Source organism: Eleutherodactylus coqui, chromosome 7 (genome assembly GCF_035609145.1).
Source record: "Eleutherodactylus coqui strain aEleCoq1 chromosome 7, aEleCoq1.hap1, whole genome shotgun sequence".
Taxonomy (NCBI): Eukaryota; Metazoa; Chordata; class Amphibia; order Anura; family Eleutherodactylidae; genus Eleutherodactylus; species Eleutherodactylus coqui.
Genome location: NC_089843.1, coordinates 148,260,842 through 148,321,789, shown reverse-complemented (window position 1 = coordinate 148,321,789; position 60,948 = coordinate 148,260,842). Strand labels below are relative to the sequence as shown.

Genomic DNA, 60,948 nt, shown 5'->3' with positions numbered 1-60,948 from the left:
ACATGGAAATCCTTACACCCCACCTAACCTATTGTTTTTCCATTTTCTTGGAATCTATGATCCTTTTTTGTTTCGATTGCATTCGGGATCTAATGATATTCAGCCAAAATGGTTAATGCCATCCTGCTTAAAGGGGTTGTCCCGAGGCAGCAAGTGGGTCTATACACTTCTGTATGGCCATAATAATGCACTTTGTAATATACATTGTGCATTAATTATGAGCCATACAGAAGTTATAAAAAGTTTTTTACTTACCTGCTCCGTTGCTGGCGTCCTCGTCTCCATGGTGCCGACTAATTTTCGCCCTCCGATGGCCAAATTAGCCGCGCTTGCGCAGTCCGGGTCTTCTGCAGTCTTCTATGGAGCCGCTCGTGCCAGAGAGCGGCTCCGTGTAGCTCCGCCCCGTCACGTGCCGATTCCAGCCAATCAGGAGGCTGGAATCGGCAATGGACCGCACAGAAGAGCTGCGGTCCACGAAGACAGAGGATCCCGGCGGCCATCTTCAGCGGTAAGTATTGAAGTCACCGGAGCGCGGGGATTAAGGTAAGCGCTCCGGTAAGCTTTCTTTACCTCCCTGCATCGGGGTTGTCTCGCGCCGACCGGGGGGGGGGGGGGGGGTTGAAAAAAAAAAAAACCCGTTTCGGCGCGGGACAACCCCTTTAATAATGTATGCAACATATAACAAAAGTGTGATCTTTTGTTATATATGGTGCAGGTCTTGTTGTGCAGAGGAGACATTCACCATTAGGGCTACCACTTTGACAAAATTTGCGGTATCTGATGGCAATTGAAAAGTTGTAAAAACATAATAAAAAATTGCGATTCCCCTGGTCTTGCTCTACAGGCCTCACTGTATGGTAGAACACATCTGAAGTTTAATTCGCTCAATTGGAACGGTTATGTATGTAGATTACTGGTAGGAATGTGGGCCACATTATTCTAGTAACTAGATTGACGTTGCTGAACCCAATAGACAGACTAAGGTCTCATGCACATGGCCATGTTATGGATCTGCTCTTGTGCAATACAGTGCTCATAAACTTCTGTGGATCAGTATTGAAACCCTTATGTTCTTCTGATTTTATATATTACACTACAGCTCATTAATTTCAATACATCACAAATAAGGCAAAAAAACATGCTTTGTGCGAACAGTTTACAAATGAATTGAGCCTTGAATTCCTTAAATTTTTCTCTCATCCAAAGTATTTAACCTGATCATTATAAAACTAGCTTCTTTTGTTTATTTCCGAAAAAGCAAAAATTTTGATGGGTACATTAAAAATAATGAGTTGCAGTGCTTATACTGCATATCCCATTGCATGCTCTATTACAGAGGTATTAGGAGGCGCATGGAGTTACTATGGCTCTGTAATATCGAATCATAGTCTCTGCCCACACAGTTCAGCCTTGTGCATAAGGCCTATGGATCCCTTTACAAGGGCAAATTACTACCTGCAATGAGCACTTCTTGACTATACAACAAGACAATCACTCGGTTTATGGTACATGATTATTGGCTGGCAGTTCATAAGAAGGATCAAGTTTATATTGTTGTCAACAGCACATCCCTGAGGAAGTGTGCTGCCAAGAAATGACCATTTTTCCATCGACCTAAAACATGTGAGAAATGACAGACTTGGAGTCAGGAAGGTATTTTTTCCCCCTTAAATGGAGAAAATTCGCTTCTACCTCATTGGTTTTTTTTCTCCTTCCTCTGGATGAACATTTTATTATTTGTCGTTCTAAGGGCTTATTCTGACGTGCGTATATTAGCCGGGCTTTCACACCCAGCCGATATACGCTGTCCCTCTCTGCAGGGGAAGACGACGGGCCTGGCCGGGAGCAGTGCACTGAGCTCCCACCTCTTGCCACTATTTACAATGGGAAGGGGCAGGACTGGGGTGGAACTTAATCCTAACCCCCATCCCACCCCTCCTATTGCAAATAGTGGCGAGGGACAGAGAGGGCGGGAGCTCAGTGCACTGCTCCCGGCCCGCCTCCTCCCCCTGCAGAGAGGGACAGCGTATATCGGCCGGGTGTGAAAACCCGGTTGATATATGCACGTTACAATAAGCCTTAACACTGGGCACCTTTAACAAGGAATGGAAACCAGCATCTGAAAAATGCTTGCCCAGTCATTGGCCCATGTAAACGTTCTTTAACGTAGGTTTACATATAGAATAAATGGTGCAGACTTTCAGTAGTGAAGACACCTGCAAAAAAATCTGCAGCATTCATAATACAAGCGATGCAGATGAGATTATAAAAAATAAAAAAATAAAAAAATAAAATCTCATCCACATCCACATTTCTTTATGGAAAAATTCCACGTCTGTGGATTTTCATCCTGGAATTGGCCTCTTTCAATTAAAAATGAGCGAAGCGAGTCTTGCAGCAAGTCCAGATATAGTACATTCATTGCAGATTTTGCTATGGAGTTTCTGCTTGTGTGCCTCCATAGGGTTCCCACTACCCAATGAACACTGCGGCAGAACTTACTGAATGCCAGCTCCACAAACATCTAAGTGAAGGGCCATGACTTTGTACACCCAACACTATACAGTACAAAAGTCTAGGATTATTATACTATAGACATGGGGAAATACTGAAATCCATTGCTCAAAGTTTTGCTCCTCCTGAAAGTTTGTAAAGAAGTAGTAAACATTGAAAACTATGACAAAAACATGACAGCACCATCTTGGTTTACTTTATGTTAACAATTTTATCAAAATCTTTCTCCATGTGCACAATCATGGAAAATAAAACTTCTCGTATGGTGTACAAAAATATGCTATTTATACACTTACTGGCTTTTTCATGAAAAGCTCAGTTTTAAGTCACTTTTTGGTATCAAGAAACTACAGAGTAAATGACAACACTGGCATGATTGCATGTTCTCCTTGTGCCTGGCATTACACATGATACTAAAAGGAATTACAAATATACCATAAAACATAATCCACGATATACCTCCAAGGTGCAAAACAACAAAAGGGTACAGATAAACAGCACACATTACATACATATGAGAGAATAGGGCAAGATAACATAATAGAAGGTGAATATTCCCCATCAAAATGATACATTTCACTCTTTTATTGCTTAAGGAATACGTTTTTTCTTGCTGGAGAATAAACATGTGAAAAGTTTCAAAAATAACCCTGGAAACTTATTTTCTTGGCTATAGCTAGTATGGAAGAATGACTGCATTGTGGTTTTGCCATAGACTACTTGATTGGTTTTACATCATCTGGAAACGAATGGTAATAACTCACTGTGCTTTCAGACAAGTGGTCAAACACTGTGCAGTAAGGTAACTGCTGACCCTAAAAATAAAGGATATATAGGGGGATCATCTGCAAGTATGTCCATGATAAGGGCTGGGGTGGCAATCAGTGGGGCTCCATGTGAATAAAAGTCTAAGTATTACTTTGATGAGTTTGCTAAAAATTGTCAAAACTGTTTTGCCATCTAACTAATACCATATTGTACCCAATTATAGTTGAGGTTTTCCTAAAGTGAATAGTGTATCTGCAACTACTGCGTATAAGGGGATTTCTCAATATCATCCTTAATACTTCAAAGAGTCTTCCAAATCTTTTCCTGGAAGTTCCTATTAGTTGTAGTTTTCATTGCTGCAGTATGGACAGCCACTGACAGCAATGGCCATCGACTACCCTCATGAATGGTGAACCCCGCTCTTTCCTTCCCTATGGAAAATAAAATAATCTATTCCCGTTCAGGAAGGTTTTCCAACATGAAAATCAAGCAAAAATGATATAAATTTGGATTTCAAGTAAAAAGATACTAAAACCAAAGAGCTGTAGCGTGAAACTATACAAGGAATGCTAAAAATGACAAGTGTTAAATAAACAATGTGAATAGCAGTAAGATAATATACAGTAAAAGTAGTGCCACTTCCAGTATTCTCTTCTTGTATAACAGGAAGAATCCTGGATATTTGGGTAGAATGGATTACACTGGGCATTACTTCTTACAGGGGTTGTCAGAGTAAATTTTTTTTTAATCATTGCTCCCCATGGTAAAATATAATAAAAGAGCCTATACTTACCTTTTTTTGGCTCACCGCATGGCAGCTACGGGTCTTCCCTGTGATACTGTGCTTACAGGCTGCAGCAGCCTGTTCATAGAACGTCACAGCTTACTGCAGCCAATTATAGGCCTCAGTGCTCCTAGGGTCTGTGGTTGGCTGCAGCAGCCTGTGGCAGCCTGTCAAAACAAGCCTGGCAGCTCGAGAGAGATGCGTATAGGCCATTTTATTATGTCTTGGCACAGGGGATTAAGGCATATTAATATCTTACTGATTTAGAAAGAAAACTATACACATACACAAAAAGAAATCACTTAACCAATAACATAAATAGAAATATGTGATAATAAGAATATAATGATAGTATGTTCTCAAAATTTTGCGATAGTACCAGTAAAAATATGTAAACTTTAGAAGCATAAAAAATATATATTCGCCCTGGAACACAAATCTAGAGTTTACATAGAAGAAGACTATCTGCATAAAAAGTTGGGTAACTTTGTAAATACACTGCATTACTTATCTTGCACTGATCCTGGGGTGCTGCCTGCACTACAGTCCAGAGCTGCCTATACAATTCTACAGGCTTCTGAGCTGAAAATGCCCAGTTTTGCTTGCTGGCTCAGTTTTTGGACAGCACCTGGTAAGCTTGTTGACTGTTTCCATTAGCAACCAGCAGAATTGTGAATTGAGCTCTGAACTTTCACACAGCTTATATAACTCACGATCAATGATTAAAGGTCTTAACAAAGTCACTCAACTTTTATGTTAATTATATCTATATACAAAGTTGTTCACCATTAACAACAATTCAAACTCCAATGCCAAATACTGACAGTTCTGAAACATGTGACTGAAGGTGCCTGTTCTATGTGGTACCGATAACACTTTGCCTCTATTGCAGCAACTTCATGGTTTAAAGCCAAATTGTATCATTAGGACTGCAGATCAGGTAGTGCTTTGGTGGGTGTACTTCATACAGTTCAATAATTCTGCGTTGACCCGTTTCAAAATAGTTGTTATTCCTAAAGTTCCCTCATTATGTTCTAGAAGGCAGCCAATTTATCCCAACAGAATTAATTATAATTAAATTATCGATAAGTTGTAGAGCCGGTGGTCCATAGAGAGCTAAGAGCATTTTGTATGAACACATTCTAACACAACTTTATGGAACACCCCAATAGGGTTCACAGATATTTCCATGGGCTACACCAGTCTTCACCTGACAGGGATCCAAAAACTGTAGTGCAAATGTAAAGAATGTGTTGAAAGTTAAGGAGTGCGCTACAGGGTGATACTTGTGTATCTGGTGTGCAACCACCTTTGTAATCAAAGACAGATTTGGTCCAGTTCATTATATACAGTTGCATCCTCTTAAAGTAAGAAGATATTCCTTTGGTTAAGAAGATTTTTTGATAGTTTTTGTCCCTTCATGACTGAATTTAGGTGCATTTTTCGACATCCTCTCCGGTCTTCTGAACCCTGGAATAGGTTTTACATGAAGATTTGAAGCAACTGGGAGGCCAAGAAATAGGCCAGGAGAAGCTGCATGGAATACAAGCCTGAACGTTCTTCTCAAAGAACATAAATACAGGAAACCACCAAGTTCGAGAAAGAAGATTAGTTGAGGATGAAGTCTTCATTGCCTAAAAGATAAATAAAAAGTTCACTATATGGCTTTACTTTAATCAAAACTGAGGGCAAAAAAAAGAGAAAAAAGCAGCATAAATTATATCCTTAGGACAGGTCATCAATATCTGATCAGTGGGGGGCTGCTACTTGGTGCCACCAACAATAAGCTGTTTGAAGAGAACAAGGCATTTGGGTGAGCATTGCAGTCTCATCTCCAGCCAGGGAGGTTGCCTTCATTCGGCATGTAGTTCGAGAGTATCTGAGACCCATTCAAGTAAATGGGCTTGAGCTACTATACCAGACACTACCACTATGAATTTCGGCTCTGTGTTGGATATGTTGTTAAGAGGCCACCCGAGCGCTACAGCCTCTTCAAACAGTTGATCAGAGAGGTGGACTCCCACTGATCAGATACTGATGCCCCATCCTATAGATAAGTCATCAATATCCTAGTCCTGGAAAAAACCCTTTAAAATGTGATACGTTATAATCAGCCTTTGTAAACTAATTTCAGATTTTAAAATATTTGTGGCATCACGTTATGATCACTGGAGGTCTATCCTCTAGGACCAAACCCAAGAATGAAGGGTCCACAGAATTGATTTAGCGCTGCATCCCCTTCAGTGAAAAAGCTAATATGGGGATGCACCGCTAAACTAGAACTTCAGCCCCTTTATTTTCAGGACCGCGGGAGGTACTAGGGGTTGAACGCTTACCAACCTTACCAACTCTTACCAACCAATGGCATATCCTTGATATATACCAGCACTCCCTATGGGAACAACACTGTGCATGTACAACTTATTATTTTAGAGCTCTTAGGTTAAAGGACTAAGAACAAGCAGATGCTAACACGAGTTGTGACAGCATTCCAGAGTGACGTTACACGCTATAGCAGCACGTCAGAACGCATTGCTTAGGAAATGGCCAAGTGACAGTGGCTGTCATCGCGAATTACAATCTATTGCTACCCAAGGCCGAAGTTGGTCAAAGTAGCTACAAGAAACCTTCCCCCGGACATAATGGCACAGTGTTGCTATTGCTATCTGTTGTACGAAACAGAAACTGTTGCTGTAACAAATCTGCACATCCATGTTGCTAGTCATAGGAAGCTACTTCCACCTCCGGCCCTGTTCCCAGCCAGCGACCGCTCGTTCCTTTGATTTTCTGTATTGTGGATGACTGTGGTGGCTCACCGTTGGTCATGTGCAGTACAGACTTTTTAAAAGAAAGCTTTGTGCTTCCTGCGCCATCACTAGGTAAGGACATGGGTACCCGCGACCTATCCGCAATGTCAGTTGCAGATGGGCCGTCGGTCGGATGGCTTCCATCGATTTCAATGGAAGCAGTCCGTGCGGAATCTGCACGAAAATAGAACATGCTACGATTTTTTCTCCGCTTGCAGAAACTCACAATTAGATTCTGCGAGCGTATGGGGAAAAAAAATCTATTTTGTATAGCGAATTTTGGTCCACAATGCAAATCCATTGTGTGCTACCGGCCTTACTTTGGGCATTTTCACCGTTTCTATTTGCACTAAGCAAATTTAACATAAATTTTAAAGATAATCCAAGACAGAAATTTCCACTTACTGACAGCAAGATGAGATCTGGAAAACTGTGAGGAGATGAAGCAAATATACAATACATCATACAATTGTACTTACCTTTTCATTAGCCATGGCATGATACCACCAGAAGAGTCTAGTGGTTATATAGTAAGCCACGATTACATCCACAGTGTAGTGCTCATGTGCAACTAAAATACAGATGACTCCGGAAGCGCTCAGCAGCCAGCAGATTATGTGATACCACCAGAAATGCCGAGGGGAATCTGCAAAAGAGAATCACCATGAAGACCACCATGTCTAAATGTTGCTACCTCAACTTCAAGTCTATGCCGCATTCAGAGTTCCTTTTTCCACATTGTCCCACCAGCTCTAAATATTACAACAGTATGCATGGTCAATTATATACAAATCAGATTATTTCATGCTGGAGGAAAGCTATATCATATCAGCCAAGCAGATGTCTGTTAAGAGACAGCCATCGGTAGACAGCGGCTTCGGGCTTCTTGCTCCTCAACAGAGCAGAGTAGGTAGTGGTTGGCCGTTCTGGTTTGGATGATACAAGATTAGTTCTAATTCCCATTTGTGTACTACCGGTACTTATCCTCATAGAGCATTGCCTGTAGGTAAGTCTCCAGACACCAGCTGCGTCTCTTGAGTTAGACACCGTACCCATCAGAGCATGGCGAGTTGGAAATTTTAGGTTGTTTATACCAGTAACTATGCTCCTTAGGTTAATTTCTAACAGGGCTTTTGCAAGGAACTTGGGAAGAGTCCAGATGTTTTCTTTAGCCAAGTATTAGTGCAGTAATGATGCATTATCACAAGACACTGTTTTCTTCTTTGCAAGTCGGTCTGCATTGATACTCAGCCAAGAACATGAGCGTGTCTGCTGCTCATCGAATCGTCTGATGCCTACACCGAGAGAAAGGTTCATATACATGTGCAGGGCATTGAACGGAATCATTTACCATTATTACAGTACAGTTTACAAAGCTCTCTTTCATCTATGCTTTACTGCCTGTAATAAAACTGTACTTTAAAAACAATAAGCTTTTATAGTCTTGTAATGGCTTACAATCTATGTAGATAGGCATATGAAAAAAAAAAAACACGTTCCTCAGTCATACAGGAGATTGAACAATACCTCTGCAGCGCCACCTATTGGAAGGCAGCATTCCTGCAAGTCAATGTTAGACTCTTTACACAAGCCTTGTAACAATGACTGGGAATTGTTACAAGGCTGGTATGAAGAGTCTAGAATTGACTCGCAGGAATGCTGCCTTCCAATAGGTGGTGCTGCAGAGGTATTGTTCCATCTCCCTTATTTGCATATTACCCAGAGGAGCATGAATGACCTTATTACACCTTCACTCGAAGCTCAGGTTTGACTGGAGCAGGGTGGTTTTTAGGTTGCCTTCACATCTGCGGTGGGGATTTTGCTTTCCTGCTCCATTCGAGAAACAGCAGAGTGGAATCCCCATGGCTGAACAGATCCGAACAGCGCTGAACAGACCCCATGGACTATAATGGGGTCCGTTCAGTTTCCCCTCAGCTACCCCGCATTTTACCAGAAGAAAAAGTGCTGCTCACTATTTATTTCGGTATTTTGTGCCAGATCTGCGAAAGAATCTACAACCGGAGGTTCCAGACCAGACGTCAAAGCAGCCGAAGGGCTCCTGCCCACGAGCGGATACCTGCTGCAGATTCCACAGCAATATCCATCCATAGCATGCTATGGTAAAATGATTCTTCATGTCCACGAACGAAAACCAATTGCGGTTACCACTTGCGGATTTAAAAATTTGCAATGTCCTTCCGCAAGGACATTGCAAAAAGGATACAGATTCCGCGTTATTGCTGGGCGATGATACAAGAAAAGCAGCTCGCCGTGCGGACCATCCTCAGTACAAAAAAAAAGGAATAAAACAGGTATGCACGGCCGCCGCTGCTGGCAGAGCTGGATTCCGCATGCGGAATCCGGCATTGCAGTGTGCAGGGGTCTTACTCATCAACGAGTGCTGGCTGATAATGTAGTATGTTGATTAGGTTGCTTTTACACAGGCAGAACATCCTTAGTATGGGGACCAGGGGCGTAACTATAGAGGATGCAGGGGATGCGGTTACACCCGGGCCCAGGAGCCTTAGGGGGCCCATAAGGCCTCTCTCCTCCATATAGGGAGCCCAGTACTAGGAGTAAAGCATTGTAGTTGGGGGCCCTGTTACAGGTTTTGCATTGGGGCCCGGGAGCTTCAAGTTACGCCTCTGATGGGGACAAAAGAGCATTTCTCTTGTGTACACGGCGGACGACGTGTCACTGATGAGCGAGCATTTTTATGCCCACATAAAAGAGCCAATCAGCTGGCGAACGAGCATGTGCTCATTTCATCGAAGGATTGTGGGCGCATTAAGATGGGCCGATGACCATGCAAATGAGCCTTCACACCGGATCATTGGCCCATGTTAATGAGCCTTCAAGCCATATTTCTCAGGTCCAGGCAAACACCTGCATAATGCTTCTAGTAAGGTTCTTGTATTAACCCTTTCCAATCCAATTTGTATCCTGGTTTTCCTAGGGGACTTACTGTTTTTCTGCCATTATACAATGGTGCTACCTGCTGGCTAAAGTCAGTACTGCATGAGGTGATACGTTGGATAGGCTCTGACAGCAGAGAGGCTGGCAATATACAGTAAGAGAACCCTGATGGATGTCTTCCAACATCGGAGCTGTACAGCCTTAAATCATTATGTCTTCAGACAGCAGACAGTGGATTGGAAAGTGTTAAAAGAACTAGTTTAGCAACTCCTGTGCTGGTGGCACTGAATTGTAGGGAACATACTATGGTCACCAGGGAATTCCATTTTCTTAAAATATTATATATTTTATATATTATTTATGTATATAAGATTTGCAGGACTAAAAGGTTCCTTTAGGCTGCACGTCCACGGCGATAAATTGCCGGCAAATCACGCTGTCTGAAGCTTTTCATAGCCTTGCAATGGAAAGCGCAGCCACGGCATCCACGAGTGGAGAATCATTGCAGCATGCTGCAATTTGCCGTGATTCTCCACGGTGAGCCTATCTGTCAGGCTCAATGCGGAGAATAGTCCGCCGTCTCCTGCACCACGGCGGCGGCGATCTGTCGCGGGATATTGCTACTCCTGTGGTGATTATCGTCTGAATAATTGCCTGAAATGGCAATTTTTGGTAATACTCGTGTCGTGTACACTTAGCCACAGACATGGCTAAGCGAGCGATTGCTCAGCAGTAACTAATCACTTCATTTCAGCTCACTGAAACGAAGCGACTAGCGGGTCAATTTTCACTTAGTATTAACAAGGGTGGTTCAACCTTTGAACTGCCTGTTCAATGTAAATGAAGGCAGAGGCCAGAAGAGATCTCCGATGCGCTCTGCCTGCAATCACTGAATGACTAACACGCCCGACAGTTGTCCCATTTAAAAGGTACCTCAAAGAGTCAAATATACACTATATGACCAAAAGTATGTGGTCAACCCCTTCTAATTATTGAGTTCAGGTGTTTCAGCCACACCTGTTATAACCAGGTGCATAAAATCAAGCACACAGCCATGTAATCTCCATAGACAAACATTGGCAGCAGTATGGATTATAGTGTAGCACTCAGATGTCAATTGTGGCACTGTCATAGGATGCCACCTTTCGAAAAGGCCGCTTGTGAAACTTCTGATCTGCTAGATCTGTCCCGGATAACTAAGTGCAATTATTATGAAGTACAAGCATCTAGGAGTAACAGGAAAGCCACAAAGCGGTATACCGCACAAACTCAGAATGGGGCCATCGAATACTGAAGTGCATGGCACAGAGAGTCTATGGTTGCATCACTCAGAGTCCCAAACTGCCTCTGGAAGGGACATTAGCAGGAAACCCGTACCTGAGAAAACGGGAATTTTTTCTTACCGATAATTCCCTTTCTGGAAGACATCATGACAGCATACGCTGGAGGTTGCTCACCTGCTGACCTGAAGGGACAGGAAGAGGCAGAGTATAAAAAGAACCTCCCCTCCACCAACACCAGTGCGTTCCAAATTACCACAGTGACCAGCTATTTAACCAGAAGGTGTGTTTTTATTGACATCACACACCTCAGAAGTCAAAGCATACACAATACCTCATGTGTTGGACAAACTAGGGTAACCATGTTGGTAAGGGGGGGGAAAAAAGCCCGTATGCTGTCATGATGTCTTCCAGAAAGGGAATTATCAGTAAGAAAAAATTCCCGTTTTCCCCATGACATCATGACAGCATACGCTGGAGGAATACCAAATAAGTGGCATGGGCTTTTTAGGGAGGGATTACGGCTTGGAGCACCTTCCTACCGAAGGATGCGTCCTGACTATATTTAAAGTCCAGCCTATAATGTTTAATGAAAGTATGGCCTGAAGTCCATGTGGCTGCGTTACAGATTTGCTCAATCGACGCGTGCGCTCTCTCTGCCCAAGAGGATGCCACCGCTCTCGTTGAGTGGGCCTTCAATCCTTCTGGAGGGGGGATGCCCTTGGCCTTGTAAGCCTCCTGGATGGCTCTCCTGAGCCACCTGGCGATCGCATCTTTAGAAGCGGCCTTTCCTTTGGCCTGCCCCTGAAATTGAACGAAAAGTTTGTCAGACTTCCTGAAACTTTCCGTTGCCTCAAGGTACGCTAGTACCGCTCTTTTGACGTCTATATTGTGGAGCTTTTGTTCTTTTCCATTTTTGAAATTTTGGCAAAAGGCTGGAATAACTATTGGTTGGCCCTTGTGGAAATCTGACAATACTTTAGGCTGGAAGGACGGGTCTAAAGAAAAAACTATTTTGTCTGGGTGGATAGTCATATATGGGGCCCTTCGTGAGAGGACCTGGATTTCCCCCACGCGTCTGGCCGACGTAACTGCCACAAGCAGGGCTACCTTGTACGTCAGCCAGGCGATGGATAGATCCGTAATCGGTTCGAATGGGGGGGGGGGGGGTTGCAGAAGGCCTGAAGGACTATGGTCAGATCCCAGGGTGGTGCCGTGGGCCGTGTGAATGGATGTAATCTGCTCGCCCCTCTAAGAAATCTCCTAATCCACCTGTGCTCCGCCAGCGCGAGATCGAAGAATGCCCCCAAGGCCGCAATTTGGACTTTGAGGGTATTCGGACTCAAACCTTTATCCAGGCCCGCCTGGAGAAAATCTAAGATTTTACGGACGTCTGGCTGGTCCAGCTGCTGGATGTCCTGGCCTAACCACTCCGAAATTTTTTTCCAGACTTTGGAGTAGATTTTGTGTGTCGAGGGTTTAAGGCTCTCGCTAATGGTGGAAATAACATTAGGGGAAAGACCCTTCCCTAGGAACTTTACCCGCTCAAGCTCCAGGCCGTGAGCCTGAACTTGTGAACTTCCGGGTAAAGAAGAGGGCCCTGCGACAGTAGGTCCGGTCTTGTTGGAAGGTGGAAGGGCTCTCCCACTGACAGGGATCTCAGGAGGGGGAACCACGGTCTTTTGGGCCAATATGGTGCTACAAAAATTACTGTTAGGGTTGACTGCAGTAACTTCCTTAGCAGGAGCGGGATTAGTGGTAGAGGGGGAAAGGCATACGCTAGGTCCCAATCCCAGGGGTGAGAGAGAGCGTTCGTGCCCAAGGCCTGTTTCTCTGCGCCTCTGGAAAAGAAAAGCCGGTATTTGGTGTTTGCGCTTGACGCAAAGAGGTCTACTTCTGGTACCCCCCACTTCTCCACAAGAAGGCTGAACACCTCTGGATGGAGTTCCCACTCTCCTGGGTCCACTTTCCTTCTGCTTAAAAAGTCCGCGGCTGAGTTCTCGGCTCCTTTTATATGAAAGGCCGATAGGGACTTTGTTGTGCCTTCCGCCCATTGAAGGATCCGCCCCGCCAGTCGTTGTAGTGGAGGATTCCTGGTGGTACCCTGGTGGCGAATGAGTGATACTGTTGTCATATTGTCTGAGAAGATCCTCACATGCTTCGCCACTAACCGTGTTTGCAGGCTACGCAGGGATTTCCATACCGCTTTAAGCTCCCTAAAGTTCGATGAGCTAGCTTTCTCGTGAACGTCCCAGGCCCCCTGTACATAACCGCCTTCAAAGTGGGCCCCCCACCCTTTGGCGCTGGCATCGGTCGTGATTATTACTGCCGGGTCCAAATTCCAATCGGATGCCTGAGACAGGTTGTCCGACGACACCCACCAACGGAGTGAAGCTCTGGCTTCCGCAGAAATAGGGATTGTCTGATCAAGCGAAGCCTGCAACTTGTCCCAATTCTGGAGAATTAGTGACTGGAGTCCGCGACTATGGAACTGGGCCCAGGGGACCACGCCGATGCACGAAGTCATTAGTCCCAGGATCCGCATTGCGTCTCTTATCGTTACCCTATGTTTTTTTATAGAGGTTGGAACATTCCTCTATGATAAGATGTTTTCTTAGGAGAGGAAGGGACGAATTTTGTAGACTGGAATCCAGGATGACACCCAGGAATTTCTTCCTGGTTTCTGGCTCCATGTTGGATTTTGACTCGTTAATAATCCAGCCAAGCTCCTTAAATAATTGCAATGTGGACTCCAAGTGTGATCTCAGAGTAGACGGGGAATCTGCCACCAATAGGAAGTCGTCCAAGTAGGGGATGATCATGACACCCTGATTTCGTAAGAAGGCCACCATTTCTATCACGACCTTGGTAAAAATTCGCGGAGCCGAGGAGATTCCAAATGGGAGGCAGACGAACTGAAAGTGGCAGATTTCCCCCTCCACCCCCAGCGCAAACCTCAGGAACTTTTGTGAGTTGGCGTAAATAGGGATGTGAAAATAGGCATCCTTAAGGTCTATTGTAGCCATTACGTTATCTCTGGCAATTAGAGGAGTTGCAGTTCTAATGGTTTCCATTTTGAATTTCCTATATTCAATGAATCTATTCAGTTGTTTGAGATTGATAATGGTGCGGTGGGAGCCATCTGGTTTGGGAACCAGAAAGAGGGGGGGAATAGAAACCTTTTCCCTGTTCCTTCTTGGGGACCGGGATAACCGCGCCGAGACCCTGCAGGTTCCGTACGCCCTCCAACAGAGCCTGTTCTAGGCCTAGAGACTGGGTTGGGGTTATCACAAATCTGTCCGGGGGGCGGGATAGTAGCTCGATCCTGTACCCCTCCGACACTAGGTGCAGTACCCACTCGTTAGTTGTAATACTACGTCAGCTATTGGAACAGCGAGCCAGTCTACCCCCTACCGGGCCCGAAAGTATGGGCTGAGGGACAAAAGTTAAAGTCTTACCCCTTCCGCCCTTCGGATAAGACCATCTTCCGGTCTTCCCCTTCCCGGCGTACGTGGACGAGGGATGAGGAGTGAAGGGTCTCTTGGGTGGTCTGGTGGCAGGCAGTCCGTAACTCTTGTCAGCTGCTTTCTCCAGCAGACGATCCAGGTCTGGTCCAAATATGCGCCCGCCCCGGAACGGTAGGGTACATAGCCTATTTTTGGAAGCTGAGTCCCCCGACCACTCTTTTACCCACACTGCCCTTCTGGCGGTGTTCGATAGTGCTGCCGTGCGGGCTCCGAAGCGGACTGTTTCCATTGAAGCATCCGCCAGAAACCCTGTTGCCATCCGTAGCAGAGGGATGCCACTTGCGAACTCCTCCCTAGGGGCTTTTTGGTCGACTAGGGCTGCGAATTGGTCCAACCAGATTGCCATGGAACGAGCCACGGAAGTAGCCGCGATGTTGGATTTCATGATCAGACCGGAGGTAGACCAGGCTTTACGCATGGTTGTGTCCACCTTATGGTCCAACGGGTCCTTTAAGTGGGACGTATCCTCAAAGGGTAATCCGGACTTTCTGGATACCATGGCAATTGCCTCATCGACTTTTGGTATCTCGTCCAAAAAGGACACCTCATCTCCCGGAAATAAAAGGCGTTCTTTGAATTCCCTAGGAATTAGCGGAGCCTGATCCACGCCCTCCCACTCATTTAGAATCAGCTGCTTGAGCGTGGCGTTTACGGGGAATGAAGATTTCCGTTGCGGGAGTAACCCCGCGAACATATCCTCCTGGACTGTGCGGGGTTGCTGCACGTCTTCCTCCACCTGCATGGTTCTGCGTACAGCTTTTAGCAGTTGATCCATGTCTGAGGTAGAGAAAAGATATTTTTTGTCCTCCTGCGTCACTTCCCCGTCAAAATCCATATTTTCCGCTATGTCGGAGTCGGACTCAGACACCGCCGGAACCGACCTGCGTGTAACCCCGGAAGGCCCAGGTTGGAGGTCCGAGAGAGAGGACTGCACTTCTTCCCGGACGACTGACCGAATTTCGGCCATAAGGGAAGTTTTTTCCTCCTGCATAACTTTTGCGGAACAGGTAGCACATAACGTTTTTGTGCAGGAGTCGTCGAGTTTGGTTAGACATACTGGGCATTTTTTACTCCTTCGTCTAGCCTCCCTCGGTTTTTGAGTATCCCTGTCCTGTAAGACAAGGGAAACTCTGTTAGTCGGGAAGTGTATGTAGTGCAGGTATAGGTTGGTCCACCGGACCACTTACAGTTTGGAGGGTCTCTGGGTCCTCTCTGGCCAACATCTTGCGTCTTGCAGGAACGCTTCCTGTACTTAGGATCGTTCCTTAGCATGGGGAAACACCACCAGCTGATGCAGGGGCAGCAGATTTTTAAATTCGGCGCCGGCCGCGCCAGGCCACGCCCCCTTTGCAGGCCACGCCCCCTTTGCGGAGCGTCTGATGTCACCGCACTGTATTCCGCCGCCCTGGAGCGCTCCTGTCGGCCCTGGACCCGGAGATGGCGGCCGCCGCCTGAAATGACGGCCGCAGTGGTGCCGGCAGCCCGTACTTGGACCCCGGCCCACGCAGTCCCCGGAAAGCGCCCAGATGGGGTCCTTCCCACTGGGGTTGCCGGGGCTGCCCGAAGAAAAACGCCGCCGCTTCGCCAGTAAGTCCTCCTCCGGCATGGGACAGCGTCGCTGGAGCTCTGCCGTTGCTGTCCTGAAGGGACAGGAAAAACACTGGTGTTGGTGGAGGGGAGGTTCTTTTAATACTCTGCCTCTTCCTGTCCCTTCAGGTCAGCAGGTGAGCAACCTCCAGCGTATGCTGTCATGATGTCATGGGGAAAACTCAAGAAATGTGTCTCCATGGTTGAGCAGCTGCACTGTAGTCCAAGGTCAGCATTAGAGATGAGCGAGCACGGTCTTTTCAAGTAACTGCTTACTCATCGGAGCACCATGCGGGGTGAGGGGTGGAGAGGAGAGAGAGAGATCTCTCTCATTATCCCCCCGCATGGTGCTCTGACGAGTAAGCAGTTACTTGAAAAGACTGATGCTCTCTCAAGCATCAGCCTTAAACGAGCATGCTCGCTCATCTCTAGTCAGCATGTGTAATACTGAGCATCAGCAGGAGAGCTTAAACTAGCGTTTCTCGACTTCAGTCTAGAACTTCCCCCAACAGGTCATTTAATTAAAGTCATTGCCTCAAAAATTAACACAAGGGTTCTCTCTTTAAGACATCTCCCCAAATTATGACCCGTTGGAGGGACTTGAGAAACACTGCTGTAAATTACGCTGTCACTGGCCACTGCAGCAGTGGAAAGGTTCTCTGTAGTGAGGTTTCACGATCTGGTAGTTTGATGGGCAAATCTGGGTTTAATGGATGCCCAGAGAATGCTACCAACAAATTGCATGGTGCCTACTAGAAAATGTGATTGATGGGAGATAAAGGCATTGGGCTGTTTTTCATGATTTGTGATAGAGCCTTTATTTCCAGTAAAACAATGTAAAGTACATAAATATGTTCCTTCAAGGGGTTGTCCAATGTTTAAGAAAAAAAAAGTGCCCCATGCCAGTAAATAAACAAGCTTATACTCGCCACTCCGGCACCAGCAGCTCCGGGTCTTCCCTGTACACAGGCTGCCCATAGCCTATAATCACAAACCAGGAGCGAAGAATGGAGCCACAGAGCTAAAGCTGCAGGCGGCCATGAGAGAGGAGTAGAAGCTTGTTTATTATTTTCTAGCATGGGACTCTTTTTTTCCTCTTCTTCCACTTTTTTAAAAATTTATCTTGGACAAACCATTTAAAAAGGTCATTTCTAGATTAAAAATAATATTTTCAGCCTCTGCTCACCTAACCAAAACAGAAAAGCAATAAACATCCATTACCTAGGCAAGAGGGTTTTCCCATTAAATACATTTATTCCTTATTTACAGGATAGGCAATAAATGTCTGATCACTGGGGGTCTGATTGCCGGGTTACTTCTATAGAATGGAGGCTCAGCACATCCATTTCCACTGATCCCATAGATGTGAATGGAGCAGAGGTTGAGCACACGCACCACCATGCCATTCACATGGGGCATTCAGGTGCGCAGATCTCAGGATCAGTGTGGGTTCATATTTGCTCCATGTTTTATGGACTGCAATATGAAGCTAATGTAAATCTAACATATTTTCCGGACTAAAAGACGCACTTTTTAGCAAGACAAAAAACCTTTCTGAAAAGTGGGCACATCTTTGGGTCCGATGTCAGGAGGGTCTGGGAGCGCAAGACCCTTCTGACCACTTCTATAAGGCCGGTTTCACACAGGTGACAGAATTGTGTGATTTTCTCGCTCTGTAACAATATTACAAATCACATGTATGTGAGGCACATGCTTTCCAATGGGTTCCTTCACATTAGCGAGCTTTTGTAGGCTGTTACATTGCAAGAAAAATAAATCACAGGTTGCTAAATATTGCTGCGATTTGTGAGGTTTTGTAGCCCATGTTGGAGCCGGACAGTGACTGTTATGGGAGTGGGGGGTTTTTTGCAGGTAGGGTTTATTTTTGGGGTAGAGCTTATATTTCAAGACACACCCCACTCCACCCCTGAAAATCCCGGCAAAAGAGCGCTACAAAGTCACGCAACTTTATAGCGACACGAAATCATGATATCGCTGCGGTTTCTTCATGGCGATAATCACTGTCACCAGTGTTAAAGAGGCCTAATGAGCAGTCATAGCACAAAAACGACGAAATTGATCATTAACACCGGCAATCGCACGAAGAAATACTTTACCTTCCCCAGAGAGCTCTGATCCCGGCGCTGCTGACCATCCCGGCGCTGCTGACCATCACAGGCCCTGACCTCTGATACTTCCTCCCGACATCCGCGTGTACAGGAAGTGCAGCAATCACAACACCAGAGGTCAGAGCTTGTGATCATCAGCAGTGCCCGGAATGGAGCTGCGCAGGGAAGGTAAAGTACTTCCTGGTGGGTTTCCTGCCCCATCGGAGGTACTGGGGGTCACTAGTACGACTAGGGCAATTTCTACTGCTAGGACCACTTAGGGGCCAATATCACTATTGGGGCCAATGCAGCTATGCACATCCACTTGAAACTAAACCCTCTACTTCTTTAACCCACCAAGAAAGTTCTAATTTATATGAAATATTTTTATCCCATTTACTATTGTCTAAACCTGGGTGCATCATATGGTCCAAAAAATATGGTACGTGTGCATATCTTTCACAGCCATTTTTTAAAACGCAGCATGCGTTATTTTTAATATGTATGTGCCTCCATATTTGGAATAATATATATTGGCAAATATAGTAGAAAATAAAACCAAATGACAGCAAAACACGGTGGAAGGTACATATCAAATACGAATGACCTATAGTTATACAATGATTAGAGTTAGGGGCGTAACTATAGGGGATGCGGTTGCACCCGGGCCCAGAAGCCTTAGGGGGCCCATAAGGCCTCTCTTCTCATATTGTAAGCCTAGTAGTATGAATAAAGCATTATAGTTGGGGGCCCTGTTACAGGTTTTGCATTGGGGCCCAGAAGCTTTAGCCTAGGTTCACACAGGGCGGATTTGCCGCGGTTCTGCCGCAGCAGATTCGCCCGCGGCCGCTAATTTTGGGATTAGCCAGGCATGTGGACGAGGTTTCTCAGAAATCTCCTCTATGGGAGAGCCAGCCGCAACGAAAAAGCATGCGGCCGGGCCGCTTCAAAGCCGCCGCGGCTTAAACTGTGGCGGTTCTCCCGGCGGAAATCTCGCGGTTTTTGCTGCGGCCAAACCGCGAGATTTCCGGCAGGAATACGCCAAGTGTGAACCCAGCCTAAAGGTATGCCTCTGAGTTACAATATTCATTTGTGACACTGGCCTAAAAGGCTACTGCTAAAGCAAGCATGTAGGCGTTAAGTAGTATGTAGCGTGTTCTTGCAATAAATTGCAACTAGAATCCCACTGACAATTCGCTTCATTTACTGAAATCAAAAAGTAACTGGAGTTACTTTAACGCTGGCCCTTCCCCCTATCACCAGGTCATACATTATGATAGCAAACCCCGCCCACAAAATGGCGCTACCCACGGATGCAACGAGCACTTTCATTTTCGATTTCATTATAAATGTGAGTACATGTTTTATGCTTTTTATGTATCATATGGCTTGAGAAAGGTGTCATCAGGACACCGAAACACGTTTCCTGTCTAATACGTTATCCACAATCGGTGGATTGTTTAATAAAACCTTGGATTTTATCCAGTACACCGGTGTGTACCATCGTCTGTGATTGGAGTCTACACTTCAAGGAGGGGGTTTCTGTATCTACACACCCCCCTCCTCCCCAGTAAGTGTCTTTTCCTACACTATCACTTGCCTTTACGCTTACCGCTAAAGAAAAAGTGTTCTTCATACAATACAAAGTACCTTGTAGCGCGGTGACAATTTTTTCTAACAATATTGTATTATATATTTCTTTGTGAGGGTTACCCTGTATCAGGGAACCCTTTTTAATGTCCTGCAGCTCTCCGGTTAATACGTGGATTGGGTACTCACGGAACCCCAGTGGAGTGGAGTTTTTTGAAAAACCTTGTGGCGCATTCCTATCCTACTCATCCAATATGCAGTGCAAATGCATTCATTTAATTTAGCCCAAAGAGCTGACATGTGCGTATTTTTTTATTTCCTTTAACACACATAATATGCAGTGCTAAAAGCCTATTGATTCACATTGGGACATTCAGACCTGCGTTTTTTTTTTGTTTTTTTTTATACATGCGACAAAACACAAGATGCCCTATTTTGGTGCGTAATGCGCCCATTATAAGCTATGGCTGCTTAAACTACACCTTACATGCATATTTGCCATGTACTGCGTGTGTAACAAATGCACACGTAATACACAGACAACATACGCCCATGTGAGAGCCCTAAAATAGCTGTATAAGGAGTCTATTACACAAAGCATCTGGACTATGAACTGTACATAATGAAGTGCACACAAGTTCTCACCATGACAGCTGTGTCAACCAATCTGCATCTAAATAGGTGCAATTCAAGATTACAGTCTATCTGCACTCCATATGCAGAACCAGGACAGCAAAAGCGGTCCGACTCCAAATATTAAACACTCTGGGGGAAATCTATCAAAGGCAAAAAGGTTTAAAAAAAAAATTGTAAATCTTGACACGTCTCTTGCGGGGAAAAAAAAAAATTTTACTACTTTTTTTTTTCTTTAGTGTGCACACTGCTCAAACCATTTTAACCCTTTGCAATCCAATTTTGGATTCAGGGTTTCCTAGGGGTGGGGCTTTCTTTTTCTGCCATTTTACATTGGAGACATCTGCTGGCTAGCGCCAGTACTGCAGTATGTGATATGCTGGAGAGGCCCCCCCGACAACAGAGCGGACAGTAATATACAGTAAGAATACCCTGCCAGACATCCTCCGACATCGGAGCTGTACAGCCTTCAATTAGAATGTTGGAAGATGTCAGACAGTGGATTGGAAAGGGTTAAGAGTGGGTGTTGCCACTTCGGCAGGATAGATTCATCTATAATTACGTCAGAAATTATGTACTTTGATGCAGTTGACTTTTTTTTTTTTCTTAAAGATTAAAAAAAAACAAAAAACGGAAAGTTTACACCTTAGGCAGAAAATATTGCAATCATGAGACATCGCTTCATCTTCTTGCAGAGAACATGTGCCTATAAAAAGAAATCATTACCTCATTTTACATCCTGAATTTCATAGTCGTGATAAGTGACTTGGCTGGCAAGCTAATATTCATCTAATGGGACAGGATGCTGCATAAATGGTGTTCTGGTTTTCAGATATAGCATTTTGAAAGAAATCAGATACAATCATTCCTGCGAGCACTACAGCCTCATAATCATTAGCACCGGTTCATGAAAGGGCTTGCCGGCTAATGTGTGCCCTACAATGTAGCAATTACACCGGGCACTGATGTGCCAGACCCAGAGAGTCAGCGCACTGCCTAATGGATGTATCAATACGTCCTGCTTCCTATGCCCAATATCTGGAGATGGGCTTATTGCCTGGAACAGCGCTACACCAGACAGATGATATAGAAATACAGGCAATGGATACACTATCAAGCAAAACATCGCTCGAGGCGCTTTTGGGGGTTAAGCTCATCTACGAATATATAGACAATAGATGTTCAAAATACTGTAGATGTTGGGAGCCATTAGACCCTCCGGGCATCAAATTTAATTTTGTTTTCAGTAGCCAGGTAAGTGTGCCCATAAACATCAGTAGATAACTTAAAAAGTCAGACAAGCAATTTGTAGTTTCATTAGCTACTAGAGATGAGAGAGTATACTCGCTAAAGGCAATTGCTCGAGCGAGCATTGCCTTTAGCGAGTACCTGCCCGCTCGAGACTGAAGGTTCGGGTGCCGGCGCGGGGGAGCGGAGAGTAGCGGCAGTCAGCAGGAGGGAGCGGGGGGGAGAGAGAGATCTCCCCTCCGTTCCTCCCCGATCTCCCCCACAGCTCCCTGCCCGCCACCGGCACCTGAACCTTCAGTCTCGAGCGGGCAGGCACTGGTACAGGTACAGCAATGCTTGCTTGAGCAATTGCCTTTAGTGAGTATACTCACTCATCTCTACTAGCTACCTATCTCTCAAGATTTATCTAGCTCTTACAGACTCATTTTTGCACTTTTTAAGTGACCTTCCGTTTCAGGACAAAAGTCTGGAGGGGTTATATTACCTGCAGTTCTTCCTTGCCATCCCTGGGTTCTGTTTTCACTCATCCAAGTTGGCTGACAATCTTCAGACTACCCAATCCCCACAGTGCATTGATAGTTCACTAAACCTGCTCTGATTGGTCACAGCTGCTCATGTGATCAGTGCTGGCCAATCAGAGAGTGTGCATTAGCTAGATAGAAAATTGTTACAGCCATCTTACACAGCTGAAAGCAGAGCCTGAAACTGGTGGGTCGGAGAGAAAAACAACTGTAGGCAATATACCACCAACTAACCTTCGGTCCGAAGACAAAATTTTTTCCCCAAAACTGGAGGGTCACTTTAAGACCCTTTTACATTGCAAGATAAATTAAAACAAGTATATAAACTAACGGCGAAGTAGTGACCGTATATCATTCATTCAGCATACATTTACACTGAACAATTGGTTAGTTTTGATCATAACCGCGACTCTGGTCAACCCTTCTGCCATTACTTTCTATTCCGCAAATCAATACAAGGCCTGTTTATACCAAAAGATTTGCAGCAAACAATCTTTAGGTCTGTATGAAAGATGCGGTCAGATACAATGCAATGATTTATTACTGATCGTTCAGTCACTGCCTTCCCCCACCCCCGCTTCCTTCCCCAAGTGGGGCAAATTGTCCTCTGCCTCATTGTTTTTTTTTGCCTTCCTCTGGATCCACAAGGGAGGGTAGAAACTGGCTGAACAGTTGTCTTTTTTAAGCCTAGCATACTAGGTTACTATGTTAGTAAGGGTGGACTGCTCATAGATGTAAAGGCTGAATTGTAAAGTCCATACTAGTTCAGACACAGCAGATTTATAAAAATTGTCAAGGAAAAGCTAAACTTTGTAGCAACCAATCACAGCGCAGCCTTCATTTTTTCACGAAAACCAATTAGGAATGAAAGCCGAGCTGTGATTGGTTGCTGTAAGCAGCAGATACAGTTTGTTTCAGAAATATCCTCTTCGCTGTGTATTCCCCAACTGACCCAGACATTTTTAACCCAACTTCATGAACTGACTGCATACTGCTGAGGTCTTGGAATGAAGATAATCATCAAGTAAGACCTGCTGTTCAGGTCCTGAAAACATGGCGGTAATGAGACTAGTATAAGTTAGCAGGTGGCTGCAATGTGTTACAGGACCTCCGACAGTGAAAAAAAACCTGCATTACTACTAAGGTATGTAGCAACTTACATTCTTTGATGAATAGGTAGGTTAGCGTCAGAATGACAGTGTGACCGCTATACAGAAAGTCTCCACATAAGATATGAGATCCTGTTATCGTCAGTCCGCCTCCAGTTAGTAATCGTAAAATCCTTTGTGCTTTGGCGTATGAATCTCCATTCAACTAAAATAGAAAAAAAAGGGAAAAAGGTATAATAAAAAACAAAACAAAGCTTGCAACATGTGACCACATGCAGCGCAATACAGTAAAAGAGCCCCAACTGTAGTGTTCTTACTGCTATGGGGTGAGCCATAGAAAAGTAGCCCCGTTACTAAAAGAAAATAGGCTGCCTTGGTGGAGTTGTTGCTTTAAGTCTGATCAAGGGTAATGTCTGTATTGGCTTTTTATGTTCTCTTTGCTCTTCTATTTCTCTCTCAATGAAACAACAGATTTGGTGGCTCAGTTGGTAGCATTGCTGCCTTGCAGTGCTGAAGTTCTAATCCGACCAAGGAATCTGGCTGTATGGAGTTTTTCAAAGTTGATGTTGCCTTTGATGAGATTTGAACCTAGGACCCAGCATTGCAAGGCAAAAGTGCTAACCAGTGAGTCACAATCATTGAAGAGGCAAGCAGAACCACCACCTTCAAGTGCCATCCGCCTCCCATTGTGTACAATGTAGACAAATGCTGTTCAGTCGCCTCATTCCAACTAGTCTTTTTTTTTAGGTTCAAACATGTTATTTACCTCATTACTCTACAAGCTGGACTGAGCAAATCAAATCAAAGGTAGGTGCAGGTCAGACACAGGGAGCTCAACTGACGTTCGACCAAGATCAGGGATGAACAATAGTGCAAGAATAACGTTCCGTTGATATCAATAGAAAATAACCCAAAGTTAGACAAAAAACGGTAACAAAATATTTTTCTACACTGGATCGGAGATTCTTGACATATATTCTACACAAACTGAATAAATCTGGAATTAAGAGTGCATTCGCATTGTAAGGTCATATGGTGGCCGTACTGTGTAAATTCATCCTGTTACCGTTCAACAACCAAAACACATTCTCAGCTCGAAAAACCGATAGGCAACTTATCAAAAAGCATTTTCAGATATCCAGTCAATGTTCTAATTGACACAAACTCCCAGAGTATTGTATGGTTTCATTTCTACATCGAAAGACGTGCCTCTATACTAGACCCTGGCAGAGATAGATGGACACCGCCACGGTTAGCGAAGCACACCAACTGAGCCGACGGGGATTTAGCAAGCAAATAGTTTCAGCTGAATAACTTCTATTATGGCAAAATGACTCAAGAACATGTAATGGGAAAAAGAAAATGTATTTCTGAAAAGAAGAATAGCCCATTTTACAAATTAGGATCTCTTCCAGAAAAACTTTTCTTCCATTGTAAGGATAATTCATGTCGATTAGTTTAGCAGCTCTTTACCAGCTGACATTTGGAGGGTAAAAGAAGTCGAAGACCTCCAATGCTTACCTTTGGGGCACATTGGAAGTGCATTCCGGGCACAGGGAGGGTTGTAACATACATTGTAATACATCTGTACAAGTACAAGGTCCCAATAATAAAAAAGTACCGGCGGCCGATAATTGATCTGGAAACAAAAGGAAGAGATAGACTTGTTAGCTGCGACATGCTTATTATGGGAAGTATATACCGGCATGAGGAAATGCTAGAAGAAAATATGATGGCCCTACTAAAGATAGATGTCTGAGCTGCTCCAACTGTACATCTGAGCTGCTCCAACTGTACTATTTAATATGGAGCTTTAGTTTTATATTAGCATTGACATAGTATTACAGAACTTTCTATTTATTAGTGCTCATTATGATAGGAGCATCATGTGAAATGAGCTTACATCTATTTCTTAAAGCCATATATAGTAAATCATTCTCTAAAATGCTACTTTAATCATCACATAGGGGCACATACTACATGCTCTATAAACAGCAGACAAGAGCCCTATACTATCAGTTTCCTGAATATATATCGGTAACCGTATGCGTGGTTAGCCCCTTAATGACGCCCCCCCCTTTCATTTTTTCCTCTCCTCCCTTTTAAAAATTCGTAACTCCTTTGTTTAGCCATCAACATAGCAGTATGAGGACTTGTTTTTTTGTGGGACGACTTGTATTTTTCAATGGTACAATTTAATGCTTTGTAGACGCAAAAGCAAAGTAAGATATGCAGATGCGTGCACACAAAAAAAACCAAAACATAATTCGTTCCGCTCATGCGTGGGCAAATACGCATATGCTCAGGTGAAGGGGGCCTAAATGATGCCTTTGTAAACTAGTTCTATTAGGTTGTGACTGGAGATAAGCAAGCACGCTCGGATAAGTCAGCTACAGATAAGTCAGCCTCGCTCTTCTCGAGTAACTGCATTCTTGTCCGAGTGTTGTCGGGGGGGGGGGGTGAGATAGTTGGGGAGAGAGTGAGAGAAATCTCTCTCTCTCCCCCTTGCTACCCCCTGCTCAACCCCGTTGCCCCCCCGAGCACGCTCGGACAAGAATGCAGTTACTCGAGCAGAGCGAGGCTCACTCGAGTAACTGACTTATCCGAGCGTGCTCGGTCATCTCTAGTTGTGACCTAACAGGCGGCAGAACCACAACCCTTTAATATTCCCTTGAACAGTCTGCATTTCCATAAACCTGCCTCCCAGCAAAAACTATATAAAAATATCTGGACTTTATTTTAAGAATGCACCATTTTTTAGGCAATTAAGCACAACTACTTACTTATATCTGAGGAAAATCCACTGGATGAACCATATTCCAACCAAAATCATTCCATTTATCTCAGAGATAGAAAATGCCCACGTTATCCGATCAATGTAGTCAAAGAACTTGTCCGGTAAGGGTGGGTTCACTTCTTTAGGGGGAACCCTTTCATGAACTACTGTGATCATAACTGTGGTGAGGACCATATTGAAGAGCGCATAGACAAATGCAATGCCAGTTTTCCACCATTCTAGAGGATATTTATTTTGAGAGTCTTCTGGCAAACTGATCTGAATGTAGTCCGGATACTTCTTTGCTCCTTTCCGTAGACCATTGGTTAAACCTTTGGGTTTAGTCTTAACATTTTTGTTGTCTTCACTATTTGAGGACGCAGATCTTGAAAAGCCATTTGAGGTCTCGCTGTGTGGAGCTTCTTTATGTACTTCAATGACTGCAGTCTCAATAGCATCCATTGGGGCAGCTTTAGGGACAACAAATTTTATATAAAATCACCTATAAAAGAAGAAAAGGAAACAATTTACTAATAATCAAAAATCTGACAAGCAATGATTTCCTATTTTTCTATATGGGTCTCAAAACTACAATCATATTTGCATGGAGATCATGGAACACTTTGGTGTAATGGAATAGCCATGGGCACAACACATTACAGCCGTTTGGCCAATACTAGAGAGACATCTACTTTTTTTCAAGGGAGCATTGTCCTGAAAGACTACAGGCCCATTTACACGGAGTGAGGATCGCTTAAATGACAGTGAGTGACAGTTTTGAGTGATCATCTTTACATGATTCCAGCTAATTAGCCACCTAAGAGTTAATGCAGGTGGAGTGGGATACCACCATGATAGCTCAGAGAACAATGCAGCTGTTTTGTATATGCAGACGCATTGTTCTCAACGCTTTCAGCTGGTGTCCCGCAGAGAACTGCCAGTGGGGTACCAGCTAAAAGAATACTATCAGCGCCGCTTGCTGAGATATCAGCATGCAGCAGTGATAAGGCTCATCACTTATTTCTAGCTGGCTAGAAATGAGCGATGAACGAACAGTGCACAATAACCACGCATTAAGACGCATCGATTATCGCTCAAAAGATGGCTTTTGAGCAAATTTTGAGCGATAATAGTTGTGTCTGATTGGGCCTTATCTTTTGCAGGATGAATCAGTCCCTCGATGAGATCTTTATTTGATCATCAGGTGCTAAATTCTATAAACCAATACTATACATGTACCGATGCTTATGGATGGACTCCAAGCAGAAACTTACTGTGTTGTATTTTTAGACAGTTTAATGCCTGTAATTGAGACAACTATGTATTTAAACTTTATTAACATATGGGAGAGGCCAGGTATTCACTGCATCTGGAATAAAGCCAAATCTCATTTTCATTTCAAGTGGATTATGAATGAGGTTCGGTTAGGTAATTATATCATAATGACACAACCGATTAACATGCTAGCAAAAAGGTGAAAAAAGGTAACATCTTGAGAGGAATTTTTTTATGTAAAAAATCTAAAGTAATGCATGTGCAGCTACTTCAAGCTTGTTTGTACGAGGTGCAGCTCTTATGCCTTCTAACTCTGTACAGTATTTTTTTAGGGTCATTTTTCAGTCACTTAAGAGTCAGGAAGGTGTGAAGAGACTTATAAGGCCATCCATGCTCCTGTAGGAAATGTATGCAAATGAGAATATGAAACAACGTCTCTACAGCGCCACCTATTGGAAGGCAGAATTCCAGCAAATCAATGTCAGACTTTCAACAAGCCTTGTAACAATGACTGGGAATATAAGCCATTGTTTAATCTTTCCATTTGCATAAATTTCACAGGGCACATAGTTAGCCTTATAAAGGTCTCCCCCCTATGTCCTCTCCCTAAGAAAAAACTATACCCTTCCAGACCCACAAAGGCCTCCCACCTGGCCAAGCCAGCAAACCTACTGCACAATGATGAGAGGCAAATGCCCTGAAAAGCTGCCTGGTAGAGATGAGCGAGTATACTCGCTAAGGCACATTACTCGAGCGAGTAGTGCCTTAGCCGAGTATCTCCCCGCTCGTCTCTAAAGATTCGGGGGGCAGGGAAGCGGCGGGGGACAGCGGGGAGGAACGGAGGGGAGATCTCTCCCTCCCGCTCCCAGCCGCAACTCACCTGTCACCGGCGCTGGCCCCCAAATCTTTAGAGACGAGCGGGGAGATACTCAGCTAAGGCACTACTCGCTCGAGTAATGTGCCTTAGCGAGTATACTCGCTCATCTCTACTGCCTGTGCATGCTTTAGAATTCATTCTGTAGAAGATTCTCCAGGCATCATGGCTCCCAGTATCTGAGCTGCAATGCCAGGAGAACAGCAAGTGTGCTGCAGTCTCCGATAGGCTGCAGCAGTCAAGTGGCTGCCATTCCTAAACCAAAGACTTGGAGGATTGTGGGGCTTTCGGCCGGATTGCCAGAGAGGAGGATAGTTAAGTATTGCTGTTTTTGTTATTTTAACACATTTGCAGCTACAGTTAAAAAAAAAGTCATCCCAAACTATTTAAGTTGTCATACAATCCCTGAGCAACAATTTTGTTACTTTTGTATCTTTTTGTTATTACTAGACTCCTATTTGACAACAATGATGTTACAATAAGGTCTAACATGAAAAGGTCTTGAACCAAAAAAAGCAATTTCAGAATGCTCAATGGTGTTGATACATTTTTCATTTGGACTCCAGAATGGCAGTGCTGACATACATGTAGAGAGCACAAAACGTACCGCTCTGACATTGCCAGGTTAATGTGACAGCTGCGTGTAGACAGCTGGTGATTTCTAACAGAATCTCATAGGTTGGGAATAGGTTGCTGATAGACGGACCATTTACAGACCAAGTATTGTATTTTCCGGCCCGTTATTTCCCAGCTGGTAGTAAATCTCCCTAGTAAAAACAGACAAATCGTTATTCATGGTTGTAGATCTTCTACAAGTTATGCGCCATCCTGCTAAAGATTAGTCTCATTCTCAGTCCTCTTTCTCACAAGTGAATATAGTATCGGCTGGCCATTTTCACGGCCGGCTGATATACGCTGTCATCTGATGCATACGTTGGCCGCTGCATGGGTTGCTATGAGTTTAGCAGCTTATGTGTGGCTGCTAAACTCCCTCTGCTCCCCGCTCGTTCTTTGCAATGGGAGGGGGCGGAATGGGAGCAGCGCTAAGCGCCGTCCAGTCTCCTCCCATTGCTGGCCGTGGAAAAGGGGCAGAGCCAAGCTACCACCCTCTCCCCGCCCGTTGCCCATAGCCATCAATGGGAGGAGTTGGGATGGGCCAGCACTTAGCTCCACCCTGCCTCCTCCCATTGCAAAGAACGAGTGGGGAGGAGAGCAGAGGTGAGCCTGCGATGGGGATGGAGGGGAAAGGGGCGACGGCATGATAGTCTCAGCGTATATGTGCCGGGACCCATGCCGTATGAACGGGCGCACAAACTTTGAGAGAGATAAAACTGGTGAACGGTCGCACAAATCAATGTAGCGCATATCGACCGGCCGTGAAAACAGACGGCCAGTATACGTTCATGGGAAAGAGCCCTCAGTCTCAGTCTCTCTCGTTGGTTCGTTTCGTTTAAACAGCAATTTTTCAGTCCTTGTATTCGCTAATACAGGGCCTGAACGATTCTCGTTTGAATGAGCCAAGAGTAAACAAGCGGTGATGTCATTCGCTCATTCAAACGCAAATCGGCTCGTCTAAATAGACCCTTTAAGCTTAAATGATTGTATTACTTTTCAATACCTCATTGAATTTTTTTCTCTACCCATTGCCAGCAGTGTCTGTAGTGATTCACATGCTGAGAATATCCTACTTTAAAAATTCCATCTTGGCAAACAGTTATTTATGAAAAGAGCTAAAAGAAATCCAAAAACATTTAAAATTACCTGAATGTCTCAGCCAGAATATGTTATTTCCATGTATACGCTGGGGCATGGCTTTCTCTAACTACGTTATCTGCTAATATACTCTCTTGAAATATCTGATGGGTTTCATCTATATTTGGAAAATACTACAACACATCAAATCTGCATTTTCTTAAGTGTAAATCAATGAAAAAAAACAAAACAAGACAACACTGATGGAGCGACAATTCCCTTATTCACAGCGCATAAGGCCAAATGGCTCGTCTGGCTCCATGTTTTCCCACCAGAGTTTGAAAGAAAACAGTAAATGATACTAATGGAACATTATCCTACAGCAACGTTCAGGAATATAATCGTGTTTTCTCTTCTAGTTTCCTGCAATTAAGCCTCACAGTTGAATCTTGTGTGTGTCCAACAAGGCAAACGCTTAATATCACAGTCCTAGCATGAGCTCACACAGAAGGACTACTTCATTTACGCTGGACATAGTCATAGTGAGGTCGGGCTCACATGAACGGGTCAGATTCTGCATGTGGGAGGTCCGCAGCGGATTCCGGCAGTGAGCCCGGCCAGTGACCCTGCATACGGAACGTTACTGTATGGCATATGATTGGGGAAGCTCACCGGTGGTCATGTACAGTACAGGTTAATCCTGTTTGTTTGCTTCTAATTCCTGCTGCAGGCCGTAGGCCACACGGATTCCGCAGTAAGATAGAGCTTGCTGTAATTTTTTTTTTTTTCACGCAATTCGTATCCGTGAGTGTGAAGGAAAATTCAAAAATGCATGCCTTTCAATGCCCACGTTTTACCATGGATCGTCCACACAGATGCCGATCACAGAATCCACAATTCAAATCCGGTCATGTGAGACCGTCCCCACAATGCTGATTGATCATCATCAAGACCCCATTTACACTGAAAGATGATCGCTCAAAAATCACTTAAACGACAGTTTGAGTGACAGTTGTGAGCGATCATCTTTGCATAGTCTATAGTACCTAATTAGCTACTACAGAGCTATGCAGGACTTACAGCTGTGATCTACCAGGAGGACACGAGCTGAAAGAATCTTACTGCACCACTGATAAGAGTGCATTGCTCAATTCTAGAAAACTAGAATGCAGCGAGGAACGAATCGTCCATGAAAATTGCACGATGTCCGTGCATTTATACAGCAGTTATTGCTCGAAAAATGGCTTTGAGCGAATTTTGAGCGAGAATCTTGTGTCTAAATGGGCCTTAAAGGGGTTGTCTCGCGAAAGCAAGTGGGGTTCAGCACTTCTGTATGGCCATATTAATGCACTTTGTAATATACATCGTGCATTAAATATGAGCCATACAGAAGTTATTCACTTACCTTCCCTGCGCTGGCGTCCTTGTCTCCATGGCTCCGTCTAACTTCAGCGTCTAATCGCCCGATTAGACGCTCTTGCGCAGAAGGGTCTTCTGCCTTCAGCTCAGCAGCAGCGGCGTTCTGGCTCCGCCCCCTTCTACGCGTCATCACGTAGCTCCGCCCCGTCACGTTTGCCGAATCCAGTCAATCAGGAGGCTGGAATCGGCACACGTCATGGGGCGGAGCTACGCAATGATGCGTAGAAGGGGGCGGAGCCAGAACGCCGCTGCTGCCGAGCCGAAGGCAGAAGACCCTTCTGTGCAAGAGCGTCTAATCGGGCGATTAGACGCTGAAGTTAGACGGAGCCATGGAGACAAGGACGCCAGCGCAGGGAAGGTAAGTGAATAACTTCTGTATGGCTCATATTTAATGCACGATGTATATTATAAAGTGCATTAATATGGCCATACAGACGTGCTGAACCCCACTTGCTTTCGCGAGACAACCCCTTTAAGGCATTACTAAAATCTTAGGCTCTGACATGGTTTTGTTTCATTTTATAATGTGTGAACTATGCCTTAGGCCAGTCTCACGTGGTTAAAGATTTGTGCGTTGTGGGACTCAAATATGAACCCCATTATTTTGATTGGAGTCATATACATGAGCGATGTTTTCCTGCACCGGATCATAGTGCTGGAAAAAAATAGTTTGCTGCATGTCTTAGCGTTTCCCGGAACACATTGTCTATTGTTTACAATGGGACAGCAAAACACATTGCACACCATGTGATGTGTATGCGAGCACAATGCAAGGTTTCCCATTGAAAACAAGGGGAAACACTTGCCAAGCCTTTAACCTGCCTGAGAGCCGCGCTGGAGGATCGCTACTTCACAAGTGATTGGAGGCAGTAAGCGATCCAGCGAGAATCAAAACGATTATCGTTCAGTGCAAATGCATGCAGCAACTGAATGACGGACAAGAAATCAATCATTCACTTCTCGTGCGTCGTTAAGTTTCTGCATGCAGAAACTTGACTTATCATTTTCTGTAAACCGGCAGTCGATCGCTTATGAATGACTGCCAAAAATTGCCGACACAGAGTGTAAAAACAGCAGACCTACAATGCAGCTCATTCATTTCAATACATCACAAATAAGGCAATTAAATATATTTTGTACTCATACACAATCGTTTTTCTGAAAGGGACACTCTGGGAAAAAAACATTTTTTCCAACCCTGCCCCCCTCTCACCTGACTGTCTGTCACACTCTATGTATATTGCAGTCATTTCCATGCAGTGCAGCTTCCTGTTTGATGCTCATAATACACCATATTGATGGTTCGATTTCTCCATGCTCAGTTTTTTCTATGACCGGCTGGAGCAAATACCATCTCTACCTGCAGGGAGGACACTACCATTACCTTCTGTATTCTATAGTTACCAAAATATACGGCACACCATAATTATACAGCCAGGAGAATGAGCGGCCATAGTTTTCATTATAACTGTGTGGCAGGAGCATCTAATCATCAGCAGTAACTGAGATAGAAGTTTGTCCCTCCCCTATGAAGAGCCTGTGTAATACAGTTCATGTAATATCACATTGGAATTCTGGCAACTGAAAAACGGATTTGAGAGAGCATAAAGCCAAATCAATCTCAGGTGGTCAGAATGAGGTCACATGATCTACCTGAAAAGGAGGTTTCAGGTAGAATAACCAAGTGCGGGCTAGCTACATCATGAATAATAATTAAAAAAAACAACTAATTTCACCAGAGTGGCCCTTTAAATTTTCCCCTCAGCAAAGTATCCACTCCGATCACAGGATTTGCCTAAATAAATCCATATTCATTACAAATTAGCTTATTTTATTCATTTCCAAAAAATGTCATTTTATGTGGGGTTTTGAAAACAATGATCTGTAGTGTAATCCTGGTGGAATTCTTCAGATATGACTCAGATAGTGTGATAAGCCATATTCCCTTATGTAATCCTCCACCAAGTACAATCCTGCTAAGAACATCAGACCTGTTTTTCCATAATGCGCTAGATAAAGCTTTAGTTAATTCGGTATAATTTCATGGTGACTATAACAACCAAGAATCTAGAACTTGGCGCTGCACTCCCCAATGTCTGCTCCGAGGACAGGTCAGCCTCATAGGGATAAAGCAGGCATCCTGTGCCCCACGGCTGTCTGATCACATTGCAACAAGCCAAGGTGTTGTCTTAATGAAGGTTCATTTCCTTATAACCGGGATCCAAGAAGAAAACATTGGAGAGCGGCTTTTTGGCTATTACGCTGCAAAGACTTTCATTGATCCATGCACATGTGCGCGTAGACAACGTGCATCGATACGCTTGAGAAATAGATTGCAGCATGCTCCATTTCTCGATGTACCATGCAGCGTGAGCCCTATATATTGGTATAGGCAGAGTATGAAACGCTGTCCATAAGCAATATATTGCATATAGGTGGTGTTTTCATACGCAACTTCACTACGAGTGAAGGACTGAGTGGGGAATTTAACAATAAAACAAAAAAAAAGGTCGCACTGTGTATGACCATGTGATACGTGGCCGCGCGCAGTGCACTCGCAGCCATATGCAGTCTCTGCCGGCAGAGCCGATGCTTATAAAAGAGCTTTACTGACACATTCGTGGACATGAGTCATAAAGCTCCATGTGGCATGCTTAGTACCCACCAAGGGCCCTTTTACATGGGTCGATAAATCGTTCAGATTCCCGCATCCATACACACACTTTTTTTTGACTAAGAACAATGGAAAGTGGTTCGCCATGTGATTTTAATCTGTTTTTATTTTCTGACTGTATAGTTGATTATTCTGTTTCTGCACATGACTATGGGAGCTGCCATCTTGCACTGTTGACGGCATTGAGAGATATGCTTACCGCAACCACATGGATATTAGGAAGCTGTAAATTAGAGATGAGCGAGCACGCTCGGATAAGTCAGTTGCTCGAGGTGAGTGGGGGGTGGGGGGACTCTGCCCCCCCCCCCCCACTCCCCAGCACGCTCGGACAAGAATGCAGTTACTCGAGAAGAGCAAGGCTCGCTCGAGTAACAGACTTATCCAAGATGTTAATTGACTTCTACAAGAGTGTGTTTTGGGCATGCTCTGTGACCTGTACAGAGCTCATTGTCTGGGGAAGTGGTCAGCGAAGACCCTCTCAGATTATAAATGGTGGGATCCAGCCTTATAATAGAGGAGAATGGAGAATATCTTCATATAATAGACTCAAATATTACAGAGCTTCAATGTTATGTGTATGTATATTACAGTATCCACGCTGTAGATGTCAGAGCAATGATGGTACAGCAAGACTTCAGATGACAGTATAACCATCAAATATAATCTATTCACCATAACAGTATAAAAGTAATTTAAGGAGGTGGGGTTGTTTCTAGGCAGCGTTGGCCATCAGTGTCGGGCTCTACTCTAACTCAATGAGTGCCGTCCCTGCAGTTATGAGCGTCGGCCACTACACAGGGTCAGGTGCAGCGGCTTCTGCTTTGACCCCGGTGTAGTCCAGCACTGACAGCCAGCGATGCCAGGAAAACCCTTTTAGCGTCCGGCATTCATACTACTGCAAAATGGATATTCAGGTGGTGATCCTCAGTCCGGAGAGGAGTCAGAAGAATGGGTGAAAAGTCACTTAAAGAAGACCATTCCTGACATTTCTGTTTTAGTAAATACTTGCATGTCTCATCAAATAATTTCGGGACCATTGTTTCTTAGACTGACATTACTCTGTTATCCCTCCTGGAAATGTAGGAGTCCCCTCATATGGTCAAACTTAAAACGTTCTTATTTCCTGCCAACTTTATTCTATGGGAAAGTTTCCATTTCAGCTTCACATGGCATTACTAGGTCACTGCCGCAGCAGACAGTAATTCTAGGAAATTATATTAAGAACTTCCTCCTATAGTCTGATCTATGATGCAGGGTCTTCTTGTATTCTAACTGTATATTAACAGGTATCACAAATGCTCACCCATAAGGCCGGCTTCACAGGGATGTATTTGCGTGCACAATACACAATGATTTTAATTCATTTCTATGGGTTCCTTCACTTGTGCACATATTTTTTGGTGCACATCGCAATTGCACAGAAAAAAAAAAAAAAAGAGATTAACACACACACCCCACAGCTCACGATTGTGTGAACGGGCAATTTCACTGCTAATTAGGCTCAGGACTTAATAGCTGGAACTCACCCATTCACGTGATTTTTGCACGAGCGAGATGTGATTTTTTTTTTAGCACGGCTATTTGAGTACTAAAACAGCGCTTGTGTGAACGAGGCCTTAGTCTGTGTGACGCTGGCCTAAGACCAAATGACTTCACTGTTTTGGCACAGGTCACTGATCTACCACTTTTTAGGGAGTTTTTACACCAGACAATTTTTGTTTGCATGATTGAACGAGCGAGTGACATTAATGGCCAGCTTGCTCGCTCTCGGGCAGCCTGTTTAGACAGGCAGATACATCGTTGACTCGTTCAAAACGAGACTCGATCGGGGGTTTCACATTCCTATGTAAAACACTGAAGGTCGCTGTTTAAACTGAACTAGAAGTGAATAAGTTAACGATGATTTTTATGCCTGTATAAAATGAACGACGAGTGAGAAGCGAACAATTCTCATTCGGTCAGCCAGTTCTCGTTTAGACCAAATGATTATCGTTCACTTTTGCTCGTTTGAAGAATAATTGTTCTGTCTAATAGAAACCTTTGACAGAAAAAAACCCCCACATGGCAGATAATTCAGCCTCTGCTTATTTCAACTTCTGACTGCCAGGCCAAAAAGCTTAGAAAAACTACTAGGTAGTATTGAAGTATAAGGCAGGGTGGCAGTAAGTATGTATTTCGAGAACCCCCTAGGGGTGCACAGCAGGAGGGTAAATCATTTAGTGAATTGGTTCTAGCCGATTGTATGTCTGGCAAGATGAAGAAAAACTTTTCTACACAGAGAGAAGGGACGTATGCATGCGTCTCATGCCAGGATCGTACATCTAAGGCTGGTTTCACACAAGGCAGATTTGCCGCGGAAATTCCGTCCGGAATTTCCGCACGGCAAATCCGCCTGCGGCCGCTAATCTCAGGATTAGCCAGCCATGTGGACGAGATTTCTCAGAAATCTCGTCCACACGGGGCGGCCAATCCGCTGCAGTTAATCCGGACAAAACCGCGGCTGCGGCACGGCTTTGCCGATCGCAGCATGTCCATTCTTTTTGCTGCGGCCGCGCTCACCTCTATGGGAGCGCCAGCCGCAGTGGAAGAGCGAGCAGCCGGGCCCGCTTCAAAGCCGCCGCGGGTTTTTCCGCGGCGCTTCTCCCGGTGGAAATCTCACGGTTTTTGCTGCGGCCAAACCGCAAGATTTCCGGCGTGAATCCGCCCAGTGTGACCCTAGCTTAAGGGTCCCACAATAAGCCATCCAACAAAAGTTAGCAATTAATATAAGAAGCTTTTACATGTTCGACAGTCAGAACAGGTTATACAAGATCAAATGTCCTACATTGGGCAGATTATGTGTTGAAATTGCATTTGAAATAAGCATTGCTCTACTATCAGAACCTATGCCCAGAAGACAAGGGAGAAAGAGGTTACTACCATACTAGTGAGAAGAGTAGATCTGAGAGAATGTATGAACACACAGACCTGCAAAATACTACTAGACTCAGCAAAGGCGTTTCAATTCAAACAGAGGAGGTCACAGGATTTGATGATGAACAGATTAAGGATAAACTACTCTGGAGGAAACCTACTGCATATGTCCTTCAGACAAAGGGCTCTAAGGGGTTAAAGGGAACCTGTCACCATATTTTCACCTATTAAACCCCCCTATACTGTTTAAGAAGTGATGTAATGGGCATTTACATAGTTACTTTGTCAACCATCCTATGCCGAGCATACCTGTAAAATCAAGGGTTTTAGTTTTTCCATGCAACATGCATATTACCAGTGATCGGTCTGGTAGGCATGCCAGACCAATCCATGGGATTGGTCCATGGTGGGCTGGCCAGATCATCTTAGGCTGCCTGCGTACCCCAAACACCGCCCTACTCTCTGTGCACATTACATCACTGTTTGAATAGTATAGGGTATTTACTAGGTGAAAATATGGCGACCGGTTTCCTTTAAACCTATGTGTGACATAGCTAAGCTCTGTGCCTGGGATTATAGCAAGTTTTGCTGCATGTTAGTCGTTTAACTTGCTTGACTTCAATGTTTTGGCCACATGTCACTGATCTACCCTGTTCTGTATACTCTCAGAGCAGGTTATATGCGACTGGAATGTCTAAAGCAATTCTTTAATACATTTCTCATTGGTCATACAGGTAGGGATCAATGCAGAATCTCTGCTGGTTAAATGCATCTCTGTAAAGATACAGACATAACAATCAAACCATACAAGGGTTTTAAGGCTCGAACAAAACAAGAAACACCTTAAAAAGCCACTCTCACAAAACTAGAAACACTTGACTGCATTCTTCCAAAGCAGTGTCACACCGCTCCACAGGTTGTTTTGGGGGGAAAAAACCCCCACAAAATTGTACACTTCTTATATTGCATATAGAGATGAGCGAGCACGCTCGGTTAAGGCAGTTACTCGAGCGAACATCGCTCTTCTCGAGTAACTGCATACTTGTCCAAGAAAATTCAGAGGTGGGGGAGAGTGAGAGAGATCTCTCTCCCCACCACCCCCGCTCACTCCCCCAACCGAATTTTCTCGGTCGAGTATGCAGTTAATCGGGAAGAGCGATGTTCGCTCGAGTAACTGCCCTAACCGAGCGTGCTCGCTCATCTCTAATTGCATATTTTACAAACTAACTTCAGTGACTGACTTTTTTTTATTACAATTTTTACAAGTCCTGCAGAGAAGCCCGTAAGAAGACTACTAGAAAAAACACCATACCTTTAGCATGTACAATTTGAAAAAACAGCCCCCCCCCCCAAAAAAAACCCACTTCCCTAAAAGAAAAGTTACAAAAAATGCATTGTATATAACAGGTTTTGTACCTCACTGTGGACTTTAACGTCACATCTGGCCCCAGCATTATCAGCCAAGAAAGATGCATGAAACACACTAGAAATATAAACGGTTATGTGAAACCATCTTAAAGAGTAAGCTTTTACATAGGACAATCTGTCGGGGCAACAGATGCCCGACAGGTTGTCCAAGCAATAATCGTTTCAGTGCTTTTAGACAGGCACGAGTATCACTGACTTAGACGGAGTGGACAGGGATCGTTCCAGCCTGCCTCCATTCACAGTAACAGGCAGTCATTCATAAGTGACCGACTGCCTGTTTACACGGAACAATGTATCATTCGGTTTTCTACATGCAGAAACTGAACGGCAAATGAGAAGTGAATGACTTTTCATTCATTAATTAGTCACCAGATGTATTTACAGTGCATAAGAATTGTTCAGATTCTCGCTGGATCGCAGGAGTCCGAACGATTATCACTCCATGTAAAAGCACCTTAATTTCATGCCAAGCTACTTCCACCCATACGGCAGATCTCCATGAGATAAGTATATGACTTGGTAATTGGGAGTCATTCCATGTCAAGTGGTCTAATGCTCCCCACCTTTATATCTCAGATTTTGTTCAAAATTTGCGTATTACACGTCCGTGGTATCAAAAGAAATGTCCCAAAGTTAACTAAAACTTTGGGAAATTTCTTTTATACCATCGGGATGCAGACCCATGCCCCTGCAAGGGCCTGCGGCTCACCTGCTCCCGGGGTTTTCCGTCTCCTGCTATGCGTCGGTTGCTGGCCAGCAAGCGCATGCACAGAGCGGAGCCGGCCCGTCGCTACTGTTTACATAGCTTTTTTTTTTGCCTTCTAATGTCTACTTCGTCTTGAAATCTACTTTAGTCCAAGAACTCTGCGGTTCACTCCAGAATTAAAAAATATAAATTTCTATAAGCTCATATGGAATAAGGAAAGGGACCTTCTTGAGATGCCAAGAAGTTGGGAGGTGGTTGAGACACAAGTCATGTAAAGCCTTAAAGGAAATGTTGATTTTAGTGCTACTTTTACAGTAATACCTCGGTACACGGATGTCTTCTATACTTTTTTCTCATTTTGACGGATGGGATATAGAACAAAGACAGCCAAGTATGCGCCTACCAAAAACAATAATACATCCTTAGCTACGTATGTCATTGGCCATAGCCCGAGACATGTCAAACCACATTCATACTGTATCAACGATACAAGACTCTGCCAGAAATGGTCACAGGTAAAGTAAACATTGAAGGTGTTCCTACAGACTCAGGAGACATAAAGTTGACCTTTCTCAGGTACTAATCAGTTTCTATTCGCTGTCATCAGTTTCAATAGCATTAGATGTGACTAATGTCTTCTCTAGTATGAATGAAGCCATTCGGCTCCAGCCTTTGTCAAAGAGATTGCAGTAAACAAATTAGACTAGCACAATGCAGCAAGTATTTCCTCCACACCAAACCAAAGCTAATAAGTTTATTCATACACCCTCTACTATGACTACATACTGACTTTACATTCAAGAGTCTGGGAAAATTGGATGATCTCCCCTGTAATAGGGGGTCACACATCTTTGTGAATCGGGAGGGGTATCACTCCTTAGGCAGAGCACCTAGAAGGTGAGTGAGGAGACTTATAAGGCCATGCATGCTCCTCTGGGAAATATATGCATATAAGAAAGATGGAACAATACCTCTGCAGCGCCATCTATTGGATGGCAGCATTCCTGCAAATCAATGTCTGGCTCTTTATACAGGTCTTTGGAACAATGATTGGGAATTCCCAATCATTGTTCCAAAACCTGTATAAAGTGTCAAACATTGAAATTCCCAATCATTGTTTTAAAGACCTGTATAAAAGGGTCAGACATTGATTTGCAGGAATACTGCCTTCCAATAGGTGGCGCTGCAGAGGTATTGTTCCATCTCCCTTATCTGCACATCTTTATGAAAAATACTGTTCAAAGCAGATGCAAAAATACGAACGCCCGAAGAAGGTATTCTCTCTTTCATGGAACAGTAAAGCTCCACGTTATTAGTCATTGTGACAATTCCTGATTTATTACTCATTCTGACACGTAACGGAGAAAAGCAAAGTTATATTATTTCACAACTTAGATTAGCAGCGACATATGTTATGCAAGATGTGCTCACACTGCAGCTACTCAGAAGTGCTTTTAATAACCTCAAGGCAGGATCAGCAAGCGAGGGAAAGGACTACAGAAGATAAAAGCCTTGATGATGGCTTGGATGAGTCGCTGACTAAAATTAAGACCTGATTCACTCCACGGTATGTTGGTCAGTATTTATCATCAATACTTGGAAGCCAAAACCTGGAATACTAGCTACAGAGAGAAGTAAAATAGATTGAATACCAATACCAGGAGTGGGTCCAATAAATGAAAGGGGTATCAAATACTGTTGTCTGCATACAGCCTGAGGCCCAATGCACACGGGTGTATTTGTTCGCCTCCAGATCCCGCAGCAAATACTGCCTATAGACATGCTAAGCAAAAACACTTTTCCATGCCCACAAGGCCAAAAAAAAATAAAAAAATCAACTGCAATTTTCCGGTTGCGGGATGGGGGGGGGAATCACAGCAAGTCTTATTCGAGTCCAAGCCCCGCACGGACGGCTTCCATTGCAGTCAACGGAAGCAGTCTGTCCCATAACGAGTTGCTGCGGATCCGCGTCCTCGTCAGCACAACATTCTCTGCACATGTGCAGAGAGAAGAGAATATGACACGTATGCGGGGGTTAATGCTGGGGCACAGGGTCCGATTCCGCTGCAAGATCCCGCAGTTGGAATCCGACCAGGCCGTGTGCATTTGGCCTTAAAAGGGGTTGTCCAATTGTAAACTATTGATGGCCTATCCTCAAGATAGCTCATCTATAGTAGATCAGCTGAGGTTTGGGCAACACGCTCAAGCACTGAGCTGATTTCTGCAGGAAGCAGACAGCTTCAGTACCACTGCAGTGGCCACTCTTCGAATTACATGCAGAGTTTCCATTCACTTGAATGTGAACTTTGCCTGTTATATACCAAGCCTGACCACTGCAGTCGGAACAGAGCCGTCTGCTTCCTGCAGAAATCAGCTTAGTGCATCAGCGCGCTGGTCCAGACAACATCTCATCAACAGGGATTCCAGGCAGCAGACACCACTGATCTACTATGGATGACATATACTCGTTATAGGCCATCAATAGATTACAACTGGACAAGCCCTTTAATAGCTTATTAGTATTAAATGTACAGAATTAGCCATAATCCTGTATATTTAAGAAAACCACAATTCAGTATCATACAATGGAAATGTTGGGATTTCGAGACTGAGAAATTACAAGGGTGCTTTCACATGGGGCAAAAGTATTCTGCATTGAAATCCACAGCTGCGATTTATGCACCAAAGCCTGCTAGTCTTACTGCGGATTTTGATGCGGAATCACAGGCAGATTTAAACCAGTTCCGCATCAAAATCCACATGGAGACATGCAGAATAATTCCGCTCGTGTGAAAGCATCCTAAGAGCAATGCCACACGTTAGATTTCGGTACAGAATGGACAAAAACAACTTGTGTCATTTAAGGATAGGTCACGACATGGCGGGTTTGTGGTTTGGATTCCAAAGTGCAAATCTGCAGCAATTTACAGTACAATACAAATGGACTGGATTCTCATAACCTCATTCACATGTACTAGAAGAAATCCACACATACATGCTACAACATTTCAACAGCATGCTCATTCTTGTGTGAAAAAGCTGCTGGTTTTACCCTCTATAATGTTTTGCATTGCAGTAGGATTATATCCGCAGCGAATCAACAGCCAAATCTAAGACAAAATCTGCATGTAACACGTGAATTTTGCTCCAGATTCACTGCAGAAATTGCCAATCCTGTCTGGATCTACCCAAACATAAGAAAGTATTGCATATAGAGAATTGTACTTCCAGTTAGGCTTGATTCATATCTGTGTTGGAGGCGCCTGTGTGATTTCAGAGGAGGAAGAACACTACACAGTAAGTCAATTGGGTCAGTTGTGCCCATTTTTAAAGGGAACCTGTCATGTCCAATAGGCACCATAGATAAAGTTTTGGTGCTTTTAGGAGAGGGGACGTTGAATCCTTAGTGTACTTCTTATACTTATTCGGCTGTTCATCCCATTGCGGTCCCACCTGGAACTTGACATTCTTCACACAGTGCAAGCACACTCCAATAGGTCCCCTGCACACGGGCGGAAATTCCACGACGGGATTTCCTGCAGAATTTCTGCCCGTGGAAGCTTCTATAGGATTGCATTAGAAAACGCAATCCTAAGCGGACGGCCGCGATTTGTCCGCGTGAAATCACACGCAGAAAACTAATCGCGGCATGCTCCATTTCTGTGCAAGTTTCGCAGAGGCTCTCACAGAAATGTCAGTGGTGACGGGCTGGCTCCTCTCTGCGCTGCCAACTGGCGTAGCAGAGAATAAAGACGCCGGGAGTGGGTGAGCCGCAGGCCTCTACAGAGGCACGGGTCCACATCCCGCTGTGAGAATTCTGGCAGCGGGATCCGACCCGGCCGTCTGCAGGTGGCCATACTGAATCTTTCCCCATAAAACTATATATCAATCTGCTCAGCTCCTCCTGCTCTATAACATGATGCCTGCAGTTGGGACAGCAAGTTCTAGCTGACAGATTCCCTTTAAGGATAAAGAAATGACCCTCAAAGGGTATCAACAGTCTTTAAGCACAACCTTCCACTATTCTCCTGAGTCACACTCCCCTGATTCCAGGTAGCAGAGTTCTATACTACTGTCTGCATATCCCTTCCACCAAAGAGCTGATTTATAGGGGTCTTTTGGGCACAAAATGGAAATTCTGAAAACACTGAACTCTAGGAGATACAGCCAAGGAGCAGCAACCTGTACCTTTTATCAGTTACGTGGTCGGCTGTACACTTCCCTGTTTACACAGGAAGATGTGCTGCCAACCAAAGACAGCTCAATGGGATGAACATGTGCTTGCTAGTAGAGTCTGAATCGGCTTATTTAGATGCCCAGTATACGTTTGATCCCACACTTGTCTGCTGTAGCAAACTATGTACAAGGATTGTTAGCGATTGAGTGAACTATGTGGTCACCAGAGAGTAACAATGTTATTATAATGTTACCTTCAGTGGGGGGGGGGGGGGGGGACATGTAAAACATTGTAGCTTTTACATAAAGTACACCAATAGGATTCTTTCATAGAAGTAACTCTAGGAACACCTCCTTCCTCTCTAAATTCAAGTAGTAGAATCTTTAAATAAACAAACTTTCATTAGTTACTTGTGCAATAATGTTTACAAAAATGTAACAAACTGCTACAAACCTAATTCTTCCTGCAATACAAAGCTAGCATGAAAACACAGTACTGTGCCTTGTGATAAGCAGTCTGGTTTATTTTCTTTATGAAGACCCTTCCCAAATACAAAACGGACTTTCATTATTATGTTCTGTACCCCGTCCCCATTATATCCATCAGGATCTGCCTCAGTTGGTTACACTGGGGAACTCCCAGACCACCAGCATGCTTGCCAAGTCCACAGCATGTGGTGGACCATTCCAGCTTTGATCTCCAGAGTAATAAGTAACCCTACAATGTGTTTTATGTACTGTACAAATCTCAGCCAATGCTATAGTTTGGGGAGGTTACAGACACTTCACCTAGTCATTGTAGTGATCACAGAGTCCCTGTTCTAAACGAGTGCCATCACATTACAGGCCAACCACAATTACAGATCTCCAAGAAAACACATGATCTCCAAAGTGCCGACTGCAGAAAGTATGATGTAAATATCCGCACTGTATACTGTGTTTCCTGACCATAAAAGACAAGTGGAGACCAGTGGCGAGGACAGAAATAAACTTCAAAGAGAAGCAAAACTGTCATCCAAACATGTCATTTCGGATATAAATCAGTTTATTATAGGAGCTAGAATGTAGAGATCTGCTCCAGACCGTTACAAGAAGTCATGGCGCAGATAATAGCGCATCAAATACTCTAGAAATGTGCGCCACTCTTTTAGCAATATTTATAGAAAACAATAGAGCCTGTTTTACTGCATTTCTGCATGTGATGGCCAGACCAGAGCGGTGTTTAATCAGTATACTGAAGAACTGCATGAACAACAAGCAATGTTAGGGCTGTCTTACATGAGCGTATGGCAATAGCGCATTAGCATGTGGATTTTACGCACATAATATGATGTACCAATATGCCATAGGCGGCCATGTTGCCGCTAATTCAAATTGCATAAATTAGGCATGCAAGAAAAATTGCAGCCAAGATAGTACATGGTGATGCAGCGAGATATGCTTGTTTGAGCTCAGCCTTAGGCTAACTATACATGGACGAGCGCGATATGGGACATGATTCCCGCCCCAATATTGCGCTTCTTACCATGTGAAATCCCCAGGGATGCAAGGCGTTTTTATGGCAAAACAGCCTAACAGTCTTCCATCACTTTGAGGATGCAGGGATCCTCCGGAGTGGCTGTCACAGCTGCGGCAGAGGATCGCAGAGTTTCATTAATTGCTATCAATTAGGCTGGCGGTAGCAGCCCATTGAAAACAATGGGCGCTGCAATGCTATATCACGCAGCAAGGTAGAACATGCCACCATTTGATCATTCATGTGTATGGCCCCATTCAAAGAATGGGGTTCTTATTTGTGTGTCTCAAAACGCACAAATTACGCACAATTTTAGCGCGTGTGTGAAAGCAGCCGTAAGCTGTAAATGCTGGTAGTAGAATACAGGCATATTTACAGCAGTCTGTATTCTGTTCATTCAATGCTCACATGGGCAATATCTGTCAGACTATCACAACTGTCTGTGTGAGCATCGCAATAGTAAAACTTGCCTAACTGTACTATTACTCTGCCAACAAACAACTGTAGGAGGGACTGCAGAAGATATTATTAGGGATCATCAGAATCAATACCCTTAAGGCTCATTTAGACAGCAATTATTGCTCAAAAGATATCTTTTGAGCGATAATCGTTGTGTGCATTTACACAGCAAGATGATCGCTCAAATGGCAGTTTGAGTGACAGTTTTGAGCGTTCACTTTGCATAACTGTGTAATGAAGGCTCAAGCTGTATGAAGAAGACAAGCGGGATCGCTATCTTCTGCATACAGCTGTTGTCTTCTTGGAGCGCCTAGCTGGTGTGCAGCTGAGTGCTCCGAGCGGGGTATGCAGAACACAGCTGGAGCGCTGTCTTCTGCATACTTCTGCTGTGTTCTCCAAGTGGGATGCCAGCTGAAACAATAGTATCAGCGGTATCCCGCTGAGAACTCAGCGTGCGGTCCTGATAAGACTCGTCGTTGTCTTTCAGCTTTCTGAAAGACAGCAATGAGCGAACCATTAACGAAAACTGGACGATGTCCGTGTGTTTAGACCCAAAGATTCTCGCTCAAAACACGTCTTTGAGTGAGAATCGCTGGGTCTAAATTATTCTTTAGGCCAGTTGTATACAACCTGGCCGGATTCCGCATGTGGGAGCCCGCTGCGAAATCTGACCCTGTGCCTATCTTTTCATGAATTCTTCTGTACTGCGGATGGTCCAGATGGCGAGCCGTCGGACATGCACAGTGCGTAATTTTCCTGCGCCATCGCGATTTTTCCGCAATGTTAATTAGAGAAGGGCCGCAAGTCGGACGGCTTCCGTTGACTTCAATTGAAGCCATCTGTGTGGACACCGCACAAAAATAGAGCATGCTGCGATTTTTCCTTCACGAGCTGAAAATTGCCATGGATTTCCGCTTGTGTGAAGGAAAAAGCGCTTTTCCATAGCATGCTATGGGCGGTATTTGCTGCAGAATCTGGAGGGGGACACTCACTTGGTCCCGGTTCCGCAATGCAAATATGCCCATGTGCAGCGGCCTAGTACAGGGGTGTCAATCTCATTTTTACCGAGGGCCACATCAGCATTGTGGCTGCCTTCAAAGGGCCGAATACAGTTGTGTTGTAACTTTCAAACTGCTGCAACTGCAATGGTTACACGCAATCCAGGAGGTTTGGATTGCCTGCGACTATCACGTTGTGGTAACTTGCTGGTCGCAACATGACCGCATCCACTTTCATTACTTGTGATGCAGGCAAGCTGACACTGTGATCTTTGTCCATGCAATGTGTGGCACACCCGAATTCGCCACGTGGCCCTAGCTTTAACCCTTTCCAATCCAATTTCCCTGCCACCCGCACACTCCTCAGCTCTTATTTATTTTGGATGGGAAGGCGCGTTGTCGATTCCTTGGAATTACTACTCAACAGAAACACACAAAAAATGACCGGCCATGATGATTTCATTAGCAATTTTCTGAAAATTAAACATGAGTTATGAGTGTTTCACATCTGGAAGATCATTTGTAATAATCCTGTAATTATATGTATATTGGTATTACATACGTTTATATAATAAGATTCTATTCCTTTCTAATTTCTCTAATGATGGATATATAGGATAGATATCGTTAGAGAAATTAGAAATGAATAGAGTATGCAGGACAGCGCAGCTCCGATGTCGGAGGCTGTTCTGCATTTCTACAGTACACTATGCAGGACAGCGCAGCTCCGCTGCACTGTCCTGCATAGTGTAGCAATATAGGTATGCAGAACAGTTTCAGATATCAGAGCTGCACTGTTCTGCATAGTTTTAGAGACAAGTGTCGGACCTCGCCCGACATCAGAGCTACATAGGAAAATCCGAATGTTGGATTGGGTCAGACATTGAATTGGAAAGGTTAATAGTATACTAAAATAAAGCCCATATCAGGCTTAGTGTCAAAATATGGGCCCATCAGAAACAAGAGTAGTGGTCTCCAACATATGGCTCTCCTGTGGTTGTAAAACTACAACTCTCATTATGTTCTGAAAGCCTAGAATGTGGTATAATACTGCACAGAATATTAATTAGCCAAGAGAAAAAAATGAGAAGTCTAGGTTATATGCAATACTATACAAAAGCAGAAAAACTAAAGTTACATCTAAAATAAATTCGCATTGTGAAGATTAGTTTCTGGTATTCTGCAGTCCATGTGAGTAGAAATTCTATCTGTTATAAATAGAATTAATTCTAATGAAGGAGTTGTCTCATATCTCGTCAGATCAGGGAGGGTTCCCGCAAATTCCAAGAACAAGCGTCCTAACCAATCCCTTACTCCCTAGAGAAAGGTGAGCACAAATCGGTTTCAGGTAACGTCTACTCTACCTATAAGAGAAACCACAGATTTGCAGATCATCTCCACTTAAGACTATGGATAAAATAAGACTGGTTTAAAGCACATCAAAGGATCGCAAGTGTTTCCCATTGTTTTGCCATGTGTTTGACTGTCCCATAGAAAACAATGGGTTATGCGTTCCAAGGGCCGCAGAAATAAAAAAATTTAAAAAAAAAAAAAAGCATAGCAAAAAAAGAACGCTCATGTAACAAAGTATGCTATGCTGAAAGAAGACAATTTCCATCCGGTTCAGCCCACTTCCACCCACCCCACCCCCTTGTTGATCCAGAGAAAGGCAAAAAAAAAAAAAACACCAATGAGGCAGAAGCCTATGACTCCATTCAAAAGAATGGAGTTCATATTAGTGTGAGTTTTGTGAGTCTCGCAACGCACAAAACTCATGTGAATGCAGCCTAAATGATGGCATATCTCTATGATTGGTGGGGATTGGACTGTCGCAAAACCCACTAATTCTCTCCTTCATAGTGTTTCTTAGCAAAGTGAAACTCTTAAGCCTATTGTGTGCAGCACAGGCTCATCTACTTTAATGGAGCTCTGCTGCCATTCCCTGCGTAGCGGCCACAAGGGCTGCTATCCGGAGAAAAACTGAAAGGACCTTGGACAACTCATTCTCGGGACAGACAGCATCTCAGGGATCTAACCCTTCACTAATTAGAATTCAATGGGATGTCCTAGCAATATGCAAAACAGTTTAGGGTGAAAATACCCAGAACTCCAAGTATAGAACTGGAACTCTCAGCATCGTAATCTCCATGAGCACCATGACTGGTGCACGTCAAGATCACAGGCAATCTTCAGAGCTCCTGCGCTAGAGCTGGACAATGCAATTATTCTACGACTTGGCACATTAATGAAAGGAAGACAGATATTGACAGAATGGCTTCACACAAAGTACAACACAAATATAGAGAGTCTAAAAATATCAGCCACGAACAATGTAGAAGATGCTCTGAGAGATACAGGCCGCTTCGAAAAGAATGATGCCAAAGTAGAAGGTAATTTATTCATACATCCAGAATGACAGGACAAGATAGAAGAACTCTTCAAGTTTTTAATGCACCTTACAGATGTTTGATGCGGGCGCCGTTGGCGACACGGCAGATGTCAAGTGAGTAATCCAGTTCTGTCCAGGCAGATTCTCTGTTACTGAATACACTGAGATGTTTTAGTTCACCTACTGTTACAACAGCTCCCCTATTGAACACCTGTGAAGTGCATTAAAAACTGAGTCTTTCTATCTTTTGATGTCTTTCTGGCTGTTGTAAGTAAATTCATGTATGAATAAATCAGCTTTACTTTTGCACCATTCTTTTGAATCACTCTGTACTTCTCAGTGGGTACTCTATAGTGCTCTTGGCTGATATTTTTAGAGGAGTGAGAGACTCACACATATGTGAATGCAACAGCTAACTTGTGAGTCATTTACAACTACTAAAATCACATCTACACTGCTCAGCATTTCTCTAGTATTGTACATGCAAATGTAATTGTTCTGTGCGCTATGGAGTGTTTGAGAGTAGAATATGCGCTCTTCTCCATGTACAGTGTATGGAGACATAGTAAGAGACTTCTTACCAGCTTACAGAACTAAAAACTAGAGCTTTAGTCTAAAGAGGGGAAAGCCAGTGATAAATGCAGATTCATCAAAAGCAACAAAATTTCATATACTTTACCTGCTGGAAGTCAAAGCACATGCTCTTTTTATGGCAGTCTGAATCACTATGGGTAGAATATAAGCTGTAGTAGTTTCCAATATTCTGCAGAGAGTCCTAAAGAAGTATATTGGGGAATAGCGGCATATGCAATTCCCAAATATCCAAGTTTAAGCTTACCAAACGTTTAACTACAATTCATTATTTTTTTCCAATGCCTTTTCACATCTTGCCTAGTGATATACTAGGAGCACTGAATAAGCAGATGAACAATCACTGTCACCCACCTCACATCAGCAGATTAATGCAGACAAAATCTCATCACAACCTGCGGAGAATAAGACAGCTGGAAAGAATGACATTATGTAACTACAATAAAGGTATTCGGAGCACACACCCCTCCGTGAAGGTAAATGTGTGGAGATACATAGCGTGGGTTCCCTGGCTACAGATGGGCATGGTTAGTACATAGTGTACAGTACTTCTCACCTCCCTGCTACAGAGCAGTAAGAGCACAGTCATTCCCAAGTACCACACATCTCTCTATTGACTCACGCCACAACAGGAGCCTGGCATACGTCTATATTAAGGAACATTACAGTTGCCTTCTGAAATGCGACATCCCATGTGACTTCTTAGGTGCAGTTACTCATCAATAACTCTACAGATCCCCCGGAAGGCAGTAAGCAATATTTACTAAAGAAGACTTTATAACAAACCTGCCAACTTCAGCACCTAAAATTAAATCCCTCCTCCTGCGGCCCCTTCATATTAAAGAGCTTTTCTGGTCTTATAGCAATAAAGTTTAAGGGATTTTCCGTAACTTACTGTCATGAGTAGTTACTCAGTGGGGGTCTGCCACTCAGGACCCCAGTGATCAGCTGATATGAGGCCAGCTGTCTGTGGGGCCAACATCTTTGTCCACATTGGGGACCCTTTACACGAGACGGAATTAGGGCGCATAACACAGTCAAATCCGCAGTTGGAGAAATCCATGCCAAGGTCTGCAGGTCGAACTGTAGATTTTGATACAGAATTGCAGGCAGGTTTTAAGCAATTTTCAATTCCACATCAAAATCTGCAGGTAGCTTGTGGGTTTTGATGTGAAGTTTTCTGCTGATTGTGATGCATCATGCGGCCTATTCCATCCCGTGTGAAAAGTCCCCTGCAGCAGCCTGGTTTGCCAAGTAGAAACTGCGGGTGCAATTAGACATCTGGGCTGCTACAATGTGGACGGAGCTGTCTGCTTCCGGCTCTGTCCCCCCAGTGACAGATGGCCCACTATCAACTGATCACCAGGGTCCCGAGCACCAGATCCCTGCAGATGGGATAGGTCTTCAATAGTACAGTCCCGGAAAACCATTTTAAGTCTGGTATACTTTGTGTTTTAAGCCCTCTCCGCTTACTGTCAGTGAATGGGAACACACTTGCTTACATCCCGAGGCTCAATACCTGTACATACCCAGTCCTGCTCTGAGCAGAGAAGTGGATACAGCTGTATGCAGTCTAGGCAATCCTCTGTGAGCTAAACAGCCTGCACTCCAGATACACACCTACATATTCCCTGCACTGATACATTGTAACAAACTGTCAGGACCAGAGAGAAATATTTGCTGCTGCTGCTGTATTCAGCTCACAGAGGATTGTCTAGACTACATACAATTGTGGTAAACTCTCAGCTATGATAGCTATTACAATTCTTGGGATTTTCAATCACTAGATGTATATTCCCATCAATTGAAAGCAGAGATCTTGAAATGGTGAGAAATTGAAATAAAAGTATCGAAAATTGCAGAAGTTTTCACCATTTTGTTAAATGGGGGTTCACGCCTTTTATGGCTGGGGTGGGAATACCCCTCCGTATGTAGGAGCCAGGGGTGGCAGGGGGAAAGGAAAGAGTAGAGTTGAAAGTTCTATGCTGTTTCCATACCACCCATAGAAGTGAATGGGAGTTATAGAAGTGAGCTATGGCACTTCTGCTGCTCCTGAGTCAGGCCGCCTGCACACACGTTGGTCGGACCCCGCATGCAGGATTCCTGCAGCAGAGTTTGACCCGGTGCCCGGCCAGTGACTCCAGCGTACCACTCAGCCGGTCTTCTCCTCTGCTGCGAATGTGCCTCTGCTGCACATGCGCAGTACAGAGGACACCATGGCCATACAATGGTGGTGGTGGTGGAACGCTTCTTTCCATGTAGTGACGTCAGCATTGAGGGAGCGCTGGCCAAGCATTAGTATATTATAGCCCATTCACACGGGCGTATTTTCTCCAATATTTTTTTACGGATGTAATACGGACACCACTGATGTATGCAGATGAGGTTTTTTTTTGTGGACCAAAAATTTGCACAAAAAGAAAGAAAAAAAGCAACATGTCTAATTTTCATCAGACTATAGGGACTGAAAGTAGGCAGTTGCATGCTGTTCACTGTATTGGGTTTTTTTTTTTGTTTTTTTTTTTACACGTGTTTCCAGGAGACAGTGAAGAAAGCAAGTGACATCAATTGGGCCTTCTTACCTTTTTTTTTGCGTGCGTATAAACAGCAAAAAGGGCTGCAATACACGTGTAAAAACAGTGCGTTTTTCATTGACTGAAATTGCATATGCCCGTGTAAATGAGCCCTTACAATCAGGGCTGTCAGGTCTCTGCAGCTTGTAAAGGGAGCACGTCCTACAATAATGCTGTATTATGGAAGTGCTAGTTATCAAATTCTCTAACAATTCCAGACTGGAGCTTTACATGAACGTAGCCGGCATCATTAATATGCAAAGCAATTGGGGCTGATAATGTATCCTGTGTTTTGAGCTGTAAGGCTTGCATAGCAACTGTGACACTCCCAGCCAGCGGGACAGGCCAGGGCTGATCACTGTGCACACACAATTATGTACTTTGCTCTGCAGGGAATATCACACTGGACAATACCCATTGTCTCGAAATGCTATACTACCTGCTCCTAAAAGCGACACTTACTAATTTCTTCGCCTCATTTATTGTTGGTCACTTTTAGCCAATTATTATTTTTCAGCGAATATATACTACCGCGTTTCCCCGAAAATAAGACAGTGTCTTATATTAATTTTTGTTCAAAAAGGTTTAACTTTTTTACATGTATAGCTGCCTGGATACTATTTAAATTGACTTTTAAATTAACTGTTAGTAGGGCTTAATTTTGAAGTAGGGCTTATATGTCAAGCATCCTGAAAAATCATTTTGCATCATCAAAAATTCTGGAAAATCATGCTGTGTCTTAATTTCTGGGAAACAGGGTGTATATATTTATTTAATTTCTGTTGTCTGTTCATCATTATGCGTGGCCAAACAACTGGACTAATCTGCACTAATTTTCGTACATAAGTAAATCAGGCGCTTTGTGGGCTTTTAACTTTCTGGAACCCACCGTTTGCGATATATTTGAAAAAATAAAATTATATATATATATATATATATATATACATACATACATACATACATACATATACATACACATATACACACACACAGAAACCAGGTCCAAAACTTTCCCGAGCGCCTGGTTTTACCTGTGTGGTTAATTTGGCGCTCTAAAATATGATTCCAATCAGCAGCAAACAAATTCTCAGCCACACAAACAAACAGTGACATGACAGACCGGTGAAAAACCTTGTAATACAACAAAATTCTAGCACTTTGGCGCAGAACTACAAGGTAATCTGAAATCTTACAAAACAAGAAGTCTCAGAAGAGATAAGAAAACTCCTCCAGAGCAAACTTTATGGATATTCCCACCCATAATGCTAATACACAAATGTCGATTTCCGATAATCCAGAATTAGTTATGCCCAGAAGGCTAGACAGGTGGAGAGAATATACCTGCTGTGCCACTCACTCTCAGCTGTACTATACCACACGTCTATAAAGCATACCATTAGATGGCACATGCCAGCGATCAGCAGAACCTGATGCCATGTAACTAGATGCACCTGCAACATTGATAAAGCCATCCGTGCTGATGTATGGCCACCTGCAGCCCTCCTTCCACTAGACATGGCACTGCTGCCACTCCCATGGCACATATTAACTTTCCTGTAAATGCCAACCTCACCCTGTGATAAGAAGGGCATTGATAGAGCTATCCGAGAGATACGCGGCAGGTGTCTACACCCCTGGACTGATCGCACCGGCGTGCACCCTGCTGGCATGGCACTCACCTGGCAGAGCCGGCGGGGAGCCTCGCCGCTCCGGGTGCAGCAGTGCAGCTGGCTGGGAGCGCCTCCAGTAGTCTTCATGATCCTGCCAGACCCCTTTTCCCGGCGTCTCCAGCCTCAGCTCTCCTCCTCCCGGTCTCCTCCGACATGCAGTGCCCTCCCCCTGGCATCACCGCCCCCTCCATTGCCAAGCACTGACTCACTGCAGAGGGCGCAGCACCCTCTCCTCCTGGTGCCCTCACCAGCCTCTCGGAGGGACAAGTCCTGGAAGACCCAACTCCATGATGGCAAACAGCTTCCACTCTTAGAGTCAACGCTTTACTAGCTGTTAACCCCTTCACTGCTGAGACGATTTTTTTTTCACTTTTGTTTTTTCTTCTCTACTCCCCCCCCCAAAAATCTTTTTTTCCCCCTAGACATAAGCCATCGGAGAGCTTGTTTTCTTGTGTGTGGGACAACTTGTATTATTCAGAGGTACCATTTAACACACTATATACTGTACTGAAAAACTTTAAAAAACTTCTGAGTGAAGTGAAATAATGTTTAAAAAGTGCACCTTTTTTAAGGTGCAGCAAAAATAGTATGCTAAATTTATTTTGTAGCTCAGTACCGTAAGGCCGCTCTCAAACATGTGTTCACAAAGCGCCGCGTTTCAAAACGCGGCATTTTACTGTGATTTTGAGCAGCGTTTTTGAACTTTTTCATCGGATTGGGTTATGAGGTGCGTTAAAAAAATGGCTAAAACGCATAAAAATAGAACAGGTATTAGAAACGTTGTGTTCAAGCACAGGTCTGCGAAGCCCCATTGAAATCAATGGGCGCGTTGTACCGTAGTTAGCGCGGTTGAAGAAGCGCTAATTGATGTAAAAAGCGGGCTGTGTGAGATCAGCCTTCGGGCAGGCTCAAATGACCATAATATATTACTCGCGAAATATCCGAGCATATAATATGCAGTGAATGGCGCCTTGTGTATATTCATTGCGCATTATACACACATAAAAAAGGCCGCGATGTGTTCTATTTTATTATGTATTATAGTTTTTTTTGTTGTACTACTTTTAAAAAATTATATATATATAGGCACACTCATAGTCAAAAAAATCCCTCCTCCAGAAGTTGTCAGAATCATTGATATTAGTAAGGCCACTCTCACACTGGCGTTTTATTACAGCGTTTACCGCACATTTTCACAGCGGTCAACAAACACAGTGTATGGCATTTTACTGCGTTTTTGGAACCCAGCGTTCTATGTCACCGGGAGAAAAATTGAAGCCGTGACGTCATCGGCTTGCTTTGCCTGCATTGTCACTGCCATGCGACAGGCAGAACTATGTGGTATCACTGAGGACCCTCACACAGTCCCAGACTGCCATGACTTTGGAAAGTGATTTTACGATTTCATTGCTGGGGGGCAGGATGGGCATTCAGGGGGCTGAGGGAGTCCATTCCCTCTGTCAGACTATTTACCTGCCATTGTCAGTATTGACAGCGGCATCTAAGTGATTAACAGCTAGGATTGGAGTAATTTCCCAAGTCAGCACTGTTAAACTTCTCGCCTCTGGAGGGGTACATGTACACCTGGGATAATACCCACATATCAATAATGTACAACACAAAGTCCCACTGAGGACAATATAAGGACTGGGAGAGCTGTTCATTCTGCATCCGCACACACGGGAGCAGTGAGTCAGTGTTTGGCCATGGAGGGTCACCTCTCTATATATCATCTACATTGCAGCAGGCTACTTTGTGTGTCAGTATGGGGCCGAGCCCAGTGTCACAATAATGTGGGATGAGGACACTGGTCTGTTGGGGCCACATTACTATGTATATAGGGAGTAGCGGTGATTCAGAGCTGAGTCTGTGCTGTGACATCACAATACGCTAGCCTTGGTCTTCCTTAGCACAGTATTGCGTTGTGTTATGTTTGGTCAAGGAGTCAACATATTCCTTGTCAGTCCTGAGTAAAGAAACAACTAAAATGTACCTGACGACCCACAACCCCAGCTCTGGGTCTTTGTTAGAAAGTCCCATACTGATCATGTGCCTTATTGCTCAGTGTCGCACTCAGAGAGACCTTCCACAATGAGACGGCATTGTCCGCAGGACGCAGCACTGATGCAGATTTTGTCGATTAGTGCGGATTTTGCTTCATTTCTGACTGTGGAATACATTCTGCAGAACGTCGTGTGAAATTTGCTACATTTTTTCCCGCAGACTTTAATTGCAGAATTATATCTCCTGCACATTAGAAATCCGTAGCAATAATTCAGGCCGCTTTCAAATGGGTGACAAAATCGTGCAATTGTCTCGTGATGCGACAGCGCTACAAATCGCGTGTATGTGAAGCCCATGCTTTCCAATGGCACGTGGCTTTCTGGTGCAACAATATGAGACATTTTTGACCAGTCATGACAGTTTTTAAAAGCTTGGTGAGACTTTACAGGACGGGGCATGTCTAACACAATGTGCAGATATTGGCATAAATTATACCAGAAATGTGCCAGCTCGCAGCTGGCATAGATTTCTTTTCAGGTGCATGAATGGCCTGCGGTGTGTCTAATGTGTTAAGAGGTGTTCGCCTCTTAATATATTAGGTGCTTCTTACTCCAGTGTGGTTCATATTAAGGTCGGCTTTACACGGACATATTTGCATGTGCAATACGCAGAGAATAGAACCCATTATGTCAATGCGTTGGTCACATTTCTGTGTTTTGGCGAGCATATTTCGGTCGCACTAAAAAAGATAGAACATGTTCTATTTTTTCTGCATATTTGTGCACCATAGAAGTCAATGGGGGATGTGCAAATTTGTGTGCAATGCGCAAGGAGATACGTGAAAAACTGCGGAATTCTGCTGGAAAAAGAACACATCTGGAACTAGTTGGACAAATTAGCTGCTTCATTCGGTGTGTTTTTGTGCACAAAAAACATACTCTGCGGGTAGAAAAAGGTCAGTAAAGTACAATGACACATGCGCAAAAAAGCCTGGTTTATAGTGCAAAAAGATTGCGCTAAGGCGTGCACAATGGCGCATATGTCTGTGTGAAGCCAACCTAAGACTGGCATATGAAACACTAGTTTAGTAAGTCTGTCCCATGTGAACATCCAACGTAAAAGCTGATGATCTGCCAAGATGTGGGAGTGTATGATCATACATTGATGACTAATGTTCAGTCGTGGCCAAAAATTTGGAGACTGACACAAATTTCGGTTTTCACAAAGTTTGCTGCTTCAGTCTTTATTAGAGATGAGCGAGCACCAAAATGCTCGGGTTCTTGTTATTCGACCCGAGTCTTTAGTATATTCGAGAGCTGTGTTTGAGCAACGAACCCCATTGAAGTCAATGGGAGAATCGAGCATTTTTTCAATGGTCTCTCTCTCTCTCCACGTCAAAGCGGGGAGGGTCCATTAAATTTTCACGAACACGGCGTGGTGTATGGCACCATCGAGTATGCTAATACTCGAACGAGCATCAAGCTTGGACAAGCATGTTTGCTCATCTCTAGTCTTCATAGTGGCAATTTGCATTAACTCCTAGATTGTTTTGAAGAGGGATCAGATGAATGGCATTAAATTGCAAAGTCATTTCTCACCATGAAAAGTAACTTAATCACAAAAACCCCATTTTGACTATTGCTGTGATGAAGGCTTCAGGACACTCAATAAAGTCCAGCAAGTGCCAGGACCATCTCCTAAAGAGGATTCGGCCATGGGATTGCCGCAGTGCAGAGCTTGCTCTTGAATGGCAGCAGGCAGGTGTTAGAGCATCTGTGCATACAGTGAGGCAAAGTCTTTTGGAGGCCGGCCTGGTGTCAAGAAGGGTAGCAAAGAAAAACATCAAGGACAGACTGCCATTCTGCAGGAAGTACGGGGTTTGGACTACAGAGGATTGAAGGAAAGTTATTTTCTTTGATGAAGCCCCTTCTGACTGTTTGGGACATCTGGAAGAATGATTGTCCGGAAAAGTAAGGGTCAGCTTAAAAACCTTTTTGTCCCATGTAAATGCTCCCCGCTTCCCATAGGAGAGAAGCGGACAAGAAGCCCGCGAGACGGCGGCAAGTCTTTCATTTTAAATGCTCTGCACGAGTGCTAACGACCTTACATCAGCGCTCGTGCAATCATTTTAAAGACTCTCGGCCCGTGTAAAAGGATCTTTAGTGGCTTGATGAACAAAACATTGAAACTTTGAGTCCAAGGCCAGTAAACTCCCTAGGTCTATCCCACTAAAAACCTGGGTCAATCTTCAAAAAGCAGGTGGACAAAGAAATCACAGCATGCGAGAGAGAAATGCAGAAGTCTTGGATAAAAAAAAGAATCAACACCATAAGACTAACTTCACATGGGCGAGCACGATATGGGGCTGTAAATCACGGCCCGATATCGCCATCCTTGTAAAATACCCGTGGATATGAGGCGTTTCCATGTGAAAACAGCCTCACATCACCGTGGGGATGAAGGGATACTTCGGTGCAGCTGTCACAGCTGCAGCTGAGGTTCGCGGTGTTCTTCCATAGAACATGCTGTAATTTGTTTCCCACATAGCATCGTATCGCGGTGCCATGCAGGAAAACATAACTCGTATATGACCCCGATTTTATTGGCCATGTGAAGCCGACCTTAATATTGAGTCTTTGTCTAAAATTCATGTATTTGTCAATGCTTACAATTGAACCTCAGTATACCATAGAAACATCCATCTTAAAGGTCTAAAAACACTAAACTTATAGCTAAATCCTCTTTAGGGCACCATCCTGGAACTTGCTGGACTTTCTTGAGTGCAATAATGCAGGGGTCCCCAATCACTGGTCCGCGGGCCAGGACTGGGCTGTTGGGTTCTTTTTGCCGGTCCGCAGCGCCGCCGTTGACTGCTCACCACGTTAGTAGTGAATGCAGGGGCCGTGACTCACCTGCCGATATTCACTAAGCAGCGCTACTAGCAGCGCTGATCCTGGCGCACGCTGTGACGTCAGTGTGCAGTTAGGATCCTCCTCCCACCTCCCCTGATGTCTCCTACTTGGTTCCACGAGAGCAGGGGGAGGAGGCATCCGGCAGCACACTGACGTCACAGTGTGCACTGGGATCAGTGCCGCTAGCAATGCCGAGCAGAGGAGTAGCAGCACTTGCACGAGGAAGAAGGGGTAAGTATATGGGTCTCGGGGGGGTGGGAGTGGGGCGCTATTACTACTAGGGCTGATATAAGGGATACTATTAGTAACAGTGTCCCCTATATCGGCCCCAGTAGTAATAGCATTACTACTGAAGCCACTGAAACCCTGCCTCCATATGACCAAAGTCCTGCCCCACGCCGCCCTGCCGGGCCATGGAAAAATGGTCTTGCTTGAAGCCGGTCCCTGGTGCAAAAAAGGTTGGGGACCACTGCAATAGTGGAAATGAGGAAATGAGGTTTTTGTGATAGAGTCAATTTTCATGGCAAAAAATGCATTTTTATTGCACTATTTTGCCGCGATATTTTAGTGTGAAAGACAATAGGACTTTCTAATGTTAAAAAACGCATCTCATTGCACGAAAATCGCAAGTTCGTGCTTTGCAATACGATAAAAAGGAGTCTCCATAGGAAAACATGGGCAATAAAACAAAGAGGCAAAACGCAGAAAGATAGGACATGCTGCGATTTTTTACACCGAAGGAATGAAGGCATTGCAAATGGGAAGGAAACCATTGAAAATCATTGGTTTCATAATTCTATGTTTTTACTCACTCTCGCATCGCACAAACATTAGTGCGATTTTATCACAAGTGTGAAGGCCCCCTTAGGAGATGGTCCTGGCACTTGCTGGACTTTCTTGGGTGTCCTGAAGCCTTCGTCATAGCAATAGTCAAAATGTTTTTTTTGTCATTAAAGGCCTCCTATCCACTGGCGATTTTGCATTGCGTTATCCGCGGTGATAATCCGCACACGGGTAACGCAATGAACGCTTTCCATAGGATAACTATGGAAAGTGCAGCCCTATGTACAGGAGCGGAAATCCGCCGCGATTTTCCACTTGTGTATAAAAATCGCGGCATGATAAGTTCATTGCGTAAAATCGTGGTGACTTAAGGGTTCTCCTGCGGCGTTAAATCGCAACGCCCATGAACAGCAGCCTAAGTAAATTTTCATGGCGAGGAATGACTTTGCATTTTATTGCCATTCATCTGATCACTCCTCATAACAACCTAGGAGTTAATGCAAATCGTCACTATAAAGACTGAAGCAGCAAACTTTGTGGAAACCAAACTTTGTATCAGTCTCAAAACTTTTGACCACGGCTGCACTGCCACTTAACAGACTAGAGCAAATCCTGCACTATCACCTTCCCTACTGCTTTGTAAAGTGACCCTGACTCTGATAGGAAGGAATAAATCCTGCAGATTGCTATTAGAAGCCGGTTCCCCCTGAGCTTCCCTGTTATTAATGCTCTGTCTGGCTTTTAGACCTCTGTATATATTACATTAGGTTTGTGTATTTCTTTCATGTATTTTTAGAAATGACTTAAGAAGAACGATCATCTATGAAATGCTCTAGTAGCTCTAAGCAAGTGGATGCAATAGGTGAACTCCATAATTTAGCGACAGGGCCAGCTTTCCATTGGATACTACTAGAGATGAGCGAGTATACTTGCTAAGGCACATTACTCGAGCGAGTAGTGCCTTAGCCGAGTATCTCCCCGCTCGTCTCTAATGATTCGGGGGGCGGCGGTGGGTGGGAAGCGGCGGGGAAGAGCGGGGAGGAACGGAGGGGAGATCTCTCTCTCCCTCTCCCCCCCGCAACTCACCTGTCACCCGCGATGGCCCCCGAATATTTAGAGACGAGCGGGGAGATACTCGGCTAAGGCATTACTTGCTCGAGTAATGTGCCTTAGAGAGTATACTCGCTCATCTCTAGATACTACTCTTTGTGGTACCGATTCCTACTCTTCCTCTTCCTGTTGGAATAAGAGACCGCTGCACATTTTCACCTTACTCTTCCCGCCAGTTATCAGAGCCCCTAAAACTTGTCCTCTTCTTTCTCCTTTACCAATGTGCTTGCCGAGAGGGGGAGTTTAGACAGTTTCATGGATATTGGGTAACCAGGAAAGTTCTTAAGATATGTCTTCCCTTACAGTATATACACATGCTTGAAACAATTAGTACAAAGTATAGTTAACAAGGCTGGCCTAAAATGTATTATGTGTTAACGTTTCCATGTCCCTGTAATTCTGGAGGTCAGCCAATGTGCCACCGCGTTGTGGTGCATCCAACCAGGTGGCTGAATGTCAAATAGCTTTGTTCTTTTGATGGTTTCTTTGTCTCTGGACAAACCTCTTAACTATTTATGCTTATTCTTCCCTTGATAAATGAGGCATTTTGCTTTCACTTCAGATCTTAACTTTGTCACCGACTTTCCAACTTATTGTAATTACTATATTTTATTTATG

General features: G+C 44.1%; 1 protein-coding gene across 2 annotated transcripts; it reads right to left on the bottom strand.

Annotated features, from left to right (window-relative positions):
• Positions 1-2,688: 2,688 nt before the first annotated feature.
• Positions 2,689-53,865, bottom strand: SGMS2 (sphingomyelin synthase 2). Of its 2 annotated transcripts, none has more exons than XM_066573810.1 (6): positions 53,531-53,865; positions 26,176-26,670; positions 24,914-25,031; positions 23,444-23,597; positions 7,353-7,519; positions 2,689-5,700 (listed from the first exon to the last, which is right to left on the bottom strand). In XM_066573810.1, exons 2-6 carry the CDS (start codon positions 26,628-26,630, stop codon positions 5,497-5,499), a joined length of 1,098 nt encoding a protein of 365 aa, XP_066429907.1. In that variant the 5' UTR covers positions 26,631-26,670; positions 53,531-53,865; the 3' UTR covers positions 2,689-5,496. The 2 variants fall into 2 exon arrangements, with proteins under 2 accessions (XP_066429907.1, XP_066429909.1); XM_066573812.1 differs by lacking the exon at positions 53,531-53,865 and adding an exon at positions 28,925-29,053.
• Positions 53,866-60,948: the final 7,083 nt, after the last annotated feature.

Bases quoted from the DNA above. Each gene is read 5' to 3' on its own strand.
- SGMS2 (XM_066573810.1), bottom strand. From the start codon at position 26,630: ATGGATGCTATTGAGACTGCAGTCATTGAAGTACATAAAGAAGCTCCA. The intron at 25,032-26,175 runs GTAAGTAGTTGT...TTTTGTTTCCAG, and splicing joins TGGATTTTCCTCAGATATAA to ATCAATTATCGGCCGCCGGT. The intron at 23,598-24,913 runs GTAAGCATTGGA...TTTCTATTTTAG, and splicing joins ACTTCCAATGTGCCCCAAAG to TTGAATGGAGATTCATACGC.